Source organism: Trichomycterus rosablanca, chromosome 1 (genome assembly GCF_030014385.1).
Source record: "Trichomycterus rosablanca isolate fTriRos1 chromosome 1, fTriRos1.hap1, whole genome shotgun sequence".
Lineage (NCBI taxonomy): Eukaryota > Metazoa > Chordata > Actinopteri > Siluriformes > Trichomycteridae > Trichomycterus > Trichomycterus rosablanca.
Window position 1 is genome coordinate 82,287,469 of NC_085988.1, and position 72,089 is coordinate 82,359,557.

At 41.2% G+C, this 72,089-nt stretch overlaps 1 protein-coding gene across 1 annotated transcript; it reads right to left on the reverse strand.

Annotated features, from left to right (window-relative positions):
• Positions 1-1,035: 1,035 nt before the first annotated feature.
• itih5 (inter-alpha-trypsin inhibitor heavy chain 5) lies at positions 1,036-41,010 on the reverse strand. Its single transcript, XM_063010941.1, is given in 15 exon segments — positions 1,036-3,179; positions 5,528-5,905; positions 9,300-9,416; positions 11,517-11,567; positions 13,223-13,453; positions 13,456-13,820; positions 15,429-15,741; positions 25,785-25,956; positions 28,615-28,731; positions 29,528-29,697; positions 31,320-31,573; positions 33,750-33,860; positions 37,291-37,454; positions 40,737-40,769; positions 40,876-41,010. Coding segments are annotated over 15 exon segments (2,922 nt in total). The 3' UTR covers positions 1,036-2,868.
• Positions 41,011-72,089: the final 31,079 nt, after the last annotated feature.

Here is a 72,089-nt window from a genome sequence, read left to right on the forward strand (position 1 = left end):
CCCCCCTGTACTGATGTGGGAGAGACTGGTAGTGCTAAAACTGATAACCCATGGGACAACTAAGTACTTTATCACTGTTAAAATGTGATCATTGTTTTTGCATTTTATCCCAATTGTCCTTTTAATGTAGTCATTAAACTCTTCATGTTGCTGACTTCCACTCTGACTGAGGAGAGCCGTGACTAACACACATGTGCAGTAGCCGGCTGCATCTTGTCCTGCACAAGATGAGTTCATATGGGGCTCAGTCTTGCACGTGGAGAGTCACGCACTGATCCCCATTATCCCCCTCTGTCCAGTGCCGATCAGTCGATCAGCCAGCAGAGGTCAAAACTGCATCAGTTATGAGGAATCACAGCAGCAATGCTGGAGTTTTTAAATACCGTGTCCACTCACTGTCCTTGTAGCCACCACCTTGTAGATGTAAAGTCAGAGACGATCGCTCATCTATTGCTGCTGTTGAGTCGGTCATCTTCTAGACCTTCATCAGTGGTCACAGGACGCTGCCCACGGGGCGCTGTTGTTTTTAGTTGGTGGACGATTCTCCGTCCAGCAGTGACAGTGAGGTGTTTAAAATCTCCATCAGCGCTGCTGTGTCTGATCCACTCATACCAGCACAACACACACTAACACACCACCACCATGTCAGTGTCACTGCAGTGCTGAGAATCATCCACCACCCAAATAATACCTGGTCTGTGGGGGTCCTGACCACTGAAGAACAGCATGAAAGTTATGGACTACAGTCAATAATTGTAGAACTACAAAGTGCTTTTATATGGTAAGTGAAGCTGATAAAATTGACAGTGAGTGTAGAAACAAGGAGGTGTTATGACTGATCAGTGTACATACTATACATACAACATAAAAGCTAGAAATAGGAATCATCACACCTGCACACCTTTACCAAGTGATCACTGTAAGTTGTTTTTAGGATTTATTTACATTATCAGTGTAAAACATTATAAAAAGAATTTCTTTATATTACATTAGATATTAAAAAGGTACAAACATATCTAAAAATAAAACACTCGCGATACATGAAACCACACAGACACTAATCAGTAATCAGTAGTTCTCATGCTGTTTATGACTATGTCTGACTGAATCATCGTCATGCTGCAGCAGAAATTGTAATTCATCTAACCAGGTCACATTTTACTTATCTCTAGTGAGCCTGTGCCCACTGTAGCCTCAGATTCCTGTTCTGGTCTGACAGGATTAGAACCTGATTCGGTCTTGTGTTGTTCAGGCCATTCACTAGCAATTAATTCACTTGTATTGCTACATTTTACATGCCCTCTTGTATCAATGCTGTGTGTTAAGGCTCATTCACATAAGAAGTAGCAAAACCACCTTGGTGCTGGCTGTGCCGTTGTTTTCTATGCAGTAAGGCGGTACAGTTTAGTTTGCTGCTGCACTTCCCTCAGTTCATCTGATTGAACTTTGACCGTTTGCCGCTGACCTTTTCAAAGCTCCTCCAATGACACGAACTGTTTGATACGATGCCGTAAAAGTGACTCAGGCCGTACGAATAACGCTTAACGTGACTTATTGTACTAAAACAGCGAGTGAGGAATGTGATTAGTGGAGGAACTTATGAGCAGTAATAATGAAGAGAAGTTTAGTGCTCCTGTCTCCTTCTTTTACTACATTAAACCACGTTAAACTTTATTTATTGATAAGTGTTTTAGACTCTCGGAGAAGCTGATTCTGATTTTCACAATTTCTCAGAAGCTCGAGCTGTTACACAAGTTTAAAAGTGAAACAGTGAGGAAAATCCAGATAAACACAGATACATGTGGATCTGTAACACTGGATCTGACGCTTATTCCACACAAATGCAGATTCATCTCATATTCACACTTTGATGACGTTTTACTCAAGCCGAGCGCTGAACCAAGCGCTGATTTGCGCAGAGACTCATGGTTTTGCCGCTTCTCATGTGAATGCGCCCTTATCTGTCATGTCTAGATGACAGCGCTAGGTCTCCTGCTTTGTTACTAACTTTTAATACATTATTTAATAAATTACATGAGATATTTCTCACTTTATTATAAAAAAAATCTTTGTGTTCATGGTATGCCTCGACTGTAGGTTAATGCAAGTGTTTTAAGTATGTTTAAGGTAGGCTGAGCTATACTATATACAATTTATAAATATAAAACTCCTCTGTTTGAAGCCGCTCAGGTGGCGCAGCGGTAAAAAGAAACGCGCTGCAACCAGGGCTGGATTCTGAGAGCGTGGTATCGAATCCAGCCTTGCTTTACCGGTTCGAAGCTGAGTGGCTATATGAGCAACGATTGGCCGGTTGCTCATGTGGGGGGTGGGACAAAGAACCGGATGTGGGTCTCTCTCTGTCAGAATGCGATTGCGTTCTCTGCCGGCTGATTGGAGGCGCTTACACAGAGATGGGAGAGGGTGCCCTTAGGGTGTGTCTCTCCGCATGCAACGCTAGGTGGCGCCAAACTCGTCAATGTGTGGGTGGCAAAGATGCATCTGGCTGCTGCTCGTGTTTCGGAGGGGATGTGGGTTAGCTTCAATCACCTCCGTCAGGGCAGGGTTCGGCATAGACAGAGAGAAAGCACGATGCTAATTGAACAATTGGATGCGCTAAAAAGGGGAGAAAAAGGGGTAAAAAAAAAAAAAAATCCTCTGTTTGAGATACAATCACCTTACGATGACTTTATTGGAACGCAACCCCATCGTAAATCGAGGCGCCTCTGTAATTCTAGTCAATCAGTTGAGCACTACACTAAATATAAACTGTACACAAGATCATGATCAAATTTGTGTTCTGGCGAGCTCTCGTTTGTTTGTAGGTACCCGTTAATCCAGACAGAGTGTGTGTATATATCAGTGTAAATATTAGCGTGTATTATTCCCACGGCGTGTATCCTCTGTATCGAACATGTGAGACGCGACGTAGTCCTGGTACTGTCCATCAATGAGTTTAGCAGCGTTGTTTTTAGCAAACCAGCAGTGAACCATTTGTGTCCCGGAGTAAATCCGTCTGCTCTTCTTCACCACTGGTACGCTGCGATCCTTCACCCTCAGAGCCATGTGACCGGGTTCAGGGTCACTCTGGGTAACGTGCACATTCTGAGTGTTGTTTCCTGTTGCACCAGTGATGTTTCCAGTAAGCTGCGTCAATTTGATCTCTTCATACAGAAACTGACCTAAAGGAACACCAATAACAGTATTTAATTTTGAGTGTGTGTGTGTGTGTGTGTGTGTGTGTGTGTGTGTGATTTATAACAAAAGAAAACAAACTAAAAACTATTATAAATATGTACATTTTTGGGGTTCCACCTGGTGCTTCTGTCATGGGGCGCTCACCATCCTGTCATACTAATAGTGTGTATTATAGACCAAAATCTCAATTATCAAACTAAAGCCAGGCTTCATTTTTTATTATTCGCTCATTAATGTTTGTTTATTTATTAGGATTTTAACGTCATGTTTTACACTTTGGTTACATTCATGACAGGAACAGTAGTTACTGGTTACACAAGATTACACAGTCATGGGCAATTTAGTGTCTCCAATTCACCTCACTTGCATGTTTTTGGACTGTGGGAGGAAACCGGAGCTCCTGGAGGAAACCCACACAGACACAGGGAGAACATGCAAACTCCACACAGAAAGGACTCGGACCGCCCCACCTGGGGATCGAAACCAGGACCTTTTTGCTGAGCCACTGTGCCGCCCTCTCTTCACTAATTAAGAAGCATAAGGAAACAATAAAGAAGTAAAGCTAAAGTGTGGGTTTTATTGTATTTTTATATAGATTTTTAACTGTTTTTAATCGTATTTCAGTGTTTTTATATTATATTTGTGTTATTTTCAATGTATAAGTGTCAAAAACAACCCCATTATTGTACATTAGCCTAAAATATCTGCAGTTCCACGGGACCATGGACGCATTAACAGGTTTCCCAAATGTCCTTATGGGAAAAATACCTTAAAACTCAACGTCTTTTAAACTCAACGCCTCTCCCAGAACCAATTGACATTGAGTTTCAAGGTACCAGGTGTATTTGGTAAAGAATACACTAAATCACTAAAGGCATGCGAACACTTGACTATCCGCTTGTTGATCATCCTATTTAACTTTTTTACTCTTTCGCGTTGGCTTTCCACCAGATTTTGTATTGGTTTTGTGGAAATTTGTGCCAGTTCATTCATCGCATTTGACCGCTGTAACATTTCAGTAAAAGCATCATGTTTGTTTGACTGGCCTTTACTTAGAAGTGCAGAGTGTCGATCATCTGACCGCAGTGACCAAAAAAATTAATAATAATAAAAATTAATTCTTTGCACTTATTTAAATTTCAGGATTCTTCTTTCATGACTTTTGCTAGCAATATCTGTTTAATTACCTAGCATGCTTGAAGTATTCATCTGTTAGATGAAAAGGCAAGACTCACAATCAATGTTCTAATTCATTCTACGTACAGATGTACAGTGGACTTGAGGTCAAGGCTCTGTGTTTTTTTATTATTAGTAGTATTTTTTATGCATTTTTCTCCTCATTTTTCCTTTCGATTTAGCGCATCCAATTTGTCTTCCGCTGCCGACAGACTCCAGATTTGCATCCAAGGAGAGCATGCCGCTGCCCACGCCTTCTTTACACGTGTATAGCCCTCCTCTTCTCGTCAGTGCTTCTTGCACGGGCGTCTCTTCTGCCAATCAGGGTCCTTACACAGTGTATAAAGACTTACCCACCCACATATAGTTCGGTCCCCACCCTGCAGATACAGTGGCCAATTAGTATCTGCTGCAGGCACTGCCAATTATGCCCGCCAGATGGCGCCCAGCCGACTGGTGGCAACACCGATCCTCGAACCTGGGAGTTCAGAACATCGGTGCTGGTGCGTCAGCGGAATATCCCCCTGGGTAGATTTCTTTGTGGGCGGCACAGTGTCATAGTGGGTAGCACTGTCACCTCACAGCAAAAAAGTCCTGGGTTCGATCCCCAGGTGGGGCTGTCCGGATCCTTTCTGTAAGGAGTTTGCATGTTCTCCCTGTGTCCGCGTGGGTTTCCCTCCTGGAGCTCCAGTTTCCTCCAACAGTCCAAAGACATGCAAGTGAGGTGAATTGGAGATACGAAATTGTCCATGACTGTGTCTGTTTGTTTGTTTATTAGGATTTTAACGTCATGTTTTACACTTTTGGTTACATTCATGACAGGAACGGTAGTTACTCATTATACAAGATTCATCAGTTCACAAGGTTAATATCAAACACAATCATGGACAATTTTGTATCTCCAATTCACCTCACTTGCACGTCTTTGGACTGTGGGAGGACACCAGAGCACCCAGAGTAAACCCACGTGGACACAGGGAGAACACCATGTTTGTCATTAAACTTGAACTGATGAATCTTCTGTAAGGAGTAACTACCGTTTCTGTCATGAATGTAACCAAAGTGTAAAACATGACGTTAAAATCCTAATACATAAATAAATAAATAGATTCCTTTGTGTGTGTGTTCGTGTGTGTGTGTGTGTGTGTGTGTTTACCTAACAGTCCGTGTGTGTCCGTGCTCAGACCCTTGCTTTCCGCGATGTAGAAGCCCAGGTGGTCCCGTTGGTAAGGGGCGGGGTTTTTGTAAGTATGCAGCAGGATGACGAATCGGATGCTTCCCTGAATGGTTACCGTGACGTTGGAGTTGGCAACAATAGCCACACCGAGACTTTCAGTTTCCATGGCGAAAGTGGAGCTGCAGGGCAGGATGAGGCGGTCGAGACCGTCTATGATGACCTTACGCGAGGTCACTTCAATGTACGAGCGCCGTGGCTTATCAGCAATGATGATGATGGAGCTGAAGTATGTACGCTGCTGTTTGTGACTGCCGGCAGGAGCTGGAGCACCGATCAGCTTCCCGTTTACTGTCACACCTTCAAAAACACACACAAAAAGTCCAGATTTACCTGAAATACACAAAGATCTATACCAATACCATACCAAGTTGTGTTAATTCAGAAAAGTATTCAGACCCTTTGACATTTTGCACTTTATTTTGTTGATTTGAAATACATTTGCAGTTTTATGGCTCTGCCATGCAGCCACTGTTGGGCCCTTAAGCAAAGCCCTTAACTCACTCAGCTCCAGGGGTCATATACCGGACGACCAAGCTGGGAAATATGAAAAAGGCATTTTGTTGTACTTTATGTGTAGGTGTATATATGACAAATAAAAGCCTTGTACTTTTACTTTTATTACATATTACATATTTTATTACATAATTACATACTAATTACAGATCCCATAATCATCCATTATCAAGCAGGATAATCACCAAATATGGACTCTGATCCTCCTGAAAATTGTTTTAACTCTATTTATTTAGAATTGTACAAACAAATGTAATCACTTTTCTACATCGTCACCTTCTGATGCATTTTTCCTAGCAGCGTTGTACCATTTTTTTAATGCCATCAGCAAAAACTGTTTTTGGTTGAGCTCGTAGCCACTGATGCAGCGCTGCTTTCACATTATCATCACATGAAAACCTTCTTCCCCTTAAAGCTTTTTTAAACGTCCAAAAGGGTGGAAATCAGATGGTGCTAAATCCGGACTATAAGCTCTTTCTCAGTCTCTCAGACATGAGCGATCACTACTCCTTCCACCCTCACCGCTTATAACCAAAATATAAAAATGTGGAAACTTTTTGAAGATCCCTCGTATTATACCTGCATAAACATGGGCTGATTTTTTATGACTCACAGCCATGTGTACAGTGTATCACAAAAGTGAGTACACCTCTCACATTTCTGCAAATATTTGATTATATCTTTTCATGGGACGACACTGTAGACATGAAACTTGGATATAACTTAGAGTAGTCAGTGTACAACTTGTATAGCAGTGTAGATTAACTGTCTTCTGAAAATAACTCAACACACAGCCATTAATGTCTAAATGGCTGGCAACATAAGTGAGTACACCCCACAGTGAACATGTCCAAATTGTGCCCAAAGTGTCAATATTTTGTGTGACCACCATTATTATCACTGCCTTAACCCTCCCGGGCATGGAATTCACCAGAGCTGCACAGGTTGCTACTGGAATCCTCTTCCACTCCTCCATGATGACATCACGGAGCTGGTGGATGTTAGACACCTTGAACTCCTCCACCTTCCACTTGAGGATGCGCCACAGGTGCTCAATTGGGTTTAGTCCATCACCTTTACCTTCAGCTTCCTCAGCAAGGCAGTTGTCATCTTGGAGGTTGTGTTTGGGGTCGTTATCCTGTTGGAAAACTGCCATGAGGCCCAGTTTTCGAAGGGAGGGGATCATGCTCTGTTTCAGAATGTCACAGTACATGTTGGAATTCATGTTTCCCTCAATGAACTGCAGTTCCCCAGTGCCAGCAACACTCATGCAGCCCAAGACCATGATGCTACCACCACCATGCTTGACTGTAGGCAAGATACAGTTGTCTTGGTACTTCTCACCAGGGCGCCACCACACATGCTGGACACCATCTGAACCAAACAAGTTTATCTTGGTCTCGTCAGACCACAGGGCATTCCAGTAATCCATGTTCTTGGACTGCTTGTCTTCAGCAAACTGTTTGCTGGCTTTCTTGTGCGTCAGCTTCCTTCTGGGATGACGACCATGCAGACCGAGTTGATGCAGTGTGCGGCGTATGGTCTGAGCACTGACAGGCTGACCTCCCACGTCTTCAACCTCTGCAGCAATGCTGGCAGCACTCATGTGTCTATTTTTTAAAGCCAACCTCTGGATATGACGCCGAACACGTGGACTCAACTTCTTTGGTCGACCCTGGCGAAGCCTGTTCCGAGTGGAACCTGTCCTGGAAAACCGCTGTATGACCTTGGCCACCATGCTGTAGCTCAGTTTCAGGGTGTTAGCAATCTTCTTATAGCCCAGGCCATCTTTGTGGAGAGCAACAATTCTATTTCTCACATCCTCAGAGAGTTCTTTGCCATGAGGTGCCATGTTGAATATCCAGTGGCCAGTATGAGAGAATTGTACCCAAAACACCAAATTTAACAGCCCTGCTCCCCATTTACACCTGGGACCTTGACACATGACACCAGGGAGGGACAACGACACATTTGGGCACAATTTGGACATGTTCACTGTGGGGTGTACTCACTTATGTTGCCAGCTATTTAGACATTAATGGCTGTGTGTTAAGTTATTTTCAGAAGACAGTAAATCTACACTGCTATACAAGCTGTACACTGACTACTCTAAGTTATATCCAAGTTTCATGTCTATAGTGTTGTCCCATGAAAAGATATAATGAAATATTTGCAGAAATGTGAGAGGTGTACTCACTTTTGTGATACACTGTATATATAAATTATTTACCTACAAAGTGCAATTATTGCAATTATAAATTTACACATTGGGCAGACAATTTTTTTCAAAGTGTGGTACACTCACTCACTTTCTTAACCGCTTATCCAATCAGGGTCGTGGGTTTGCTGGAGCCTATCCCAGCTTTTTCAATGGGCGCAAGGCACACAGTAACACCCTGGATGTGGCGCCAGGCCACTACAGGGCAGACACACACACACCCATTCACCTATAGGGTGACAATTCAGTGTCTCCAATTAACCTGACTGCATGTTTTTGGACTGTGGGAGGACACCGGAGCTCCCGGAGGAAACCCACGCAGACACGGGGAGAACATGCAAACTCCACACAGAAAGGACCCGGACCACCTCGCCTGGGGATCGAACCCAGGACCTTCTTGCTGTGAGGCGACAGTGCTAGCCACTGTGCCGCCCATAAATAAATTAATAAAACTTAATTAAGGGTAAAGGTCTTGCTAATGGGACTAACATTGACAGCTTGGCAGCGATGAGTCTTAAACTCTTAACTTACTTATCAATAGTCCAGTACCATCAATATTAAGCCACCACTGCTTAAAAAACTATACAGAAGGTGTACCATGATAAAATGCCCGAATATGGGAAGGCAGTGATGATGTAAACAGAGACCAAGAGTCTGTTAACCTATCATCAACCGTGCATGATAAGGTTCCCATGTGTTTGTGTGGACCAACAACACCAACACTGAATAAAAATGTAATAATGTGCAGTCTATGGGAGCTTAGTGTTTATGGTGCTGGACTAGTGTTAAAGGTTGGTTTGCGTTCCACCAAGAAATTCAGTCCCAATTGTAAGTCACTGTAATTAATGAACAGACAGTTGAGTCTATTATGGGATGTAACTGCAGTGACGTTACTGTATTCTACATTATTATTATGAAAATAAAACATTTCTGTCATGTGTAAGATCCATGTGGTTTTACCAGAGTGTTTGTTGTCAGTCACCAGGCGGAGGACGTGTCCTGGCTCTCCGTTAATGTTGAAACACACGGTCAGTTTGCTGAGAGGGAAGTCGACCACGAAGTGAGGATCTCCATCCGCTACAGTGGCCAAAAACAAAACACATAGTTAAATACACTCAATGCACAAAAGTACTGTGACAAGCAGTTTAATTTTTTACATTTATGTCTTTAAGCCACAACAGTTGCTGACAGGTGTAATTCTATGCTTTTAACTTTACAGCAACAGTTTAGGGAAGACCCTTTTCTGGTCCAGCATGACTGTGCCCCTGTGCACAAAGCAGAAATTTCAGTGTTCTGCACAGAGCCCTGGCCTCTGAGCCCTACTGAACAGCTCTGGAATAAACTGGAACATCAACTGAGACTTTCCTAACAGCCTCAGTGCCCAACCATACATTGACTAAATGGGCACAAATTCCCACATACAGTACATACTCAAAGCCAAATACTTTTGACCATATAGTCTAAGTGGACAGCTGACCATGAGCTGGTTAAACATTTTGTTACAAAACCATGGGCATATTAACTTGATACGCCTGTCCTCTCTATTGTGAAGGCTTTTCCCAAGAATCTGGATTGTGTCTGTGGGGATTTGTCAGTCTAAAGAGCATTCACAAGGTCAGGATGGTCAGGCATGTTGGATGATAAGGTCTGGCTTTTAATTCATCCCAAATCTGAGGTCAGGGGTCTGCACAGGTCAGCATATTAATTAATTAATTATTTTGATGTGACTGAAACACATTAACTTAATAATTACAACTGGTATGAATATACTTTCCAGCCATGGAAACATACAGTATATATACTGTACATCACCAATCAGCCATAACATTAAAACCACCTCCTTGTTTCTACACTCACTGTCCATTTTATCAGCTCCACTTACCATATAGAAGCACTTTGTAGTTCTACAATTACTGACTGTAGTCCATCTGTTTCTCTACATACCTTTATAACCTTTTCACCCTGTTCTTCAATGGTCAGAACTCTTCCAGGACCACCACAGAGCAGGTATTATTTAGGTGGTGGATCATTCTCTGCACTGCAGTGACACTGACATGGTGGTGGTGTGTTAGTGTGTGTTGTGCTGGTATGAGTGGATCAGACACAGCAGCGCTGCTGGAGTTTTTAAATACCGTGTCCACACACTGTCCACTCTATTAGACACTCCTACCTAGTTGGTCCACCTTGTAGATGTAAAGTCAGAGACGATCGCTCATATATTGCTAGCCTAGTGGGTTGAGCTTTGGGCTATCAACCGGAAGATTGGCAATTCAAATCCAGGCTCTGCTATGCAGCCACTTTTGGGTCCTTGAGCGAGGCCCTTAACCCTGTCTGCTCCAGGGGCGCCGTACGATGGCTGACCCTGTGCTCTGACTCCAGCTTCCAAACAAGCTGGGATATGCGAAGAAAGAATTTCATTGTACTGTACAACTGTATATGTATATATGACAAATAAAGTATATCTTCTTCTTCTTCTTTGAGTTGGTCATCTTCTAGACCTTCATCAGTGGTCACAGGCCCACGGGGCGCTGTTGGCTGGATATTTTTGGTTGGTGGACTATTCTCAGTCCAGCAGTGACAGTGAGGTGTTCAAAAACTCCAGCAGCGCTGCTGTGTCTGATCCACTCATACCAGCACGACACACACTAACACACCACCACCATGTCAGTGTCACTGCAGTGCTGAGAATGATCCACCACCTAAATAATACCTGCTCTGTTGTGGTCCTGTGGGGGTCCTGACCATTGAAGAACAGCATGAAAGGGGGCTAACAAAGCATGCAGAGAAACAGATGGACTACAGTCAGTAATTGTAGGACATCAAAGTGCTTCCACTTGGTAAGTGGAGCTGATAAAATGGACAGTGTATGTAGAAACAAGGAGGTGGTTTTAATGTTATGGCTGATCAGTGTATACATTCAGACACTGTTTTTCTCAAGAGCAAACCCAACACATTAACATACTCAGCCCCAGAACCTCCAGCACAACCCCCCACCCCCCCAGTATGGAGTCTCAATCTCAATTAGAGCCTGTAGTTCCCTCAGTGGTGTTTAAGTTCCCTCTGAAAAGATCACACTACTGACCCCGGCGAAATTACAAGCCTCTTACACAGACACTAATTCTACTGCACGGCTGCTCTGCGTCTCCTCAGTACTTATGTACACAGAATGGGAATTACCAGATGTTTTGGAGAGGGTCACAGACTTTTTGGCAGGCGCTTTAAGTCCATCTGCAAACAAAACACAAAGGTGACATGTCACTTAAGCTTACCACAAATACTTAGATTCAATAATAATAATTAGATTCAACAACAATAATAATAATAATAATGAGGTAAGATTCCTTTAATATCCCTTTATTGACCCCATGGGGGAAATTAAAGAATTAGGTGTAGATAATAATAATAATAATAATAATAATAATAATAATAATTACACAGACATTAGCAAAAGGGGGTGAGGGGGTTAAGCCCCACAGTGGATTGACTCCCTTTACTTGGAGATGTAGAAAAGTAATTTGTTTTTCTTAATAAATAGAGTTTTAAAAAGTTTGGAAACTTTTTGATTAACCCTGTATTTGACCACAAGTATTTGGACACCTGATCGGGAGCTTGTTGGACACCCTGTTTTAAAAACCACTATATGATCTTTTTAGCTATAGCGACAGCCACTCTTCTGAGAAGGCTTCTCACTAGATTTTGAAGTATATCTGTGAGAATTTGTGCCCATTAAGTCAAAAAATGACACAAAAAGTGACAGCATTTGTATGGCTGAACACTAATGTTGGTCAAGAAAGCCTCAGTTGATGTTCCAGTTCAGGGGTCTGAGCAGGTCATGGGAGTTTCTTTAAACTTGCTTTGTGCACAGTGGCATAGTCATCCTGGAACAGGAAGGGCCTGAATACCCTACTGTATATACCAATAATTCCATTTTCTTACTATGGCAAATTCTTGTATCCTCCTCCGCATTTCAACCTTAAAATGTTCATGCTTTGTTTATTTATTTAAAATAAATAAGGGTAAAACAGGAGGGAGTCGAGATAAGATAGGGTGTAATAATAATAATAATAATAATAATAAGATAAGAAGGTGTATTAATAATAATAATAATAATAATATAAATAACAATAATAATAATAAAATAAGATAAGAAGGTGTAATAATAACAGTAATAATAATAATAATAATAAGATAAAAAGGTGTAATAATAACAATAATAACAATAATAATGTTAATAATAATAATGATAATAATAATAACGATAATCATAATAATATTGCTAATAATAATAATAATGATGATAATAATGATGATAATGATAATAATAATAATGATAATAATAATAATATTAACAATAATACTAATAATAATAATAAGATAAGAAGGTGTATTAATACTAATAATAATATTAACAATAATAATGATAATAAGATAAGGTGTAATAATAATAATAGTATTAATAATAATAACAATAACAACAATAGTAATAATAATAATAATAATAATAATAGTAATAATAATAATAATAGTAATAATAATAATAATAAAATAACAATAATAATAATAGTAATAAAAATAATAATAATAATAGTAGGGTGCTTGGACGGCGCAGCAGTCTATTATGCTAGTCCAGCACTGCTGAGATCTGGGTTTAAATCTCAGCAGGTGCTATCAGCCATCCAGGCACCTACACAGATATTATTGGTTATGTCTAGGGGAGGGAGGAAGGTGAGGGGGTTAGCTAAAGCCCCTCAGTGGATTGGCTCCCTTTCCTGGGTGAATTCCTGTATTGTACTTAATGTTTCTGGGAAAATCAGAATAATTGAATAATAACGATAAAGCAATTCAACAGCAAACATGAGCAAATAAAATCCAGCATTTCTTACATTGCGGAGCTGTTTTTGGTTGTTTCTTCTTCCTATGCAGGCTCTGAGGTGAATTCTCAACGGTTTCTTCCTCTGACAGCTGATTGGATAAATCGGTCTGGGCTACGTCCGTGGACGTCGCTTCTGTGCGCTCTGCCTGTGCGACCGTTCCGTCTGCGAGTATCTGTGGCGTCTCCACCTCCATCTGTGTTAACGGGGTGAGGAAATTGTAGGAAAGCGAAAGTTCTGTGGCTCTGCACTGGTGTGGCTGCGAATTAGTCCATTCAGACCGTCCTTCACGCTCAGAAAACCCCAGAGACGCTCGACGTATCCATCAGCATCAGGACCAGCTTCAGCTTCCTCTAACCGTCGCTTGGTCTCACTCTCCTGTTCTTTAAGCGAAACGTCCTTCTCCATTACCAGGTTGCGTTCGTTGTTGCTGGCCTTTACTTGGACGTGGAGGGAATCAGAGCTTCGATTGGTCAGCTTTCCGGCCACGACGATTTCAGAGCCATTGAAGTAGTTGGGAAAGAAGCTCTGTGTGACGTATTCCACTGCGTCGTCTGGATACGCGACCTGGATGTCTGACAGCAGAGGTGTTCCGATTTCAGCGTAGAAGCTACAAAACAGTGGAAAATAAATAGCAATAGGTGAGGCTGAAACACAATTCAATACTTAGAAAGGTTGTCCCAATACTTCTGTCCATATAGTGTGCTTAGGTTTGAACCCTTTGATCCTGAATGTAAACCTTTGTTACAAAATATTTGAAGTTTGATTTGGACCAATCCTGTGAATCTTTTGGTACTTGACCTCTGACCTTTGAGATATGCAGCAGTAAAGTCAGGCTGAAAGGTAAACAGCAAGTGAGCCGCACCAATTCATATCTAATCTTTAAATTACTAAGAGCACATTTATTCCTTTCATTTACCCTTTTTTATAAAGTGGGGGGTGGTGTGGCGGGTGATAACGCAACATGCTAATGTAGGCGCCCAGGTGACACAGCAGGATAATCTGCTAGCACACCAGCGCTGAGATTCTGAACACTCCTGGACACTCTAGCTGGCACAATTGGCAGTGCTGAGTCTGCAGGGTGGGAAAGTGGGTCTAAGTGGGTGGGGTCTTCAAACGCTGATCAAGAACCCTGGTTAGCAACCTGATGCACCTGTGCAGAAATAAAGGAGCCTCATGTGCGAATCCACTGCAGCACGGTGAAAAAGAAGGGTTCGAAGGACTGTGCACACGGGGGCGTGGAGCAGGTGAGTACCCTCCTCGAACGCAATCGGGATAGACAGCAGTGTAAGACTATTTGGCTACGCTAAATCGGGATAAAAACTGAGAAAATGCATAAAAAACTTTAAAAAATACATGCTAATGGACAGAAGAAGAAATTTTCCAAGATTATGAAGGTCCCTCTAATGGATTTTCAACTGGTTTTAAGTCAGGTGATTGGCTAGACCTTCTTTCTTCTTTATTTTTGCTATATGTTCGAGGTTGTTCACCACAGTCAGTGAGCTAAAATTACCTTAAATGCACCTTAGTTCATTTACTCCATTCATGTTTTCCCCAATACTGCTAACAAAAAAGCAGCTTTGTATCATGATGCTCCCACCACCATACCATACTTCCAGGTGTTACATGTGTTAACCAAGGTAGAACATTACTGTGGCTAAAAGCCACTTACCAAAAAGAAGATAAAGGCAATTAAATAAGGTGGCCAAAATAACAGCAACAATACACAGCCCACAACGGAGAAAGTGGATAGAACAGGGATAGTGCAGAACTGAGAACTGGATGTCACAAAATCCAAGATCTCCGACAAGATGCTGCAACACTGGGGTAAGTTCCCACAAAGATACAGAATACTGGCATCACATGCCAGTGGAAGAATTGACCGGACCGAGTGGCCCAGTATCACAGCTTCAGAAATATACAAGTGCCCAACAACAGAGCTGACCAATGTGAAAGGGAGAAACTGACATATAGAAGAATCATCTGCACCTCCGTGCCCCCTCTGCCGGTCAAAATGACAACACAGAAGGACTGTGAAAAGCTTTCCAGGAGTGTCAGTGAATAAAGCATTTGTGAGGTCAAGTGCTGATGTTGGATAAGAACTGGCTTGCAAAAGATCTTCATTGTGGTTGAGGTGGGAGCTTTGAGGCTGGTCCCTTCAGCGACCCTGTTTCTATAGGTTCTAGCTAATAGGTTTATTTTAACACACTCTTCTCACCCTTTTAGCATACTGCTAGCATCAGCATCTTCTGGAATCCTCCTCATGGTACCACAGTTCTCCAGGGCCATGCGATCCAAAAGCCTGTAGTCGACATCGTTGCCCATCCCTATGGTAAAGATGCAGAACTTCTCCTGCACCGCTGCCTTGGTGTTTCCCAGGATGTTCGGAGTCTGAAGCACGCCCACCGTAGGCCGTCCGTCAGTTACGAAGATGATGAGGGACACGCTATTGTGACTGGACTCCTTATTGGTTGACAGGTAGTCTCTGAGTAATGATGAGCCCGTTTGGATGGCATTGTTGATATCAGTGCCTGGGTGGAGACAGACAGGTCAGATAACGTTACTCTCAATAATACCCATCAGGAGCCTTTATACAGATAAAAAAAGGAATACACCCTGCACATGGTGCCAATTTAATCCAGTTAAGCTCATTTGAAAGGTGCAAGGAAACTTGGGTACCCTAAAAGAAGCCCCCACGGTCACAAGCGGAAACTCTTCACAATGACTGACAGCAAGGTTAGAACCCTGGTTCCAAGTACTGTGGTTGAGTGTGGCATCCACACAATCTGAGATTACCCTGTCAATTCCCCATTTTCTTACCAGTTTAGTCATTTCTAATTCCCCATTGCAACTTCCTTGCCTCTTGGCCACCCCTGCTCTGACCAATCACACACCACCTTCAATACATGTGCAGTCACTGACCGCTTCTTTTTACCGACCAGATATACTGTATATACAACAATCAGCCATAACATTAAAACCACCTCCTTGTTTCTACACGTACTGTCCATTTTATCAGCTCCACTTACCATATAGAAGCACTTTGTAGTTCTACAATTACTGACTGTAGTCCATCTGCTTCTCTACATACTGTTTAGCCTGCTTTCACCCTGTTCTTCAATGGTCGAGACAAGTCCGATCCATGGAGGCCCCACCTTACAACTTACAGGAGTTAAAGGATCTGCTGCTCACATCTTGGTGCCCAGGTGGAGTTCATGTCTCGACGGGTCAGGGCTGTTTTGGCAGCAAAAGGGGGACCAACACGATATTAGGAAGGCAGTCATAATTTTATGCCTGATCGGTGTGTATCTTCAGTGAACAGAGCGGTAACTGGAAATATATTAATGAATGTTTTTTTTCAGACTGGATCTAGGTTTAATCCTCGCCTCTGATCACATATTCTTACTGGATTTCCTCTTGGTACTCAGTTTTCCTCACACCTACTATAAACATGCTACTCTAAATTAACCCTAGTGTGAGTAAGAATGTGGGTTAATGTGTAATGTGTGTTCCCAGGGATGTATTAGACCTTGCACCACCTGTCCACATTCCACACACTTCCTTTGAACAAAATGATTGAACTGTAAAAATGTCAAATGTTTGTTATTTTTAGCCCCTTACAAAATATATATACCATCTTTGATGTCACTTACAACAACTGCAAACAAGTATTTAATAGTAAAATAATATAAATACAGCTGGTACAGTGGTGTAGTGGGTACGTGGCTTTGGTTTCTATTCCCAGGTCCAAAGACATGCAGCCAGGCCAATTGATGCTACTAAAATTGTCTGAAGTGTTAGTGTGTGTGTGTGTGTGTGTGTGTGTGTGTGTGTGTGTGTCCTATGATGGACTGGCGACCTGTCAGGCCAACTGTGTGTGTTTCCTACATTTCGCCCAGTGAATCAGATCCATTGTGACCCTGACCAGGATAAAGTGGTGGTAAAACAGACAATTAAAAAATTAATGAATGAATTTATTAAAAATAATATTATATATACAGTGTATCACAAAAGTGAGTACACCCCTCACATTTCTGCAGATATTTAAGTATATCTTTTCATGGGACAACACTGACAAAATGACACTTTGACACAATGAAAAGTAGTCTGTGTGCAGCTTATATAACAGTGTAAATTTATTCTTCCCTCAAAATAACTCAATATACAGCCATTAATGTCTAAACCACCGGCAACAAAAGTGAGTACACCCCTTAGTGAAAGTTCCTGAAGTGTCAATATTTTGTGTGGCCACCATTATTTCCCAGAACTGCCTTAACTCTCCTGGGCATGGAGTTTACCAGAGCTTCACGGGTTGCCACTGGAATGCTTTTCCACTCCTCCATGACGACATCACGGAGCTGGCGGATATTCGAGACTTTGCGCTCCTCCACCTTCCGCTTGAGGATGCCCCAAAGATGTTCTATTGGGTTTAGGTCTGGAGACATGCTTGGCCAGTCCATCACCTTTACCCTCAGCCTCTTCAATAAAGCAGTGGTCGTCTTAGAGGTGTGTTTGGGGTCATTATCATGCTGGAACACTGCCCTGCGACCCAGATTCCGGAGGGAGGGGATCATGCTCTGCTTCAGTATTTCACAGTACATATTGGAGTTCATGTGTCCCTCAATGAAATGTAACTCCCCAACACCTGCTGCACTCATGCAGCCCCAGACCATGGCATGACACACTTATCTTTGTACTCCTCACCGGATTGCCGCCACACATGCTTGAGACCATCTGAACCAAACAAATTAATCTTGGTCTCATCAGACCATAGGACATGGTTCCAGTAATCCATGTCCTTTGTTGACATGTCTTCAGCAAACTGTTTGCGGGCTTTCTTGTGTAGAGACTTCAGAAGAGGCTTCCTTCTGGGGTGACAGCCATGCAGACCAATTTGATGTAGTGTGCGGCGTATGGTCTGAGCACTGACAGGCTGACCCCGCACCTTTTCAATCTCTGCAGCAATGCTGACAGCACTCCTGCGCCTATCTTTCAAAGACAGCAGTTGGATGGGACGCTGAGCACGTGCACTCAGCTTCTTTGGACGACCAACGCGAGGTCTGTTCTGAGTGGACCCTGCTCTTTTAAAACGCTGGATGATCTTGGCCACTGTGCTGCAGCTCAGTTTCAGGGTGTTGGCAATCTTCTTGTAGCCTTGGCCATGTTCATGTAGCGCAACAATTCGTCTTTTAAGATCCTCAGAGAGTTCTTTGCCATGAGGTGCCATGTTGGAACTTTCAGTGACCAGTATGAGAGAGTGTGAGAGCTGTACTACTAAATTGAACACACCTGCTCCCTATGCACACCTGAGACCTAGCAACACTAACAAATCACATGACATTTTGGAGGGAAAATGACAAGCAGTGCTCAATTTGGACATATAGGGGTGTAGTCTCTTAGGGGTGTACTCACTTTTGTTGCCGGTGGTTTAGACATTAATGGCTGTATATTGAGTTATTTTGAGGGAAGAATAAATTTACACTGTTATATAAGCTGCACACAGACTACTTTTCATTGTGTCAAAGTGTCATTTTGTCAGTGTTGTCCCATGAAAAGATATAATAAAATATTTGCAGAAATGTGAGGGGTGTACTCACTTTTGTGATACACTGTATATACAGGTGCTGGTCATGAAATTAGAATATCATGAAAAAGTTGATTTATTTCAGTAATTCCATTCAAAAAGTGAAACTTGTATATTATATTCATTCATTACACACAGACTGATATATTTCAAATGTTTATTTCTTTTAATGTTGATGATTATAACTGACAACTAATGAAAACCCCAAATTCAGTATCTCAGAAAATTAGAATATTGTGACAAGGTACAATATTGAAGACACCTGGTGCCACACTCTAATCAGCTAATTAACTCAAAACACCTGCAAAGGCCTTTAAATGGTCTCTCAGTCTAGTTCTGTAGGCTACACAATCATGGGGAAGACTGCTGACTTGACAGTTGTCCAAAAGACGACCATTGACACCATGCACAAGGAGGGCAAGACACAAAAGGTCATTGCTAAAGAGGCTGGCTGTTCACAGAGCTCTGTGTCCAAGCACATTAATAGAGAGGCGAAGGGAAGGAAAAGATGTGGTAGAAAAAAGTGTACAAGCAATAGGGATAACCGCACCCTGGAGAGGATTGTGAAACAAAACCCATTCAAAAATGTGGGGGAGATTCACAAAGAGTGGACTGCAGCTGGAGTCAGTGCTTCAAGAACCACCACGCACAGACTTATGCAAGACATGGGTTTCAGCTGTCGCATTCCTTGTGTCAAGCCACTCTTGAACAAGAGACAGCGTCAGAAGCGTCTCGCCTGGGCTAAAGACAAAAAGGACTGCTGAGTGGTCCAAAGTTATGTTCTCTGATGAAAGTAAATTTTGCATTACCTTTGGAAATCAAGGTCCCAGAGTCTGGAGGAAGAGAGGAGAGGCACAGAATCAATGTTGCTTGAGGTCCAGTGTAAAGTTTCCACAGTCAGTGATGGTTTGGAGTGCCATGTCATCTGCTGGTGTTGGTCCACTGTGTTTTCTGAGGTCCAAGGTCAACGCAGCCGTATACCAGGAAGTTTTAGAGCACTTCATGCTTCCTGCTGCTGACCAACTTTATGGAAATGCAGATTTTATTTTCCAACAGGACTTGGCACCTGCACACAGTGCCAAAGCTACCAGTACCTGGTTTAAGGACCATGGTATCCCTGTTCTTAATTGGCCAGCAAACTCACCTGACCTTAACCCCCATAGAAAATCTATGGGGTATTGTGAAGAAAATCATCAACATTAAAATAAATAAACATTTGAAATATATCAGTCTGTGTGTAATGAATGAATATAATATACAAGTTTCACTTTTTGAATGGAATTACTGAAATAAATCAACTTTTTCATGATATTCTAATTTTATGACCAGCACCTGTGTGTATATATATACAGTGTATCACAAAAGTGAGTACACCCCTCACATTTCTGCAGATATTTAAGTATATCTTTTCATGGGACAACACTGACAAAATGACACTTTGACACAATGAAAAGTAGTCTGTGTGCAGCTTATATAACAGTGTAAATTTATTCTTCCCTCAAAATAACTCAATATACAGCCATTAATGTCTAAACCACCGGCAACAAAAGTGAGTACACCCCTTAGTGAAAGTTCCTGAAGTGTCAATATTTTGTGTGGCCATCATTATTTCCCAGAACTGCCTTAACTCTCCTGGGCATGGAGTTTACCAGAGCTTCACAGGTTGCCACTGGAATGCTTTTCCACTCCTCCATGACGACATCACGGAGCTGGCGGATATTCGAGACTTTGCGCTCCTCCACCTTCCGCTTGAGGATGCCCCAAAGATTTTCTATTGGGTTTAGGTCTGGAGACATGCTTGGCCAGTCCATCACCTTTACCCTCAGCCTCTTCAATAAAGCAGTGGTCGTCTTAGAGGTGTGTTTGGGGTCATTATCATGCTGGAACACTGCCCTGCGACCCAGTTTCCGGAGGGAGGGGATCATGCTCTGCTTCAGTATTTCACAGTACATATTGGAGTTCATGTGTCCCTCAATGAAATGTAACTCCCCAACACCTGCTGCACTCATGCAGCCCCAGACCATGGCATTCCCACCACCATGCTTGACTGTAGGCATGACACACTTATCTTTGTACCCCTCACCTGATTGCCGCCACACATGCTTGAGACCATCTGAACCAAACAAATTAATCTTGGTCTCATCAGACCATAGGACATGGTTCCAGTAATCCATGTCCTTTGTTGACATGTCTTCAGCAAACTGTTTGCAGGCTTTCTTGTGTAGAGACTTCAGAAGAGGCTTCCTTCTGAGGTGACAGCCATGCAGACCAATTTGATGTAGTGTGCGGCGTATGGTCTGAGCACTGACAGGCTGACCCCCCACCTTTTCAATCTCTGCAGCAATGCTGACAGCACTCCTGTGCCTATCTTTCAAAGACAGCAGTTGGATGTGACGCTGAGCACGTGCACTCAGCTTCTTTGGACGACCAACGCGAGGTCTGTTCTGAGTGGACCCTGCTCTTTTAAAACGCTGGATGATCTTGGCCACTGTGCTGCAGCCCAGTTTCAGGGTGTTGGCAATCTTCTTGTAGCCTTGGCCATCTTCATGTAGCGCAACAATTCGTCTTTTAGGATCCTCAGAGAGTTCTTTGCCATGAGGTGCCATGTTGGAACTTTCAGTGACCAGTATGAGAGAGTGTGAGAGCTGTACTACTAAATTGAACACACCTGCTCCCTATGCACACCTGAGACCTAGTAACACTAACAAATCACATGACATTTTGGAGGGAAAATGACAAGCAGTGCTCAATTTGGACATTTAGGGGTGTAGTCTCTTAGGGGTGTACTCACTTTTGTTGCCGGTGGTTTAGACATTAATGGCTGTATATTGAGTTATTTTGAGGGAAGAATAAATTTACACTGTTATATAAGCTGCACACAGACTACTTTTCATTGTGTCAAAGTGTCATTTTGTCAGTGTTGTCCCATGAAAAGATATACTTAAATATCTGCAGAAATGTCAGGGGTGTACTCACTTTTGTGATACACTGTATATATATACAGTGTATCACAAAAGTGAGTACACCCCTCACATTTCTGCAAATATTTCATTATATCTTTTCATGGGACAACACTATAGAAATAAAACTTGGATATAACTTAGAGTAGTCAGTGTACAGCTTGTATAGCAGTGTAGATTTACTGTCTTCTGAAAATAACTCAACACACAGCCATTAATGTCTAAATAGCTGGCAACATAAGTGAGTACACCCCACAGTGAACATGTCCAAATTGTGCCCAAATGTGTCGTTGTCCCTCCCTGGTGTCATGTGTCAAGGTCCCAGGTGTAAATGGGGAGCAGGGCTGTTAAATTTGGTGTTTTGGGTACAATTCTCTCATACTGGCCACTGGATATTCAACATGGCACCTCATGGCAAAGAACTCTCTGAGGATGTGAGAAATAGAATTGTTGCTCTCCACAAAGATGCCCTGGGCTATAAGAAGATTGCTAACACCCTGAAACTGAGCTACAGCATGGTGGCCAAGGTCATACAGCGGTTTTCCAGGACAGGTTCCACTCGGAACAGGCTTCGCCAGGGTCGACCAAAGAAGTTGAGTCCACGTGTTCGGCGTCATATCCAGAGGTTGGCTTTAAAAAATAGACACATGAGTGCTGCCAGCATTGCTGCAGAGGTTGAAGACGTGGGAGGTCAGCCTGTCAGTGCTCAGACCATACGCCGCATACTGCATCAACTCGGTCTGCATGGCCGTCATCCCAGAAGGAAGCTGACGCACAAGAAAGCCCGCAAACAGTTTGCTGAAGACAAGCAGTCCAAGAACATGGATTACTGGAATGCCCTGTGGTCTGACAAGACCAAGATAAACTTGTTTGGCTCAGATGGTGTCCAGCATGTGTGGCGGCGCCCTGGTGAGAAGTACCAAGACAACTGTATCTTGCCTACAGTCAAGCATGGTGGTGGTAGCATCATGGTCTTGGGCTGCATGAGTGTTGCTGGCACTGGGGAGCTGCAGTTCATTGAGGGAAACATGAATTCCAACATGTACTGTGACATTCTGAAACAGAGCATGATCCCCTCCCTTCGAAAACTGGGCCTCATGGCAGTTTTCCAACAGGATAACGACCCCAAACACAACCTCCAAGATGACAACTGCCTTGCTGAGGAAGCTGAAGGTAAAGGTGATGGACTAAACCCAATTGAGCACCTGTGGCGCATCCTCAAGTGGAAGGTGGAGGAGTTCAAGGTGTCTAACATCCACCAGCTCCGTGATGTCATCATGGAGGAGTGGAAGAGGATTCCAGTAGCAACCTGTGCAGCTCTGGTGAATTCCATGCCCAGGAGGGTTAAGGCAGTGCTGGATAATAATGGTGGTCACACAAAATATTGACACTTTGGGCACAATTTGGACATGTTCACTGTGGGGTGTACTCACTTATGTTGCCAGCCATTTAGACATTAATGGCTGTGTGTTGAGTTATTTTCAGAAGACAGTAAATCTACACTGCTATACAAGTTGTACACTGACTACTCTAAGTTATATCCAAGTTTTATTTCTATAGTGTTGTCCCATGAAAAGATATAATAAAATATTTGCAGAAATGTGAGGGGTGTACTCACTTTTGTGATACACTGTATATATATATATATATACTGTATATATTAGGGCTGTCATTTAACGTGTTAATTAACGCGATTAACGCGTTAATTTTAATCGCGATTAAAAAAACGTAATCAAGATTAAAATTTAAATCTAACTTTTTATTTGGCTGTTTGTGCCACGTAAATCTGTGTCTCTGTGGTAATGAACTGTATTTCAGATGAATTAGGATGTAAAGCACATGAACTGTACACAGAACTTTACAAACACTGCTGTTAGGTGGATCACACTGGACTCTATAAAGCAGTATGTCCAAAGTCCGGGGTGTTCTGTCGACACCGGATCTGGTTTTATACGGCATCTTCAACCTTTAGTTCATTCTGTTCAGCCATCAGCATGTGCAATTTGTTGAGGGGGCCCAAATTTTTTTTTTTGAACTGGGGCTCATGAGCACCTAGTTACACCACTGGTGTTGCATCTAGAAATGGTTCTTGCAATAAAAATGTGCATAACTGTTCAAATTTTACTTAATTATCAGTTTGCGTTAATTGCGATTAATCTCGATTAAAGTTTTTAATCGCATGACAGCCCTAATATATATATATATAATATATATAATATGAATGAATAAAATAAATATAAAATATACAACCCCAAATCAGAAAAAGTTGGGACAGGATGAAAAAATGATGCAAATAAAAAAAAATTACAGTGTTTCTTACACTTTCTTTGACTTTTATTTGATGTCAGACAGGATGAACCTGAGATATTTCATGTTTTATATGCTTAACTTCATTTCATTTATTAATAAACATCCATTCCTGTATTTCAGGCCTGCAGCACATTCCAAAAAAAGTTTGGACAGGGGCAATTTACGGCTAGTAATGAGGTGAAAGATGATCAGAGGATCCAGTTTGTCAACAAATGTGTGAGAAAATTATTGAAATGTTTAAAAACAATGAACCTCAAAGAAAGATTGGAAGGGATTTGCATATTTCTTCCTCTACAGTGCATAATATCATTAAACCATTTAAGGAATCGGGAGGAACTTCGGTGCGTAAAGGCCAAGGGCGCAAGCTTAAGCTGAACGCCCATGATCTTCCATCCCTCAGACGGCACTGCACCAAGAACCGCCACTCAACAACAGCTGATATAACCACATGGGTGAGGGATTAGTTTATCAAACCTTTATCAAGCTCTATGATACGGTGTTACATGCACAAATGCCACTTAAAACTTTACTGTGAAAAAAAGAAGCCTTATGTTAATGTATAGAAGCGGCGTCGACTTCTCTGGGCTCGAAGACATCTAGGATGGGCCATCACACAGTGGAAATGTGTATTGTGGTCAGATGAATCAACATTCCAGGTCTTTTTTGGAAAAAATAAACGCTGTGTGCTAGCGGACTAAAAGGATCCAGACTGTTATCAGAAACAAGTCCAAAAGCCAGGGTCTGTCATGGTATGGGACTGTGTCAGTACCAGGGTCTGTCATGGTATGGGGTGTGTCAGTACCAGGGTCTGTCATGGTATGGGGGCGTGTCAGTGCCCTTGGCAAAGGTAATTTACACTTCTGTGATGGCAGCATTAATGCAGAAAAGTACGTTGAGATTTAGAGCAACATGTTGCTGCCTTGAAGACGTCGTTTTTTCCAGAGACGTCCAGCATTTTTCAACAAGACAATGCAAAACCACCTGCTGCACACATTACAAAGGCACGGCTGCGAAAGAAGAGGGTACGGGTACTGGACGGGCCTGCCTGCAGTCCTGACCTGTCCCCAACATCTTTTAAGTGTGTTGAAAAGGAATGACAACATTACAAAGTGGTAAATGCTTTACTGTCCCAACTTTTTTTGGAATGTGTTGCAGGTCTGCAATGCAGGAATGGATGTTTATTAATAAATGAAATGAAGTTGAGTAGATAAAAGATGAAATATCTCAGGTTCATCCTGTCTGACATCAAATAAAAGTCAAAGTAAATTTAAGAAACTCTGTGTTTTTTATTATTTGCATTGTCCATGCTGTCCCAACTTTTTCTGATTTGGGGTTGTAATAAATTAATAAAAAATAATATGAATTAACTCAACGCTGGTTAAAGGTTCAGGTGAGGTTTTTTGCACGACCTTGCCAATCTTCTGACTCTCATATAAAAAATGAAAATGAGTCAATTAGTCGAGATCAGTGGGTTAAAACTGAACCACAGTGCTGCAAAAGTTGTTTTCTTCTTGTCGTAGAAGAATGTGCAGACAGTGGTAATAATTTTTGGTGTATAAATATTAGTTTTTCTCTGTCAGTACTGTTCTATACATACAAGCTGAAAAGCAACATAATCTCCTTCTCTAAAAAGTTTGTAAGTCAATAAAAATCTTCCTCTGGTGCTACGTGTTACGGCAGAGGGAAATAAAGAAAGGAACAACAGAGTAAGGCGTGGTACCTCTGTTGGGTGCGATCAAATAGATGAACTTCTTGGCATCACGGACATTGTTCGGCGTGACGGGCACCAGCTTGCCCGGCTGCCACACTCTCACTCGGTTGGAGAAAGAAATGAAGTTGAAGCGGTCGTTCGGACGCAGGTCACTCAGTATGGTGAACAGAGCTTCTTTAGTCTGTCAGATAAAGTACAAACATTGAACAACATAATGGATCACAAACACACACACACACACACACAGAGGTAAACAACATAATGGATCACACACACACACACACACAGAAGTGAACACCATAATGGATCACACACACACACACACACACACGAAGTGAACAACATAATGAATTACACACACACAGAGGTGAACAACATAATGGATCACAAACACACACACACACACAAAGTGAACAACACAACGGATCACACACACACACACACACACAAAAGTAACCATCGTAATGAATCACAAACACACACACACCAAGTGAACAACGTAACGGATCACACACACACACACACACACACAAAGTGAACAACACACTGAATCACACACACACACACAGAGTGAACAACATAATGAATCACACACACACACAAAGTGAACAACACACTGAATCACACACACACAGAGTGAACAACATAATGAATCACACACACACACAAAGTGAACAACATAATGGATCACACACAAAGTGAACAACATAATGGATCACACACAAAGTGAACAACATGATGGATTACACACACACAGAAGTGAACAACATAATGGATTACACACACACAGAAGTGAACAACATAATGAATCACACACACACACATACACACACACAGAAGTGAACATCATAATGAATCACAAACACACACACAAAGTAATCAACATAATGGATCACACACACACACAAAGTGAACAACACACTGAATCACACACACACAGAGTGAACAACATAATGAATCACACACACACAAAGTGAACAACACACTGAATCACACACACACAGAGTGAACAACATAATGAATCACACACACACACAAAGTGAACAACATAATGGATCACACACAAAGTGAACAACATAATGGATCACACACAAAGTGAACAACATGATGGATTACACACAAAGTGAACAACATGATGGATTACACACACACAGAAGTGAACAACATAATGGATCACACACACACACAGAAGTGAACAACATAATGAATCACACACACACACAAAGTGAACAACATATTGGATCACAAACACATACACACACACACACACACAGAAGTGAACATCGTAATGAATCACAAACACACACACACACACACACACACACACACACAGAAGTGAACATCGTAATGAATCACAAACACACACACACACACAAAGTAAACAACATAATGGATCACAAACACACACACACACACACACACACACACACACACACAGAAGTGAACATCGTAATGAATCACAAACACACACACACACACACACACACAAAGTAAACAACATAATGGATCACAAACACACACACACACAAAGTGAACAACATAACAGATCACAATGTACAGATACAGATCTCAAACTGAACCTTTCTGGTACAGGTGAAAAGAAGCGGTTGGCTGCTGCACACTTGTCGGAGGGGGCGTGTTACCCTACATTCAGACCAGCAGCGTAACGACATGACAAAACGACTGGCTGTCATTCATTTTCAGTTAGAGCTGACAATTCCTAGCGACAGGAGGTGGAGCAAATGTTAGCGATGAAATGTGGGCGGAGTCAATTATGACAGAGTCGTTGTTATTTTTGGTTCCTAGACATAGTTCCTACTAGAGATGGAAGAGAAGCTCATTGTTGTGGTGTTAAAGGTCCACAAATAGGCGATAGCGATTTAAAAAAACTAATTAACAAGATTTCTAGCCACATTTACTGAACAGACAGTAATAGACTACACTATACAATTTCACATGACCCATTTTCCTTCAGGATTGTTATTTTTAGCGGGAACATGTCTGCTTTGCTCCTTATCTGTATAAAGTAAAACGTAGTAACTGACTCTGGGCATCACCAATATTTACTCCACCTCCTGTCACTAGGAGTTGCCGGCTCTAATTGAAAATTAATGACAGACAGTCACTTTGTTGTGGTATACACTGCTGGTCTGAACGTAGGGTAACAGGTGAGCAGTAGCCAACCGCTTCTTTTCACGTGCACCAGAGATCCTTATCCAGCATGGAGAATCACGCACTGATCTCTAGTATTTCCCGTCTCTGTGCAGCAGCATCAGTTATAAGGAATCCCTTCGGCTCTCTCTGCCTCTAACAAGCTAATCGTTGTCCATGATAAAAATCACTGCCAGTTTAAGCATAGGGTTAATCACAACCCTCCTCAGTCAGGAGTTGAGGTCTGCAGCATTAGAGGCGAAATACAAATCATAACAAAATTGACGTGACTAGATTTGGAGGGAAATTTTTGGGGAAAATCCAGTGAGTGCAATCCAGCTGCTGCAACAAGGGTGGGACTGGTCATAGTTCACAGACTCTGCTCCAGGATCGACATCTAACAGCTCAACCAAAGTTTGTAGGCAAACACAAAGCTGTCGCAGCATAGTAACGATAATCTGAAGTGCTGTATGTATATTTCTGACCCTGCAGATTTTCAGAAAACTTCCCATGAACTCATAAAAGAACTCGTTCGAGTTCGTGACCTGGACTGTATCGCTGCACAAGAACGTAAAAAATGGACACGCTCAAAAGTCTGCGATCAATAAGCGATCGTGTCTGATCCACACGTCTCCACCTCACCACCAGATGTTAGCGTGAGTTTCTAACAAACGCTGCTTTACGGCACCTGTTTCATTTTGGTGCCCAGCATGGAGGCGCTGGTGTCGATCACAAACACTACGTTCTTGGGTACGACGGGAAGGTCTTTGGGGGCGAAGTAGTGCACGAAGTGTCCATCCAGCACCTAGAGGAAGTAGAAGCGACGGTTAATTTGTGTTACGGCAGCGTGTGTGTGTGTGTGTGTGCGTCCTGTGCTACAGCTGTGGGTGGAAGAGCGTCAAGGGAGTAAAATGAACTGAGCAGTGAATGGAGAAAATATGTGTCCGTGTAAGAACTGGTGTTCATATCAAGCTTTCAATCAGCCTGTTTTTTAACGAGTGAGTCAATAAACACTATGCGAGTCTGACACGGTTTCTAAACCGGTTGCCCAGAGACACAAACCCAACACAAACAGTGCCGCATTGTTACAGCACTGCTTAATTCTGCGTTCAAGAGCGAGTGAAATGTGGAAAGTTTCCAGCCTCTGAAACGTAATCGAACACTCTCCAGCTCGTAATTCCTCACTGAGAGTTTCTCAAGGGCTCCGACTCCGCCGAGTTTCAACACCATGATGTCATTTCACCTCACCTTAGACTCTCATTACACACTCATAAGACAATTTAAGAACTAATATGAGTGTTTTAGGGTTGAATGGGTCCTTAATGCCACACTAGTGATTTTTACTCTGTTTTTGTTCAGTTATTTTCCCAGTTTAAATCATATTTAATTCACTATTGCATTTGCGACCCCCACCACATGGACAATGCCTATGATGGTCATAATTGGCCACGGGCTTGCAAACACCTCCTTTGACATCGCTGATCGCTCCTTCTAACATTTATGAGCCATGTATTGTACATGTCTTTATTTGTACATGATGTGTAATCTGCACTCTTCAGCTTGTATGACAGTTTTAAACCTGAAGCCCTGTTATTGTGTACCTGAATGTCCCCGATGCCGATCTCTCTCTCCACATCATAGCGTACCACGAAATCCCCCAGGTTGCCATTTCTAGAGATCTTGGCCTGATGAATAATGTTGGGGGTGAAGGTGATCTTGCAGAAGGTGTCGTTCTGTTTGATGACGGTGGAGGGCGGCATGCTCACCTTAACTGTAAGCACATTTGGAATTTTGTTAGGGGCGCGGCATGTTCATGGTTAACGTCAACAGGACTTGAGCAGAGCAGACACTGTGTTGCCTTTTATAGACAAAAGTCACCTCTTCAACCCAGGGGTACACTTACTTTTACATTTACATTTTCAGCATTTAGCAGATGCTTTTATCCAAAGCGACTTATGTACTGTGACAGTATACTGTCTAAGCAACTATGGGTTAAGGGCCTTGCTCAAGGGCCCAAAAGCAGCAACCTTTAGTATCTCCAGTACCTTAACTCCAAGGCTACAACTATTTTTTCCAGTATAAATCATGTTTAATAAAGACGAGATGAAAATGTGATATGTTATTATGATGTAGATCAGATTTTTTAAGTTCATTCATTAATTCATTCACTGCCTGTTTTACCCCCGCTTTATCCTGGTCAGGGTCATGGTGGGTCTAATTTATTAGGTGAAAGGTTCCTGACAGGTCCCTGATCTATTACAAGGCACACATCCACACCCAGGGCAATTTCTAGTAGCTCCAATGAACCTGACTGCACATCTTTGGACTTTTTGGAGGAAACCGGAGCTTCCAGAGGAAACCCACACAGATACAGGAAGAACATGCAAACTTTACACAGAAAGGACCCGGATCGCTATGTCTGGCAATCGAACCCAGGACCTTCTTGCTCTGAGGTGACTGAACCGCGGTGCCGCCCATATTTGTAAATGTAAAAAGTAAATGTCAAATTTCAGGTATTTCTGAAGAGTTCACAAACTTTTTCATGTAGTTTCAGCCATAGCCATTGCTTATAAAATATATTTTATAAAATATGTAAAATAAATTCTATAAAAAAATTATTTGCTTCCAACTTGTATCCAAGTTTGGGAAAACGGAACTGAGAAAATGGCCTTCCCTTTATATCCATTATATCAGGGCATCTACATACAGACATGATTGAGTATGTCTGAGAAATGGCAAGGGCCATGAGATGGATTGGCATCCTCTCTGAGGTGTGTTACTGCATTGCGCCCCTTTATCCTGGTCAGGAAAAGTGGATGCACTGCAACCCTGACCAGGATAAAGTGGATGTAAAAATGAAAATGAAATAAGATTAATAGTTTCATAGTACATTCATCAAAATGTACAACGGCACGGTGGCTAAGTGGGTAGCACTGTCGCCTCACAGCAAGAAGGTCCTGGGTTCGATCCTCAGTTCGATACTCTTTCTGTACAGAGTTTGCATGTTCTCCCCGTGTCTGCGTGGGTTTCCTCCAGGAGCTCCGGTTTCCTCCAACAGTCCAAAAACATGCAGTCAGGTAAATTGGAGACACTGAATTGCCCTATAGGTAAATGGGTGTGTGTGTGTGTGTGTGTGTCTGCCCTGCGATGGACTGGCACCCCATCCAGGGTGTTACTGTGAGCCTTGCACCCATTGATAAGCTGGGATAGGCTCCAGCACCCCCCCCCCCCCCTCCTCCCCCTCCTGCCAACCCTGTTTGGATAAGCGGTGTCCATAAGCAACCTGTAGCTCTACAGATGTTTCAGACTCGCTGATGGCTTTGAGATGTTCACTAAAAACATTACGGTAAGTCACATCACTGATCATATTTACTGCTTCTTAGTAGGAACTACCTTCTGTATTGTTGTTGCCGGAGGCTGTTTTGCTGTTGCGCAGTGGCAGCACCTTGAGGTTCTTGATGCGCGAATGTTCCACGATGGTGACGGTCACTCTGAGACTTCTGACCAGCTGCATGGGCCGAACGCTGGTCACGTGCTCGTAATAACCCAGCCGCCTCTGCAGCAGCTCCTCATACATCAGCAGGAACACGGCGCGATTCTGCCCGGGGATGGTGACAACCATGCGGAACAGCTCCATCTCGCCCTCGCTGAGGACAACAAAGAGACAGACGGGGAAAAGGACCAAGAGAAGATCATCAGATTACCGGACATCTCAGTCAACGAGCTGCTGAGGCGTGTTCAAACAGAGTTTCTGCTATAGAGAAGAGAATCCTCTGTAATATTCTCCTTTCTATACTGAAGCTATTCTATTCTAAAGTCATCATGGTTAAGTACACTAAAGGTATGTGGACACCTGACCATAAGCTTGTCCTTCCAAAACTGTGGACATTAATATGGAGTTGCCTTCGTAAATTATGCAGCTAAGTGATGGTTTTATCAGCTCCACTTACCATATAGGAGCACTTTGTATTTCTACAGTTACTGACTGTAGTCCATCTGTTTCTCTACATGCTTTGTTAGCCCCCTTTCATGCTGTTCTTCAATAGTCAGGACCCCCACAGGACCACCACAGAGCAGGTATTATTCAGGTGGTGGATCATTCTCAGCGCTGCAGTGACACTGACATGGTGGTGGTGTGTTAGTGTGTGTTGTGCTGGTATGAGTGGATCAGACACAGCAGCGCTGCTGGAGTTTTTAAACACCTCACTGTCACTGTTGGACTGAGAATAGTCCTCCAACCAAAAATATCCAGCCAACAGCGCCCCGTGGGCAGCGTCCTGTGTCCACTGATGAAGGTCTAGAAGATGACCGACTCAAACAGCAGCAATAGATGAGCGATCGTCTCTGACTTTACATCTACAAGGTGGATCAACTAGGTAGGAGTGTCTAATAGAGGGGACAGTGAGTGGACACGGTATTTAAAAACTCCAGCAGTGCTGCTGTGTCTGATCCACTCACACCAGCACAACACACACTAACACACCACCACCATGTCAGTGTCACTGCAGTGCTGAGAATGATCCACCACCTAAATAATACCTGCTCTGTGGTGGTCCTGGGAGAGTTCTGACCATTGAAGAACAGCATGAAAGGGGGCGAACAAAGCATGCAATTACAGTCAGTAATTGTAGAACTACAAAGTGCTTCTTTATGGTAAGTGAAGCTGATAAAATGGACAGTGAGTGTAGAAACAAGGAGGTGGTTTTAATATTATGGCTGATCGGTGTATATAGTGGTTTATTCAGCAGAAGCTACAAAATCCGGAGTTACACTCTACAGTAATTGCCCTGATTTTGCTGCCAAAATGGTATATCAAGGTTTGCAAAGACGTGGTTTGTAAGTTTGCTGTAATAAAAAACTCTAGTGACCAGCACAGAGTCTCGACCACAACCCCATTAAATACTTCTGAAATATCAGTGTCCAACCTAACAACCCAGGTTTACTAAAAGGTCACGCAGGCACACTCCAATTTTTTGACAAAAGCTTGAATAATGAAGGCTGGAAGATTGTGGGGTCATGGTGCACAGTGCTCAAGTTTTTAAATAGAATCTCCAACAGGCAATGGTCAGATGTCCACATACTTTTGTTCACATAGTGCAGCAGTGTATGGGGGCAGTAGTAGCTCTTTGAAGTTAAAAGGTCAAACTCCACCACAGCCAGGCGGCCACTCCACTGGTGGAGGTCCATGTTGGGTCTGGTTCCTCTGAAGGTTTCTTTTTTTGTAATATTTGGGGAGTTGTCTTTGCCCCTGTTGCCCTCGGCTGCTCAACAGGGGGTTTCTGGTTCTGGGATCTGTGAAGCTGCTTTGAGACAATGTCTGTTGTAAAAGCGCTATACAAATAAATATGACTTGACTTGGCTTTGGATAAAAATGTCCACTGAGTTTCGCTGTCCGCCACTTTATATGACAAACAAAAACAAGCTATTAATTAATTATATAATTTATTTATTCATGTCTATCATTGCTGAACTGGTGCCAGTTTGTAAGTCAAGGCAGCAGAACTGAAGCTATTTAACTCTGAAATGTTTCTGCCATTGTTTATTCATGTATGGGTGTAATGACAGAAAAGGTTATCGGAGCAACGTGTCTATTAGCAGCTCTGATAATGACTGTTTAGAGGAACTCTTTGAAGCAATTGTTCCTCAGCACTTAGGTTTGGAATGGCCACAAATAGCTGCTTTGACTCTTCTCACTTTGAAGTCCTCTCTAAAGGGATCAATTATTATTTTTCTGGACTGCACTGTCTGTTCTTTTTTCCCAGCGTGACTCTTCTCAATGATACGTTCCTTAAATGTCTATGAGGGAAGAGGAAATGTCCTTACCTGCCCTGTGTGTGATCCTTGATCTTTGGTTTACCATTGTCCCCTCCATCCTTCTTTAGTTTCTTCTCCTTTGCTTTTATCTGACTGGGGAAGACTTTACCTCCCACAATCCTGTTACCACAGAGTCAACATGATAGCAAGTTAGCATGACTTTCACAGCACCATACACATAGACTTTATTAGGATACACTTTATTAGGAACACTATTTTTTTCTTCCAAAACAGCCTCAATTCTTTGGGTCATGAATCCACATAGTGTTGGAACCAGTCTTTTGGCATTTTGGTCCATGTTGACATTTGTTTCAAATGTTAATAACTAGAAAACTTGTTGGTGCAGTGTTCAAGCTCAGTGTTCGTCTGCCTGTATGTGTTTGTGAAGTTAACACTAATCCGAACAGTCACAGGCCCTTTGGTAACCTTTCTCATCAAACAAATCTGAAATAGATCATTTGGTCATGATAAATAATAACAATCAAATAGCATTCAAGTACATTTATTTTATAATGTACATATTCTTATTACTTATTATTAAGATTATTGCTTGAGGGCCCAACAGTGGTAGCTTGACAGGGCATGGATTTAAAATCACAATATTTTTCTTAGCACTGTGCTTCCACTATCAACCAAGCTAAGCTCAACATGCCATAGACATTCACTAATGTCCAGGTTGTTCTGCATGATTATACCTAATACAGGTTTGTTGCTGATTCAGGGTGAAATGTTTGTTTATTATTTATTTATAGGATTTTAATGTCATGTTTTACACTTTGGTTATATTCATGACAGAAATGGTGGTTACTGGTTACACAAGATTCATCAGTTCACAAGTTTAGTATCAAACACAGTCATGGACAATTTTGTATCTCCAGTTCACCTCACTTGAACGTCTTTGTACTGTGGGAGGAAACTGGAGCACCCGGAGGAAACCCACCCAGACAGGGGGAGAACATGCAAACTCCACACAGACCTGGAAAAGGACCCAGACCGCTCCACCTGGGGATCAAACCCAGGACCGTCTTGCTGTGAGGCAACAGTGTTACCCATCCAACGCCCTAGGGTAAAATGTGCTGGTTTTTAAGTAAGCGCTAACTGGACAGTGGTAGCTCAGCGGTTAAGGTACTGGACTAGTAATCATGAGGTTGCCGGTTCAAGTTCCACCATCACTATGTTGCCACTGTTGAGTCCCTGAGCAAGGCCCTTAACCCTACATTGCTTGCAATGTGTTCAGTAATAATTGTAAGTCGCTTTGGATAAAAGCGTCTGCTAAATGACACTAATGTAAATGCTAACATTTTAGCCAAGCTGGTTTTATTAACAATGGCAATAAAATACGTACACTATATGGTCACCTCTCTGAATTACTGATTTTAGATCTTCCCGACACATACATTGCACTAGGGTGCTCTGGTGGCGCAGCGGTAAAACACACTAGCCCACCAGTGCTAAGATCCAGACAGGGCGCCAACACAGACATGATCGCCTGTAGTGGGAGGAACAATGGCTAATCAGGGTTTGCTGTTTTAAGTACCACCTTTGTTTATTTTATATACCTTATAAGTTTGAGCTTTAGGGAGGACACACAAAATAAAGAAAATATTTAAGTTAATCAGCACATTTTTGGAGGTCTCCATACCCAGATATTAGTAAATCAGGGTCACAGTGTTGAGGATGACTGACGTTTCAGGCACAAGAGTATCTGTGTTGTTTTATATTATTGATTTTCTACTCAGAGCCAGTGAGATGTTCGACTGTCCTTTATAAAGGCAGTTCTGAGTCCTAGGAGTAGAAACGGTTCAGTCAGAAGTTATTAAACACTCAAACAGCAAAAACTGGTCTCACAAACCACACACACGTCATAACACAAGTTCAAAAAAGGGCCCATGCCCGGTTCGAATCTTGGCTCTGCTACTGGTCAGCTGGGTGCCATTTAGCGGGCACAATTAGCTGTGACAGCAGCAGACACACATTGGCCACCGTGTCTGCTGGGTGGGGAAATGATTGGACGGTTGGGTGTGGTCTTCTAACGCTGTGCAAGGACCCTGGTTAGCAGACCGAGGTGTAAAGAAGGGGTCCAGTAGGACTGCGCACGCGTCGGAGGGCACGTGAGCAGCAATATACCCTCCTCAAACGCAATCAGGATTCACAGCAGGGGAAAACAAATTGACTACACTAAATCGGGAGAAAAAGAAGGATATGCATAAATAAATAGAAAAAAGGGGACCATAGTATTAAACTGTTGGCTGTACTTCAGTTCTAGACTAATCAAATGACTTTGAGTTTCAAAAAAGCAGAAATATCCTGATCCTATTTTTCAAAGTCAATTCAATATCCATATTTAATATTAGGGTGTGTCGCTTGGGTGACACACAGATCTCTTACGCCAGTCCACAGCTGAAATCTGGGTTCAAATCTCAGTAGTACAACAGCCAGCTGGGCTACATAGACATGATTGGCTATGGAGGGAGGCGTGGGTGCCAGAGCCCTGTGATGGATTGACCACAGACTCCAGATATTCCAGGCTTTGCCTCACAGGCCACAAACATGTCAGTACGTGTACTGGTTACTGTAAATTGCCTCAAGGTGTGAGAGTGAGTGTGTGGGTGGAAGTGTGTGGTGCACTGTTATAGATCGCCGCCCTGTCCAGACCTGCCTTGCCAAAAACTAAATAAATAAATGAACTTATATGCCTGATAGATGTAATGGTCACAAGTTTATTATTTATTTTATTTTATTTATTTATTTAGGTTATTTAGTAGTATACTCTCAATTAGCATCATAAATTTCAGGGATTTTTTTTATTACCATTCAAAAATATTTAAATTGTAGTAAGATTTTACATGATTAGCAGTTTATTTTGTAACAAAATAAAACCCAGAATTATTGTGATCATTATGTGTTAGCAGGATAGCCAAATCCAAAGCTGTTAGCAAGATGCGCAAGAACTTTTAGCTATCGGAGATTATCAGATAGCCGGCAAGCTTACCACTAATAACTGCTAACAGTGGTCACAGGGTCACCAGTAAGATCGCAGAGTGTGTTTGCATCATAATCATTTCAGTAATTGTTTTTTGGGAGGTTAAAACAGTTTTATTGATGATAAACGACGTGATGTTGAACAGATATTATCAGAACTGTTTTATCATTATCAGAGGTCAATCACAGGTCACAGCTTAACACTAGAAGACACATTGTTAACCTCTGACCTGTGATTGACCTGTGATAATCAAGTGTTTAAACCTCTCAAACATTACATTGCACTTAAAAAGCGTGAACACATCCATAGTGATGTTGGAACTAGATTGTCGACCTTCTCAGCAGTCGTGTGAAGCTCACAAGGTAAAGCTGAGATGAAAACAGACCCTGAACACACTGTAACTGAACACTGTGTCTTAATTCAACCCTCAGAAATTCCCACGGTCCATATTTTTGCTCTGAGCACTGAGGATTTGTCAGCATTAGAGCTGTGAAAGCAGGTGCACATGGATAAGAGATATGCATGAAAACAGTTTTAGTACACATGCTACAGCTGTGTTGTGCTCACATTGTGAAGTTGGAGACGTAGGCGGCTGCTGGGATGTGAAACTGAAAAACCCCCTCAGCAGCGGCACTCTGTCTGTTCCAAATGGTGCAGGACACGGCGGTGAAGGCGTAGCGCGACATGATGGTGGTGGAGATCGTGAGCTCATGGATGTGCGGCCTAGTGATCTGAAAAGAAAAATACATATATTTACTCATTTACATTATAGTACTAGTACTGGATCATGCAGCACAATTTTTGGAGTGTGACTCTGGGAATGTTTAACCCCAGTCAAGCACTAATTATTGAAGTTCCAACTCATCAAGTCAAGTGAAATGTATTTGTACAGCACTTTTTACAGTGGACATTCTCTCGAAACAACCTTACAGATTCCAGGACAAAAAATGTTGAAACAGAAAAGGACCATCCCCAAACTGTTGTCACATATTAGAAGCATGGAATTTACATCGATCAGCCATAACATTAAAACCACCTCCTTGTTTCTACACTCACTGTCCATTTTATCAGCTCCACTTACCACATAGAAGCACTTTTTAGTTCTACAATTACTGACATGGTGGTGGTGCGTTAGTGTGTGTTGTGCTGGTATGAGTGGATCAGACACAGCAGTGCTGCTGGAGTTTTTAAATACTGTGTCCACTCACTGTCCACTCTATTAGACACTCCTACCTAGTTGGTCCACTTTGTACATGTAAAGTCAGAGACGATCGCTCATCTATTGCTGCTGTTTGAGTCGGTCATCTTCTAGACCTTCATCAGTGGTCAGAGAACGCTACCCATGGGGTGCTGTTGGCTGATATATTTTTGGTTGGTGGACTATTCTCAGTCCAGCAGTGACAATGAGGTGTTTAAAAACTCCATCAGCGCTGCTGTGTCTGATCCACTCATACCAGCACAACAGACACTAACACACCACCACCATGTCAGTGTCACTGCAGTGCTGAGAATGATCCACCACCTAAATAATACCTGCTTTGTAGTGGTCCTGACCATTGAAGAACAGCATGAAAGGGGGCTAACAAAGCATGCAGAGAAACAGATGGACTACAGTCAGTAATTGTAGAACTACAAAGTGCTTCTATATGGTAAGTGGAGCTGATAAAATAAACAGTGAGTGTAGAAACAAGGAGGTGGTTTTAATGTTATGGCTGATCGGTGTATTTCATATAATATATAACTTATAACTTATATATAAACTTCATAATGGGGGGGGGGGGGCAAAGTGGCTCAGTGGGTGGCTCTCCTGGGTTCGATTCCCAGGTGGAGCGGTCCAGGTCCTTTCTGTGTGGAGTTTGCATGTTCTCCCTGTGTCTATGTGGGTTTCCTCCTGGTGCTCCGGTTTCATCACAGTCCAAATTCGTGCAAGTGAGGTGAATTGGAGATACTAAATTGTTCATGACTGTGTTTGATATTAAACTTGAACTGATGAATCTTGTGTAACCAGTAACCTGTTGATGTTAAAATCCTAATAAATAAATGAATAAATTAAGAGGGGTGTCCACATAATTTTGAACATGTATTTGACATACATAAGTGTCCCCTATAAATAACACTGCTTAATACACTACGTAATTCTGGATGTTTGACAGAATTAAACTGCAGCTTGACAAAACTCTAATGCAGTGGTACCCTGAAACTCAAAGTCAGTTGGTTCTGGGAGTTGTGTTGAGTTTGAAAAGCATTGAGTTTTAAGGTATTTTTTCCCATAAGAATGTATGGGAAGCCTGTTAATGCGTGCCATGGTCCCGTGGAACTGCATATATTTATTCTAATGTAAAATAATGAGGTTTTGACACTTATACACTGAAAATAACACAAATATAATATAAAAACAATGAAATAAAAAGCTGATTCTCACAATTTCTAAGAAGCTCTAGCTGTAACACAAGTTTAAAAGTGAAACAGTGAGGAAAATCCAGATACACACAGATACATGTGGAGCTTTCAGACTTGATCTGATGGTTATTCCACACATTCGCACTTTGATGACGTTTTACTGCACCGCTTAAGCCGAGCGCTGAACAAAGCGACTGTTTATTGTTCATTTAAAATGAAATAAATATATATATTTTTTAAAACAAACTAAACACGTTGAGTTTAAGAGAAACGTTGAGTTTAAGAGTACAAATTTTTCGATGGAGGGCGTCAAGTTTCAAAGATTTTGAGTTCATGGGACGTTGAGTTAAAAAGTACCACTCTATTTTTATACACTTGTCTATTTTCAATAACCGCTTAACCCTGGTCAGGATTGCAGTAAGTACGATGCCAGCCAAAAACACTGGGCACAGACAGGGCACTAATCCAGAGCAGGGATTAGTCAATAGAGCAGCCAAGCCACTTGCAGAGGAGAAAAAACAAAACTCCTCAGACACTGTGACTGGAGACGAACATAAAACCCTGGTCCTCTGGAGCGGTGCTGCTGTGCAGCACCTACTCTACCAACTGTGCTACTTTTAAATAAATATCTTCTATAAATTTAAAGTGGATTTTATTCTGCTATGGATTTGATTTTGAATAGTTACAATTGCATCAGAATTTAACTGTCTACACTTCACTTTTATGAGTTGCCATTACCTTATAATCAGTGGTTTCTTAGCAGCACCTTGAAGAAACGCACTCAGGCACAGGGAGAACATGCAAACTCCACACAGAAAGGACCTTAGCCACCCAACCAAGGAATCAATCTACTTACTTTAAGGTGCACCACCATGCCACACTATCCCCATTATTTGTAAAAATATATCCTGACATATTAAAGCTGTAACTACCACCAGATATGATATGTTTATTTATTTATTAGGATTTTAACATCATGTTTTACACACTTTGGTTACATTCATAACAGAAACGGACAGAAACACACTCATGGACAATTTTGTGTTTTCAATTCACCTCACTTGCATGTCTTTGGACTGTGGGAGGAAACCGGAGCTCCAGGAGGAAATCCACGCAAACACTGGGAGAACATGCACATGCCCCACCTGGGGATGGAACCTGTGAGGTGACAGTGCTACCCACTGAGCCATCGTGCCACCCTCAGATATAATGTAATGTAAAAATGTAACCAAATAGTGATTTTTGTGTTTATAAGCACAAAGTCATTAAACAGGATAATATATGTACTGGAAGTTGGGGTTGAATAATTCTTATTTTCACACAGTCATATTACCTCATAACAGAAGCCTTAAATAAGCTGTTTTTAGAATTGTATGGAGAGCTGTGATACACAAAAATGAAAACTGTTCTAAACATCCCCGTTCTTCCCTATTAGAGACTTTCCCAGTTTGATTAAAAGCTTTGCTCAGGTAGGTGAGCTGTGTTGGTGTAAATTATGAACAAACACAGCACTGTGTTCACTGCACCGCTGGAGCATCCAAGATCTGGTTTTTAATAAACACTTAAGCAATGGAAACCAAGTGTAAATAAATAAATAAAAAACTAGCTCTTACCAGTCTCACCTGGCGCGGGAGCCTGACTGGAGCCTGGGTTCATTAAAACACACATTAATTAGTTAATTAATAAAAGCCAATATAAGACTCAGTTTATCAATTTTGGATGTTTAAATACTGAAATTAACGCGGGACTCACAGTGTGCGGATCCAGTTCAGAAAACACTTCATCCTGAAGCAGGTCCTGCTCTAGAACAGATAAATCGTAATCATAGTCATTCTGGCTCAGTGTTACCCGGGTACAAGACGCAGCGATCAGGACCAGCAGCAACATCTTAGCGCGAGGACTGCAGCGGTGCGCAATAGGGTTTAGAAAAGAGCGCAAAATGCACTAAAGCGCAGCGGATCCGCCTCCAGCCAAACCCTGACCAGAGAGAAAAACACTGGGTTAAAGAACTCAGCATTCTGGGTGGGTCTTAGATTAGATTCACACGGTAGCGTCTGACAATAAACCAAACTAAAAATAATAAAATAAATCCTGACAATAAACCAAACTAAAAATAATAAAATAAATCCTGACAATAAACCAAATAGTCCTGAAAATAAACCACACTTAATCCTGAACATAAATCAAATTTAGTCCTGGAAAAAAAACTTAGTCTTGAAAATTAACCAAACTTAGTAAAGTCTTAGTAAAGTCTTGAAAGTAACCAAACCTGAAAATAAATCACATTTTGTCCTGAAAATAAACTAAACTTAGTCCTGAAAAATACATTACACAAAAAAAGTTATTAAACAAAAAAGATTTCTAGTGACTTCAACCCACTGCGACCCTGACTAGAATACATTGGTGGTAAAACAGACAGTGAATGAATGAGTAATGAAGGAATAAAAGAGAACTTCTTTTCAGAAGGAAAACTGCACTTTCATAAAAAGCAGCCAAGCGGCAAAATGAATGAATGAATGAATAAATAAATGAATGAGTGAATGAGTGAATGAATGAGTGAGTGAGTGAGTGAATAAGTGAGTGAATGAATGAATTAGTGAGTAAGTGAATGAATTAATGAATGAATGAGTGAACGAGTGAGTGAATGAATGAGTGAATGAATAAATGAATAAATAAATGAATGAATGAGTGAGTGAATGAATAAATGAATGAATAAATGAATGAATGAGAGTGAATGAATGAATTAGTGAGTGAATGAATTAGTGAGTGAGTAAGTGAATGAATTAATTAATGAATGAGTGAGTGAGTGAGTGAGTGAATGAATGAGTGAATGAATGAGTGAATAAATGAATGAATGAGTGAGTGAGTGAGTGAGTGAATGAATGAGTGAATGAATAAATGAATGAATAAATGAATGAATGAGTGAGTGAATGAATAAATGAATGAATGAATGAGAGTGAATGAATGAATTAGTGAGTGAATGAATGAATGAATGAATGAGTGAACGAGTAAGTGAATGAAAAAATGAATGAGTGAATGAATGAGTGGATAAATGAATGAATGAGTGAGTGAATGAGTGAGTGAATGATAAAATGAATGAGTGAATGAATGAGTGAATAAATGAATGAATGAGTGAGTGAATGAGTGAGTGAATGATAAAATGAATGAGTGAATGAATGAGTGAATAAATGAATGAATGAATGAGTGAATGAATGAGTGAATGAATGAATGAGTGAATGAATGAATGAGTGAATGAATGAATGAATGAATAAATGAATGAATTAGTGAGCGAATGAATGAATTAGTGAGTGAGTAAGTGAATGAATTAATGATTGAATGAGTGAATGAATGAGTGAATAAATGAATGAATGAGTGAGTGAATGAGTGAGTGAATGAATGAATGAATGAATGAGTGAATAAATGAATAAATGAATGAGTGAGTGAATGAATGAATGAAGGAATGAGTGAATAAATGAATAAATAAATGAATGAGTGAGTGAATGAATTAGTGAATGAATTAGTGAGTGAATAAATGAATTAGTGAGTGAGTGAATGAATTAATGAATGAGTGAACGAGTGAGTGAATGAATGAGTGAATGAATGAGTGAGTGAATGAATAAATGAATGAATGAATGAGAGTGAATGAATGAATTAGTGAGTGAATGAATGAATGAATGAATGAGTGAACGAGTAAGTGAATGAAAAAATGAATGAGTGAATGAATGAGTGGATAAATGAATGAATTAGTGAGCGAATGAATGAATTAGTGAGTGAGTAAGTGAATGAATTAATGATTGAATGAGTGAACGAGTGAGTGAATGAAAAAATGAATGAGTGAATAAATGAATGAATGAGTGAGTGAGTGAGTGAATGAATGAGTGAATGAATGAATGAGTGAATGAGTGAATGAGTGAATGAATGAATAAATGAATGAGTGAGTGAATGAATGAATGAATGAATGAGTGAATAAATGAATAAATAAATGAATGAGTGAGTGAATGAATTAGTGAATGAATTAGTGAGTGAATAAATGAATTAGTGAGTGAGTGAATGAATTAATGAATGAGTGAACGAGTGAGTGAATGAATGAGTGAATAAATGAATGAGTGAATGAGTGAGTGAATGAAAAAATGAATGAGTGAATGAATGAGTGAATAAATGAATGAATGGGTGAATGAATTAATAAATGAATGAATAAATGAATGAGTGAGTGAATGAATGAATAAATGAATGAATAAATGAATGAATGAATGAATGAATGAGTGAATGAGTGAGTGAGTGAATGAATGAGTGAATGAATGAATAAATGAATGAATAAATGAATGAATGAATGAATGAATAAATGAATGTATAAATGAATGAGTGAGTGAATGAATGAGTGAGTGAATGAATAAATGAATGAATGAGTGAGTGAATAAGTGAGTGAATTAATGAATAAATGAATGAATAAATGAATGAGTGAGTGAATGAATGAATGAATGAGTGAATTAATGAATAAATGAATGAATAAATGAATGAGTGAGTGAATGAGTGAATGAATAAATGAATGAATAAATGAATGAATAAGTGAATGAGTGAATGAATGAATAAATGAATGAATAAATGAATGAATGAGTAAAGAAATGAATAAATGAATGAGTAAATGAATGAGTAAGTGAATGAATGAGTGAATGAATAAATGAATGAATGAGTGAGTGAATGAGTGAATGAATGAATGAATGAGTGAGTTTTGGCCGGGAAACCGTATTTTACCCCTCTTCCCCGCCGTCCTCCAGTATTAGTATTTTCCCGTAAATTTCCCGTATTATATTATAATTTTTAAAAACATTCCTGTGCCTCTCCAAACTGAAATGTCACTAACCTCGCGAGAACTGCCACCCAGGCTGCTGCAAGTGGCAGGCTGTTAGTGCGGACAGCGGGAACAAACCTGGAACAGGGAGAGATGGATGGATGTAAGGAGAGGAGATTCCTGCCAAAAAAGTAAAGACTGCATGTAAATATCTAGAGAAATGGGACATCGAATTTACCTTTCTAAAGAGGAGCAGGATGGGGCAGAGTTCTGCATTCTGTAAGGTTTGTAACTGCGATTTTAGTGTCTCTCATGGGGGAAGGAGCGATGTCAGTCAGCATGAAAAATCCGCCAAGCACAAGTGCCGGCTAGAAGCACAGAAACATGCCCAGGCGATGTCCGCATTTGTGACTAGCAATACCACAGAGGCAGACCAGGTCATAAATGCGGAGGTTAAAATGGCAATGCTGTGTGCCAAAAACAACGTTGCCTTCACCTTTTGTGATGACTTCAACAAGTGTGTAGCTGAGATGTTCCCGGACTCTGTTATCGCACGAAAATACTCAGCAGGAAAAACCAAAGCTACGCAGCTCATCAAAGGTAAGTTGAGTTAAATTAGGTATGAGTATTGTGTATGCCTATTTGATAATGTCCCATAATCATACTTGACCATCCACTCCTAAGGGACATGAAAGTGCTGGACCCTGCTGCTCGCCTCAACATTACTCCAGGGACAGGTAGATGTTAGTCAGTTGATAGAATGAATAAATTAATGGTTTAGTTTTGCAATGTTCAAACACTTGCTTTACTTTACAGTGGAAAGGCTAGGGGCCCTGTTCCCTCAGTTGAGCTTGAGTGAGGATAGGCTGAGACAGGAACTCATTGACTACCAGGTGACAGATAGCAAGCAACTCCCACAAGAAGACAAAATTGACAGATTCTGGGGCCTGATAGGAAAGGATGTGAGGTTCAGTGAGCTGCCAAGATGATGAAGGCTTTACTATGCATTCCCCACAGCAATGCCAGTTCTGAAAGAGTGTTTAGTATGGTGAGAAAGATTGTTACAGAAAATAGGATGTCATTAGACAACAGCACTGTTTGTGCTTTACTCTCATGTAAAATCAACCACTCTGGCCCAGCCCACAAATACACTCCTTCCAAAAAAGTGTTAAAGGATGCAAAGTCTGCAACAACTCTGTATAATAAGTCAGTGAATGCCAGAGAACCACATGAGTGAACATGAGATACTAAAAATGTGTAATGAAAATAAAATGTGTTTCACGTTAAGACAAGCAATGTGTATATATGCTGAAAATATGTAAAATAAATAAATGTGCTTCAATTCCCTTTTGTGTTTTCATTTAGGCTGTATTATAAGAATTACATATGTAGGAATGTCCACAGCATTTCAGTGTCAACAAAGGTAGGCCTATCAGATTCTGATAATCTAATTGTAGTTTGTAAGTGGTTCACAGGTGGTTATTTTAGATTTCTTGTAAACCTGTCTTAAAATGTCAGGGATACTGAACCTCGGTTGGGCTGGTGGGACGGCTCGAAGCGTGCGGCGGAAAATTTCCCTTATTTTTAAATCCAAAATTTGACAGGTATGTGAATAAATGAATGAATAAATGAATGAATGAGTGAGTGAGTGAATGAATGAATGAATGAATGAATGAATGAGTGAATGAATGAATGAATACACAGCATGTCTATCAGCATGTCACTGACACCCCATGATTTTAAGCCAGTCATACTATTATGGGAAGCCTGTATCTGTGTTATGATGGTCGATTCAACCCCATCCACAAAAATACCTTCGTGAGACCCGAGATAACATGTATTGCAGTTATGATGGGGGATTTAAACCCATCCCCTTCCTTTGCACTGCACTGGTAAAGCTACACTATATAGCCAATAGTATGTCGACTACATCCTGTTCCTTGCAGCTACAGTATAACAGTCTTCAGTCTTATGAAAATGTTTTAAACAAGATTTCTTTGTAGGGATTTGTGCCCATAGTCAAAAGAGTATTTGTGATACTCTTTTGGCATTGATGTTGAAATGAAAAGTCTGGCTCTACATCCTAATTCATCCCAAAAGGTTTCAGTGAGCTCGTACACATAAAACTTATCAAACGTTTTTCCTCATGGATCTTGTTGGTCTTTTTTCCAATATAAAACTGATTTAATTCATCTGTTATGAATGAATGTTACTGTTTTGTTCACATACACTAGGTCATGTTGTGTTCATAGAGCCACAAGAGCGCGACAAAGGCCACATTAAAAAGGGCTGAAAGAGACGCTGAATAGTTTTAATGATTGTGATTATAGCTTATAAATAATTTAATTAACTGAAATCTTCAAAATTCAAATGGTAATTTAGACAACATACATTGGTCATTTAAATTTAATAAAGTATATATTTGGATTATGAATATTTTGCCCAGTATTTAGGTTATTTAGATCAGATAGTTTATGCAAAGTTTCCCAGCAACTGCGCATGTGTGAGGAAACGGTTGAATCAAGCTCCAAGTTCTGTGAAGTTTAAGTTTGGTTCTTAAAAGTGTAGGAGCCCCTAAGGTGACATCCTCTGAAAAAAAAATAACGCGTGGCCACGACTTAGTAACGCGTTCCCACGCCTTATTAACGCGTGGCCACGACTTACTTAACGCGTTCCCACGCCTTACTAACGCGTGGCCACGACTTAGTAACGCGTGGCCACGACTTACTTAACGCGTTCCCACGCCTTACTAACGCGTGGCCACGACTTACTTAACGCGTTCCCACGCCTTACTAACGCGTGGCCACGACTTACTTAACGCGTTCCCACGCCTTAGTAACGCGTGGCCACGACTTACTTAACGCGTTCCCACGCCTTAGTAACGCGTGGCCACGACTTACTTAACGCGTTCCCACGCCTTAATAACGCGTGGCCACGACTTAGTAAGGAGTGGGAATGAGATCGTGGCCACGACTTAAAAAGGTTGAAACAGTTGAATATTGTTTACTCTGTTTACTTTCTTGACTATCGTGTCAATAAACAGAATGGATGATTAAAGCATTGTACTTGCTTACTTTATATTTATTTTTTTCAGAGGATGTCACCTTAGGGGCTCCGTATGTAAGTGTAAAAGAAAAGTTCATTTTATTTATTATACTGATACACAGCAAACAGACAGAACAGATAAATCATAATCATGGTCATTCTGGCTCAGTGTTACCCGGGTACAAGACGCAGCGATCAGGACCAGCAGCAACATCTTAGCGCGAGGACTGCAGCGGTGCGCAATAGGGTTTAGAAAAGAGCGCAAAATGCACTAAAGCGCAGCGGATCCGCCTCCAACCAAACCCTGACCAGAGAGAAAAACACTGGGTTAAAGAACTCAAGCATTCTGGGTGGGTCTTAGATTAGATTCACACGGTAGCGTCTGACAATAAACCAAACTAAAAATAATAAAATAAATCCTGACAATAAACCAAATAGTCCTGAAAGTAAATCATAATTAGTCCTGAAAATGAACTAAATTAAATCCTGAAAATAAACCAGAATTAGTCCTGGAAAAAAAACTAAATTAGTCCTGAAAATAAACCAAAATTAGTCCTGAAAATAAACCAAACTTAGTCCTGGAAATAAAACTAAATTAGTCCTGAAAATAAACCAAACTTAGTCCTGGAAATAAACAAACTTAGTCCTGGAAATAAAACTAAATTAGTCCTGAAAATAAACCAAACTTAGTCATGGAAATAAACCAAACTTAGTCCTGGAAATAAAACTAAATTAGTCCTGAAAATAAACCAAAATTAGTCCTGAAAATTAACCAAACTTAGTCATGGAAATAAAACTAAATTAGTCCTGAAAATAAACCAAACTTAGTCCTGAAAATAAACCAAACTTACTCCTGAAAATAAACCAAACTTAGTCCTGGAAAAAAAAACTTACTCCTAAAAATAAACCAAACTTAGTCCTGAAAATGAACCAAACTTAGTCCTGAAAATAAACCAAACTTACTCCTGAAAATAAACCAAACTTACTCCTGAAAATAAACCAAACTTAGTCCTGGAAATAAACCAAACTTAGTCCTGAAAATGAACCAAACTTAGTCCTGAAAATAAACCAAACTTACTCCTGAAAATAAACCAAACTTAGTCCTGGAAATAAACCAAACTTAGTCCTGGAAATAAACCAAACTTAGTCCTGGAAATAAACCAAACTTACTCCTGAAAATAAACCAAACTTAGTCCTGAAAATAAACCAAACTTAGTCCTGAAAATAAACCAAACTTAGTCCTAAAAATAAAACTAAATTAGTCCTGAAAATAAACCAAACTTAGTCCTGAAAATAAACCAAACTTACTCCTGAAAATAAACCAAACTTAGTCCTGAAAATAAACCAAACTTAGTCCTGAAAATAAACCAAACTTACTCCTGAAAATAAACCAAACTTAGTCCTGAAAATAAACCAAACTTACTCCTGAAAATAAACCAAACTTAGTCCTGGAAATAAACCAAACTTAGTCCTGGAAATAAACCAAACTTACTCCTGAAAATAAAACAAACTTAGTCCTGGAAATAAACCAAACTTAGTCCTGAAAATAAACCAAACTTACTCCTGAAAATAAATCACATTTTGTACTGAAAATAAGACAAATTTATTTCTACGGAGCTTGAAAAGATACTAAAAAAAACTGAAAAAATTAACAACTCAAAAATACATTTCAGTGAGTTCGCCCAACTGCGACCCTGAAAAGGATAAAGTGGTAAAACAGACAATGATTGAATAATTGTTTGTTGCATTTCCCCTTTTTTCTGCTGTCCCAACTTTTTTCAGAACTGATGGAAAAAATGTAAAAATGAATGTAAAGTTTAAGTTTGGTTCTTAAAAGGCACCCAGGTGGTGCAGCAGGATATTCCGCTTGCACACCAGCACCGAGATTCTGAACTCTCTGGTTCGAAACTCAGTGTTGCCACCGGTCAGCTGGGCGCCATCTAGCGGCATTAGATACTAATTGGCCACCGTATCTGCAGGGTGGGGGCCGGACTATGTTTGGGTGGGTGGGTCTTCATACGCTGTGTTGACCCTGAATGGCAGAAAAGACGGCCGTGCAGAATGCAGGGGTCAGAAGAGGAGGGCTCTACACATGTCAGAAGAGGCGTGTACAGTGACGTGCTCTCCTCAGATGCAATCTGGCATCTCTCAGCAGTGGAAGACAAAATTGAGTGTGCTAAATCATGAGGAAAATGGGTAGAAAATGCATTAAATAAAACAAATAATAAGTTTGGTTCTTAAAAGTGTAAGACTGTAAGACTGATACACAACACGGGGAAACTATTCTGTCTTTAATGAACAAACATCATGCACAGGTTGTTGTTGTTGTAAAAACTTACTAAAGGTTGTATAATGTTATAAAATGTTCATTAAGTTCATGACCCAGTCAAAGCCTAGACTCAAACCCCACTGAACATCTGTAAAGAGACCTAAAGACATCAGATCACAGATGCCATTCAATCTGTTCAAGCTTGAGGGATCTGTTATAAAGAATAAGATAAACGGCACAGATCCCCATGCGCAGAGCTTGTAGACGTAACCACAAAGACTTACAGCTATAAATGCTGCCAATCAAGCTTCATCAACTATTAAATAAAGAGTCTGAATATGTTCTGTGTGGTTGAGAATAGACTGATAGTTAAAATGGCAATGATACTAATTTAAAAACAAATCCACAACACAATAAATTGTGCAATAGTCCAAAAGACCTAAAAATATAATGCATTTCACATGATGGATTTTATTCTTCTCTTAATATGAATAAATGTTGCAAAAAAAAAAAAACTGACATTAGGGGTGTTTACATACTTAGTCATGTAGCTCGGGAAAAGAAGGGGGTTGAATGGGGTTCCTTCTAACATGTCATTCTGTATAACATTCAATTATAATATTACAAAATATTGAACTAATCTGAACATGCCTTAACTATACTTATCATTATAGAATTTTTCATGAAAAGAACTAGAATACGTTATTGCTGTACATAATTTCAAAGAGTCTGTCATGTTATTCTTTTAAATCAGTCATCACTTCATCTCTTGCTGCATTGTGATGATGTTTAAACAAGTCACTTCTCCTATTAAAGCAGTCAAGAGGAGAACAAAACTAAGAACCTTCATCTCCCACTGTACTGCAAAGATCAAGACTGACTCAAAGATAAGTTACAGAGCTTTAACGCTTGTTAGGAAATATACAAAAAGACAAAAAGCATGATGAATACCGTGATCCAGGTTTGATTCTCAGCGGTGCTATTGGTCGTCCAAACATCTACACAGACATGATTGGCTATGTCTGAGGGGGTAGCAAAGCCATGCGATAAATTGGCACTCTGTTCGGGGTATTCCTGCCTCACACACAGTGATTTCAGGTGAACTGGATGCACCACAAGCCTCAGGGTTCATATTTTATCAAATATAGTACATACATACACTTATACTGAGGCACTGTGCGCATAAAGTATTCTAAAAAAGAAAAGACAGTATAGAAAATGCTTTTAAAATTGAAAGCAGTGGTAATAAAGTGGTATAATTGATCTGGAATTAATTCCTGTCTGGTGCCCAAAGTTTCCCAAAAGATTGAGATCAGTCGCGACTCTAACCCGGATAACACAATTGATTAAAATGAAATAAAATAAAAAGCACCTAAGCCGAAAGGATTGACTGACACTGCGGAGGCACTGGCATAGCAACATTAAGCAAATTCTGTATTTGCACTGTCCCCATTTGCAGCATTTAGCAGACGTTCTTTCCAAAGCACCTTTTAAATACTTTTAGTCTGTAAAGACTAGAGTGAGGTTTTTATTTACGGAAATGGATGACTGACACAAACGTCAACCCACTAAATGTAAAGCCGTGTCACAATTCACACGGCATCAAACCCTGCTGGGTATGTGGCCACGTAGTCCAAGCCTTTCCATCAATGGGCATGCAGACATCAGAACTGAACACTGGAACTTTAATTAAATGTGCATTCATTATCTGCAGACAAGATAGCACCAGGATTCACTGTAGAATGACCCACCTTACAATGTACAGGAATTATAATATGTATAATATTATAACACTTTTAATTTTTATTATTTATTGTATTATTTTAATTAATTTATACACCCGCTATGCATAACATTATAAACACTGTCAGGTGAAGTGAATAACACTGATTATCTCTGCATCACGGCACCTGTTATTTGGTGGGATATATCAGGCAGCAAGTGAACATTTTATCCTCAAAGTTGATGTTAGAAGCAGGAAAAATAATCAAGCGTGAGGATATGAGCGAGTTTGACAAGGGCCAAATTGTGATGGCTAAACGACTGGGTCAGAGCATCTTTAAAACTGCAGCTCTTGTGGGGTGTTCCCGGTCTGCAGTGGTCAGTATCTATCAAAAGTGGTCCAAGGATGGAACAGTGGTAAACCGGCGACAGGGTCATAGGCGGCCAAGGCTCATTGATGAACGTGGGGAGTGAAGGCTGGCCTGTGTGGTCCGATCCAATAGACGAGCTCCTGTAGCTCAAACTGCTGAAGAAGTTCCTGCTGGTTCTGATGGAAAGGTGTCAGACACCAAGCCTCTACGTGTCAGGGCTGTTTTGGCAGCAAAAAAGGGACCAACACAATATTAGGAAGGTGGCCATAATGTTATGCCTCATCTATCTATCTATCTATCTATCTATCTATCTATCTATCTATCTATCTATCTATCTATCTATCTATCTATCTATCTATCTATCTATCTATCTATCTATCTATATCTATATATATATAGGCTTAGCATTTTAAATTGACAATCTGTAAATTGTCTGCATATTGTTTTGTCTGTATACTATATTGTTTGTATATTGTTGAAAGAAACAAATACCCTGCGAATACAGCTGATTCTGGAGTTTCTGTAAACTGAGCTTTTCTTCATGTATTTACAGCACAGGGACAGCACAGTTTTGCTTGAAAAGGACCTTCCCTAAACTATTACTGCAAAGTTCTTTAATATATTTAATTTATTTACCTGTTAGCAATTGTTGTGGCAGAACTTCAGACATAAAAATGGATGTCCCAATACTTTTGTCCATATAGTGTATTCACAAAATATTCTAGTAAAGAAACAAATTACAGAAATGAGAACTGATGACAGTGATGCTTTATTTTGTTTATGTTTTGTGAATTTCCCCACTGTGGGACTAATAAAGGGTTATCTTATCTTATGTTGTGGTTGATGCTACACAAAACTAATCATATTAAGATATAAGCAGGTGACAAAGCAGGCAAAATTAAAATTAAAAGCAAGGGACATCTTAATAGTTTTGAATAAACAAACTTTCTATTAAAAAAACAAATAGCAAATATGAGAAATGTGATGCTTTATTTAATTTACATTGTGGTTAACGCTACACAAAACTAATTACGATACAAGCAGGTGAACAAAAGCAGGAAAAATTACACCTGTTAGCAATTGTTGTGGCTGAATCACATAAATTCAGAAAAAAGAATGGCTGTCCCAATACTTTAGTCCATATAGTGTACTTACAAAATATTCTAGTAAAGAAATGAATAGCAAATATGAGAAATGATCCAGTGATGCTTTATTTCATTTACTTTGGGGTTGATGCTACACAAAAATTAATAATATTAAGATACAAGCACATGACCAAAAGCAGGGAAAATAAAAAATAAAAAATAAAAGCAAGGCGACATCTTAAATAAACAAAATCAAAACTTTTTAGTAAAGAAACAAAAAGCAAATATGAGAACTGATTATAGTGATGCTTTATTTCATTTACTTTGTGGTTAATGCTTCATAAAACTAATCATATTAACATACAAGCAGTTGACAAAGCAGGTAAAATTAAAATTAAATAAATAAAAGCAAGGTGACATCTTAATAGTTTTAAATAAACAAAATCAAATCTTTCTAGTAAAGAAACAAATAGCAAATATGAGAAATGATCACAGTGATGCTTTATTTCATTTACTTTGGGGTTAACGCTACACAAAACTAATCATGTTAAGATACAAGCAGGTGACCAAAGCTGACAAAAATACATGTTATCAATTGTTGAGGCTGAAGCACATAAATTCAGAAATAAAAATGGATGTCCCAGTAGTTTAGTCCATTAAGTGTATTCACAAAATATTCTAGCATCGAATAGCAAATATGAGAAATGTTTACAGTGATGCTTTATTTCATTTACTTTGTGGTTGATGCTTCATGAATTAATCATATCAAGATACAAGCAGTTGACATAAAGCAGGTAAAATAAAAAAATAAAAAATAAAAGCAAGGTGACATCTTAATAGTTTTGAAGGTTGTGCAATATGTTATTAAGTGATGGATTAAGTGTTGTAAATTAGATATTTATTCTAACAGATATTGGACTTTCACTATCTTACTTTGTTTTGTTGTAGCAAAAGAAGTTCATTTTCTCGTCACAGTTTCTGTACTCCATGATATGCGCTCCAGTTTTGGCTCCACAGCGAAAAGGCTGGTCAGGGCATGATGGCAGAGAGACCAGGCTCCCCATAGTCTCATTGTTCACCCAGAACCATTTACCATCCATAAAGCGCAGACCAGTCCATACTCTGGGCGTCGGAACATTCAGGCTCTTGTTGCTGACCACAACCAGATCATTGTTTGTGGTCAGGCTTATCAGGTCAGTGTAGTAGGTTCTGCAGTGCACCAGAGCTTCATCCCAGGTCTTCATCTGAGGTACCACGATCAGCTGAGGCTCCCATACGTAGCAGATGAAGTTTATAGCGTTTGAACAGGTATAATCATACCAGGATGCATTGTATGTCATCACACAGTTTTCCGTGGATGAACCGTTTGGTTCGCCGCTTGACCACATTGTAAATCCTTTGCTAATTGTTCCATCAGACCACTGAGTAAAGGCCAGCTCATCTGGTTTCTTTCCAAGTCCAATCCAATAGTTGGTGATAGGAAAAGATGCTGCAACCGATACAAATGCATTATATTCCCCTACTGTGTTAGTGGTGGTCAGGTCTATATACTTGTTTCTGCAGTATGTCTGAGCATCAGGCCAGGACAAAGTCTTGTTTACAAAATAATGTCTTTTTTTGAACAAGCAATTTCCAGCTACTGTTAAAGCCGCAAGAAGGAGGACAGAGTGAACAGTCTTCATCTCTCGCTGTGCGTCTGTGTTGTGTTTGACATCTGGACTGAAAATGGCTCCTAAGTTGCTGAAGTAATTACTACACAAATCAATGCAAAACCAAGTGACGAATGAAAACAGTGGATGCTAGACGGCACAGACACACCTCACAGGAAATGAGATAGATAGATAGATAGAGGTCGCCACAAATGTCTTTCAAGTACAGCGGTACCTTGAAACTCAATGTCAGTTGGTTCTGTAAGTGGCATGGTGTTTTAAATACAGGTGCTGGTCATATAATTAGAATATCATGAAAAAGTTGATTTATTTCAGTAATTCCATTCAAAAAGTGAAACTTGTATATTAAATTCATTCATTACACACAGACTGATATATTTCAAATGTTTATTTCTTTTAATGTTGATGATTATAACTGACAACTAATGAAAACCCCAAATTCAGTATCTCAGAAAATTAGAATATTACTTAAGACCAATACAAAAAAAGGATTTTTAGAAATGTTGGCCAACTGAAAAGTATGAAGATGAAAAGTATGAGCATGTACAGCACTCAATACTTAGTTGGGGCTCCTTTTGCCTGGATTACTGCAGCAATGCGGCGTGGCATGGAGTCTATCAGTCTGTGGCACTGCTCAGGTGTTATGAGAGCCCAGGTTGCTCTGATAGTGGCCTTCAGCTCTTCTGAATTGTTGGGTCTGGCGTATCACATCTTCCTCTTCACAATACCACATAGATTTTCTATGGGGTTAAGGTCAGGCGAGTTTGCTGGCCAATTAAGAACAGGGATACCATGGTCCTTAAACCAGGTACTGGTAGCTTTGGCACTGTGTGCAGGTGCCAAGTCCTGTTGGAAAATGAAATCTGCATCTCCATAAAGTTGGTCAGCAGCAGGAAGCATGAAGTGCTCTAAAACTTCCTGGTATATGGCTGCGTTGACCTTGGACCTCAGAAAACACAGTAGACCAACACCAGCAGATGACATGGCACTCCAAACCATCACTGACTGTGGAAACTTTACACTGGACCTCAAGCAACGTGGATTTTGTGCCTCTCCTCTCTTCCTCCAGACTCTGGGACCTTGATTTCCAAAGGTAATGCAAAATTTACTTTCATCAGAGAACATAACTTTGGACCACTCAGCAGTCCTTTTTGTCTTTAGCCCAGGCGAGACACTTCTGATGCTGTCTCTTGTTCAAGAGTGGCTTGACACAAGGAATGCGACAGCTGAAACCCATGTCTTGCATACGTCTGTGCGTGGTGGTTCTTGAAGCACTGACTCCAGCTGCAGTCCACTCTTTGTGAATCTCCCCCACATTTTTGAATGGGTTTGTTTCACAATCCTCTCCAGGGTGCGGTTATCCCTATTGCTTGTACACTTGTTTTTACCACATCTTTTCCTTCCCTTCGCCTCTCTATTAATGTGCTTCGACACAGAGCTCTGTGAACAGCCAGCCTCTTTAGCAATGACCTTTTGTGTCTTGCCCTCCTTGTGCAAGGTGTCAATGGTCGTCTTTTGGACAACTGTCAAGTCAGCAGTCTTCCCCTTGATTGTGTAGCCTACAGAACTAGACTGAGAGACCATTTAAAGGCCTTTGCAGGTGTTTTGAGTTAATTAGCTGATTAGAGTGTGGCACCAGGTGTCTTCAATATTGTACCTTGTCACAATATTCAAATTTTCTGAGATAATGAATTTGGGGTTTTCATTAGTTGTCAGTTATAATCATCAACATTAAAAGAAATAAACATTTGAAATATATCAGTCTGTGTGTAATGAATGAATATAATATAAAAAATAAGTTTCATTTTTTGAATGGAATTACTGAAATAAATCAACTTTTTCATGATATTCTAATTATATGACCAGCACCTGTATATTGAGTTTTAAGGAATTTTTTATCCCATAAGGATGTTTGAGAAACTTGTTATGGTGCTCCATGGTCCCATGGAACTGCATATATTTTAGTCTAATGTCAAATAATGAGGTTGCTTTTACACTTATACACTGAAAATAACACAAATATAATGTAAACACACTGAAATACAATTAAAAACAGTTAAACATCAATTTAAAAAAAACAATAAAACACATACTTTACCTTCACTTCTTTATTGTTTCCTTAAGCTTTTTCCAGATAAACACAGATACATGTGGAGCTTTCAGACTCGATCTGACGCTTATACCACACAAATGCAGATTCGTCTCATATTCACACTTTGATGACGTTTTACTGCACCGCTCAAGCCGAGCGCTGAACAAAGTGGCTGTTCATTGTTCATTTGAATCTAATTAAATAATTTTTTTTTTTAAAGCTGAATATGTTGAGTTTAAGGGTACAAAATTCTCAACGAAGGGCATCTAGTTTCAACTTTTTTGAGTTTATCACCAAGGATTAGCATTTCCGAAGGAGTATATTGAGGAGTATATTGAGACATGATCAGCTAATTCGCCCCTCCACCTCGTGAATGTAGGGTAGCAAACTACAACACCAGCCATCTACCTTACTGGCTTTGTCAAAATATAATACAAAGACTCAGAGCCACTCTAACATCTAGGCATGACTTTATACTGCTGAAATCAGGTGCATCACATCAGCACATAATGTACAGCACAGAGATTTGAATTTCAGGTAGAACTACTGCATGATGACCTGCTCTTGATCCTGCTGGTGGAAGCGGTCATTGTGGGCCAACACGTTACACCTACTGCAAGATTTTGGGAGAAAATCCAGGTGAGGATGAACTCCAAGTTTATATATTTCACCTAAAACCTTTAATTTTAACTCTTGGGTTTTACCATGACCTTTTTTTAGATTCCTCCTGCACTGCGTTATGTTTCCCTTTGTGTAAAAACAGTTTCACTGAAGTGTAACCTTTAAAAACTGATCCAGTGGTGTGAGGCGTAGCTTATTTGCCTGTTCAGAACATCACGTGTATTTACCTGTTGTAGGCCAGTGCTTATTTGTTTTAATTAAGGCACCATAAATAGACATTTAAAGCTTTCAGGCCTCTGGTTAAAGTAAACTGTTTAATCAACTAAATAATCTGTATATAGAATTTGATTGAATTTAGAAAGGAATGAGAAAAACTGTATTGTAAGTCAAGACTACAGCTTCAGTCATTGTACACAAGCCTACACTGTAGGAACTCTTTTATACACCGATCAGCCATAACATTAAAACCACCTCTTTGTTTCTACACTCACTGTCCATTTTATCAGCTCCACTTACCATATAGAAGCACTTTGTAGTTCTACAATTACTGACTGTAGTCCATCTGTTTCTCTGCATGCTTTGTTAGCCCCCTTTCATGCTGTTCTTCAATGGTCAGGACCCCCACAGGACCACCACAGAGCAGGTATTATTTAAGTGTTGGATCATTCTCAGCACTGCAGTGACACTGACATGGTGGTGGTGTGTTAGTGTGTGTTGTGCTGATATGAGTGGATCAGACACAGCAATGCTGATGGAGTTTTTTAAACACCTCACTGTCACTGCTGGACTGAGAATAGTCCACCAACCAAAAATATATCCAACCAACAGGGTCCCGTGGGCAGCGTCCTGTGACCACTGATGGAGATCTCAAAGATGACCAATTCAACCAGCAGCAATAGATGAGCGATCGTCTCTGACTTTAAATCTACAAGGTGGACCAACTAGGTAGGAGTGTCTAATAGAGTGGACTGTGAGTGGACACGGTACTTAAAAACTCCATCAGAGCTGCTGTGTCTGATCCACTCATACCAGCACAACACACACTAACACACCACCACCATGTCAGTGTCACTGCAGTGCTGAGAATGATCCACCACCTAAATAATACCTGCTCTGTAGTGGTCCTGTAGGGGGTCCTGACCATTGAAGAACAGCAAAAAAGAGGGTTAACAAAGCATGCAGAGAAGCAGATGGACTACAGTCAGTAATTGTAGAACTACAAAGTGCTTCTATATGGTAAGTGGAGCTGATAAAATGGACAATGTGTGCAGAAACAAGGAGGTGGTTTTAATGTTATGGCTGATCGGTGTATGTGGTTGTTTACTGAATTTCTTCATCTGCTATGTGCAATAAGCAATAAACAATATTGAAACTGAATTTAAAGTTACTGATGTGTGATCTATGCATTGATGCTCTTTAGGCATTGCAGAAGGTGAAAGGGCGTCCAAGCAGGTAGCACCGTAAGGTAAGGATTGCCCACTTGATGGCAGGACTCCTTTTCAACGTGTACAGATTACTGGAGGCTGGTGGACCAGCTCGTCATCTCTGCAAAATACCAGCACACACATAAGGAAGCACACAAATGTGTAATGAAACAGGGTTGAAACAGAAAGGTTCATTAACCCACACACACACACACACACACACACACACACACACACTCAAACTCAAAGGAAGCTTTTCTTGTGGGAAGTTATTAGATTTTTTAAAATTGCAGATGAAAGAAGACGTTTAGATGTCGCCTGTGCATCTCCATTTACCGTCTGCTCTAAGGACTTCCCACAAGAAAAACAAAAGCGGGCCAACTGGCTGAAATTGTTTCCACAATGGACAAAACATTGTTTAATAGGGATGGCACATTCGATACCGAGGCTTCAAAGCTTGTTTCACTTTTGTAACACTCACTGAGTCGACTCAGTGTATCGGAGCTCGTATTAAACCACCAGGAATGTGCGGGACTGATTCAAAGCTTTGGTGCTGTCTTTTATCTCACTGACTATTTAAGAGACAGTCAAACCTCTGATCACTCTTTGAGTCTCAGAGAATTGTACATGACAAATTTTAACGCAATGCTTTATTAAAGTAAAGATAATTATTTGCAGATAAAAACAAATATTTGGTAATTTTTTACAGTGTTGAGTACAGTATATGCAGGCTGCAATGCATTCTTAAAGCAAGCAGGTGTCACTCTGCTCTGATGTCCACTTTCAATGCTTCAGTGCTTCAAATCATTTTCAGCACAACCAGGAAAAAGCTTCAATGAGGCTTCATCTGCCCATCACTATTGTTTAGCGTTAAAGTCACAAACTCCATTCATTTTACCCCTGCAAAACAGTTTGATTGACAACAGGTCAGCAACAAGCACTTCCTGTGTATTGTACCTACCCTTTCCGTCTGATCAGCCGTTTGTAGATTTGTTTCGGCATTGGTAAAAGTGTTTCACCTCTTGTAAATTTGTTTTTACTTTCATAATTTTGTTTTCTAAAATGTATTTTTTTTTACTTTTGTAATTTTGTGTCGGTGTGTGTAGGTGGTGTGTCAGTGTGGGTTAGTTGTGTGTCTGTGTGTGTTAGTGGTGTGTCTGTGTGTGTAGTTGGTGTGTCGGTGTGTGTAAGTGGTGTGTCGGTGTGTGTTAGTGGTGTGTTGGTGTGTGTAGGTGGTGTGTTACTGGTGTGTCTGTGTGTGTTAGTGGTGTGTCTGTGTGTGTTAGTGGTGTGTCTGTGTGTGTAGGTGGTGTGTTGGCGTATGTTAGTGGTGTGTCTGTGTGTGTTAGTGGTGTGTCTGTGTGTGTAGTTGGTGTGTCGGTGTGCGTTAGTGGTGTGTCGGTGTGTGTTAGTGATGTGTGTTAGTGGTGTGTCGTTGTGTGTTAGTGGTGTGTCGGTGTGTGTTAGTGGAGTGTCATTGTGTGTTAGTGGTGTGTGTTAGTGGCGTATCAGTGGGTGTTAGTGGTGTGTGTTAGTGGTGTGTAGGTGTGTCATAGTGGTGTGTCGGTGTGTGATAGTGGTGTGTGTTAGTGGTGTATCAGTGTGTGTTAGTGGTGTGTCGGTGTGTGTTAGTGGTGTGTCGGTGTGTGTTAGTGGTGTGTGTTAGTGGTGTTTCGGTGTGTGATAGTGGTGTGTGTTAGTGGTGTGTCGGTGTGTGATAGTGGTGTGTGTTAGTGGTGTGTCGGTGTGTGTTAGTGGTGTGTCGGTGTGTGTTAGTGGTGTGTGTTAGTGGTGTGTCGGTGTGTGTTAGTGGTGTGTCAGTGTGTGATAGTGGTGTGTCGGTGTGTGTTAGTGGTGTGTGTTAGTGGTGTATCAGTGTGTGTTAGTGGAGTGTCGTTGTGTGTTAGTGGTGTGTGTTAGTGGTGGGTCGTTGTGTGTTAGTGGTGTGTCGGTGTGTGTTAGTGGTGTGTCGGTGTGTGTTAGTGGTGTGTGTTAGTGGTGTTTCGGTGTGTGATAGTGGTGTGTGTTAGTGGTGTGTCGGTGTGTGATAGTGGTGTGTGTTAGTGGTGTGTCGGTGTGTGTTAGTGGTGTGTCAGTGTGTGTTAGTGGTGTGTGTTAGTGGTGTGTCGGTGTGTGTTAGTGGTGTGTCAGTGTGTGATAGTGGTGTGTCGGTGTGTGTTAGTGGTGTGTGTTAGTGGTGTATCAGTGTGTGTTAGTGGAGTGTCGTTGTGTGTTAGTGGTGTGTGTTAGTGGTGGGTCGTTGTGTGTTAGTGGTGTGTCGGTGTGTGTTAGTCGAGTGTAGTTGTGTGTTAGTGGTGTGTGTTAGTGGTGTATCAGTGTGTGTTAGTGGTGTGTGTTAGTGGTGTATCAGTGTGTGTTAGTGGTGTGTGTTAGTGGTGTGTCGATGTGTGATAGTGGTGTGTGTTAGTGGTGTATCAGTGTGTGTTAGTGGTGTGTCGCTGTGTGTTAGTGGTGTGTCGGTGTGTGTTAGTGGTGTGTCGGTGTGTGTTAGTGGTGTGTCAGTGTGTGTTAGCGGTGTGTCGGTGTGAGATGGTGTGTGTTAGTGGTGTGTCGGTGTGTGTTAGTGGTGTGTGTTAGTGGTGTGTGTTAGTGGTGTGTCGGTGTGTGTTAGTGGAGTGTCGGTGTGTGTTAGTGGTGTGTCGGTGTGTGTTAGTGGAGTGTTTGTGTGTGTTAGTGGTGTGTCGGTGTGTGTTAGTGGTGTATCGTTGTGTGTAGGTGGTGTGTCGGTGTGTTAGTGGTGTGTCGGTGTGTTAGTGGTGTGTCGGTGTGTTAGTGGTGTGTCGGTGTGTTAGTAGTGTGTCGGTGTGTGTAGGTGGTGTGTTGGTGTGTGTTAGTGGTGTGTCGGTGTGTGTTACTGGTGTGTCTGTGTGTTAGTGGTGTGTCGGTGTGTGTAGGTGGTGTGTCTGTGTGTTAGTGGTGTGTCGGTGTTTGTAGGTGGTGTGTCATTGTGTGTAGGTGGTGTATCGGTGTGTGTTAGTGGTGTGTCGGTGTGTGTTAGTGGTGTGTCTGTGTGTGTTAGTGGTGTGTGTTAGTGGTGTGTCGGTGTGTGTTAGTGGTGTGTTGGTGTGTGTTAGTGGTGTGTCGGTGTGTGTTAGTGGTGTGTCAGTGTGTAATAGTGGTGTGTCGGTGTGTGATAGTGGTGTGTGTTAGTGGTGTATAGGTGTGTGTTAGTGGTGTGTGTTAGTGGTGTGTCGGTGTGTGTTAGTGGAGTGTCCGTGTGTGTTAGTGGTGTGTCGGTGTGTGTCAGTGGTGTATCGGTGTGTGTAGGTGGTGTGTCGGTGTGTTAGTGGTGTGTCGGTGTGTTAGTGGTGTGTCGGTGTGTGTTAGTGGTGTGTCGGTGTGTTAGTGGTGTGTCGGTGTGTGTAGGTGGTGTGTCGGTGTGTGTTACTGGTGTGTCTGTGTGTTAGTGGTGTGTCGGTGTGTAGGTGGTGTGTCTGTGTGTTAGTGGTGTGTCGGTGTGTGTAGGTGGTGTATCGGTGTGTTAGTGGTGTGTCGGTGTGTGTTACTGGTGTGTCTGTGTGTCAGTGGTGTGTCGGTGTGTGTTAGTGGTGTGTCTGTGTGTGTTAGTGGTGTGTCTGTGTGTGTTAGTGGTGTGTCGGTGTGTGTTAGTGGTGTGTGTTAGTGGTGTATAGGTGTGTGTTAGTGGTGTGTCGGTGTGTGTTAGTGGTGTGTCGGTGTGTGTTAGTGGTGTGTCAGTGTGTGTTAGTGGTGTGTCGGTGTGTGATAGTGGTGTGTGTTAGTGGTGTATCGGTGTGTGTTAGTGGTGTGTGTTAGTGGTGTGTCGGTGTGTGTTAATGGAGTGTCATTGTGTGTTAGTGGTGTTTGTTAGTGGCGTATCAGTGTGTGTTAGTGGTGTGTGTTAGTGGTGTGTCGGTGTGTGATAGTGGTGTGTCGGTGTGTGATAGTGGTGTGTGTTAGTGGTGTATCAGTGTGTGTTAGTGGTGTGTCAGTGTGTGTTAGTGGTGTGTCGGTGTGTGTTAGTGGTGTGTGTTAGTGTTGTGTCGGTGTGTGATAGTGGTGTGTGTTAGTGGTGTGTCGGTGTGTGTTAGTGGTGTGTCAGTGTGTGTTAGTGGTGTGTCGGTGGGTGTTAGTGGTGTATCAGTGTGTGATAGTGGTGTGTCGGTGTGTGTTAGTGGTGTGTGTTAGTGGTGTATCAGTGTGTGTTAGTGGAGTGTTGTTGTGTGTTAGTGGTGGGTCGTTGTGTGTTAGTGGTGTGTCGGTGTGTGTTAGTGGAGTGTCGTTGTGTGTTAGTGGTGTGTGTTAGTGGTGTATCAGTGGTGTGTGTTAGTGGTGTATCAGTGTGTGTTAGTGGTGTGTGTTAGTGGTGTGTCGGTGTGTGATAATGGTGTGTCTGTGTGTTAGTGGTGTGTCGGTGTGTGTTAGTGGTGTGTCGGTGTGTGTTACTGGTGTGTCTGTGTGTTAGTGGTGTGTCGGTGTGTGTTACTGGTGTGTCTGTGTGTTAGTGGTGTGTCGGTGTGTGTAGATGGTGTATTGGTGTGTGTTAGTGGTGTGTCGGTGTGTGTTAGTGGTGTATCGGTGTGTGTACGTGGTGTGTCGGTGTGTGTAAGTGGTGTATCGGTGTGTGTTAGTGGTTTGTCGGTGTGTGTAGGTGGTGTGTCTGTGTGTGTTAGTGGTGTGTCTGTGTGTGTTAGTGGTGTGTCGGTGTGTGTAGGTGGTGTGTCGGTGTGTGTTAGTGGTGTGTCTGTGTGTGTTAGTGGTGTGTCGGTGTGTGTTAGTGGTGTGTCTGTGTGTGTTAGTGGTGTGTCTGTGTGTGTTAGTGGTGTGTCGGTGTGTGTAGGTGGTGTGTCGGTGTGTGTTAGTGGTGTGTCTGTGTGTGTTAGTGGTGTGTTGGTGTGTGTTAGTGGTGTGTCTGTGTGTGTCGGGGTGTGTAGGTGGTGTGTCTGTGTGTGTTGGTGGTGTGTAGGTGGTGTGTCGGTGTGTGTTAGTGGTGTGTCTGTGTGTGTTAGTGGTGTGTCTGTGTGTGTTAGTGGTGTGTCGGTGTGTGTAGGTGGTGTCTCGGTGTGTGTTAGTGGTGTGTCTGTGTGTGTTAGTGGTGTGTCGGTGTGTGTTAGTGGTGTATCGGTGTGTGTACGTGGTGTGTCGGTGTGTGTAAGTGGTGTATCGGTGTGTGTTAGTGGTTTGTCGGTGTGTGTTAGTGGTGTGTGTTAGTGGTGTGTCGGTGTGTGTTAGTGGTGTGTCGGTGTGTGGTAGTGGTGTGTCGGTGTGTGATAGTGGTGTGTGTTAGTGGTGTATCGGTGTGTGTTAGTGGTGTGTGTTAGTGGTGTGTCGGTGTGTGTTAGTGGTGTGTCAGTGTGTGTTAGTGGAGTGTCCGTGTGTGTTAGTGGTGTGTCGGTGTGTGTTAGTGGTGTGTCGCTGTGTGTTAGTGGTGTGTCGGTGTGTTAGTGGTGTGTCGGTGTGTGTAGGTGGTGTGTCGGTGTGTGTTACTGGTGTGTCTGTGTGTTAGTGATGTGTCGGTGTGTGTAGGTGGTGTGTCTGTGTGGTAGTGGTGTGTCGGTGTGTGTAGGTGGTGTATCGGCGTGTGTTAGTGGTGTGTCGGTGTGCGTTAGTGGTGTGTCAGTGTGTGTTACTGGTGTGTCTGTGTGTCAGTGGTGTGTCGGTGTGTAGGTGTGTGTTACTGGTGTGTCTGTGTGTTAGTGGTGTGTCGGTGTGTGTTACTGGTGTGTCTGTGTGTTAGTGGTGTGTCGGTGTGTGTAGGTGGTGTATCGGTGTGTGTTAGTGGTGTGTCGGTGTGTGTAGGTGGTGTGTCGGTGTGTGTAGTTGGTGTGTCGGTGTGTGTAAGTGGTGTATCGGTACACCACTAACACACACCGACACACCACTAACACACACCGACACACCACTAACACACACCGACACACCACTAACACACACCGACACACCACTAACACACACCACTATCACACACCGACACAACACTAACACACACCACTATCACACAACGACACTCCACTAAAACACACTGATACACCACTAACACACACCACTAACACACACCGACACACCACTATCACACACTGATACACCACTAACACACACCGACACACCACTAACACACACCACTTACACACACCGACACACCACTAACACACACCGACACACCACTAACACACACCGACACACCACTAACACACACCACTATCACACACCGACACAACACTAACACACACCACTAACACACACCGACACACCACTAACACACACCGACACACCACTAACACACACTGATACACCACTAACACACACCACTATCACACACCAACACACCACTAACACACACCACTAACACACACTGATACGCCACTAACACACACCACTAACACACAATGACACTCCACTAACACACACCACTAACACACAATGACACTCCACTAACACACACCGACACACCACTAACACACAACGACACAACACTAACACACATCACTAACACACACCAACACACCACTAACGCACACCGACACACCAACTACACACACAGACACACCACTAACACACACAGACACACCACTAACACACACCAACACACACAGACACACCACTAACACACACCACTAACACACACAGACACACCAGTAACACACACCAACACACCACCTACACACACTAACACACCACTGACACACACCGACACACCACCAACACACACAGACACACCACCTACACACCCCGACACACACAGACACACCACTAACACAGACCAACACACCACTAACACACACAGACACACCACTAACACACACCGACACACCACTAACACACACCGACACACCACCTACACACACCGACACACCACTAACACACACCGACACACCACCTACACACACCGACACACCACTAATGATGATATAATATCACTGTAGTGTGAACTTCATGTTTTCCATACATTTCACCCGAAAGCCAAATTTCCCTAACTTTTTGTGAGTAGTGTATCTACCGGACTGTGTTTTTCCGGTGTTTTCTTTATATTTTGTAAACTTCAATATCAAAATGGCCCCAGAGAAGGTGCAGAGAAAGCGTAGTGGTGAGAAAATGAAAAAATCTATTACTTTTAAAAAAAGAAGGAAATGTATTACGGTGTGTGGTACAGCACACGTACTGTACTGAAATGTGATGTGTTTTTTTGTGTACAGTACAGTCCTACTGTGTATTGTTGTTATATTATTGTTTATTACAGTATTATCTATTCTATAATTTAAGATTTAAGGGAAAATAAACTTGTATTTATAACATAAAATACCTTTTAAGATATTAGAGAGGTAAGGTAAGGGGGTGGTTTGGGAGGTCTGGCACGGATGAATTCTATTTACATTATTTCTTATGGGGCAAATAGGTTTAACTTACAAACATTTTGACTTAAGAACAGCCCTTCAGAACCAATTAAATTCGTAAGTCAAGAGTCTACTGTACCTTGATACTCGACGTCAGTTGGTTCTGTGAGTGGCGTCAAGCTTAAAAGACATTGAGGTTTATGGTATTTTTTCCGATAAGGATGTTTGGGAAACCTGTTAATGCATTCCATGGTCCTGTGGAACTGCATATATTTTATACTAATGTAAAATAATGTGGTTGTTTTTGACACTTATACACTGAAAATAACACAAATATAATATAAAAACACTGAAATATAATTAAAAAAGTTAAAACAACAAAAAGTACAATAAAAGCTGCATTTTAACTTATTTAACATATTGTTTTTTTTACACTTCTTAATCGTAGAGATGCTTGATTTTGGAGTACTGGATTCTGCTGTGATTAAAAAAACCTAATGTGACTTATTGTACTAAAACAACAAGCACGGAATGTGATTAGTGGAGAGAACTTATGAGCAGTAATAATGAAGAGAGGTTTAGTGCTACTGTCTCCTTTTTTTTACTACATTAAACCACGTTAAGCCTTTATTTATTTTTTTTAACAATAAGCATTTTAGACTCTCTCAGAAAAGCTGATTCTCACAATTTGTCAGAAGCTCGAGCTGTAAAACAAGTTTAAAAGTGAAACAGGGAGGAAAATCCAGATAAACACAGATACATGTGCAGCTTTCAGATTGGATCTGATGGTTATTCCACACAAATGCAGATTCGTCTCATATTCACACTTTGATGACGTTTTACTGCACCACTCAAGCCGAGCGCTGAACAAAGCAGCAGTTGCACATGTTGAGTTTAAGGTAGATTTTGAGTTTAGCGGGCATCGAGTTACAAGGTATCACTGTTTGCTTCTTATAGATAAAGACTGTGTTTACATGTACACTCAACAGTCTGATCAGAATCCCATCCAAAATGATGTGCATGTGTAGACTGGCACTTATTGTACGTTACCATGACAATGAGCATCACCTGAGTCTAATCAGAGTATAAGGAGTGGCAGTAAGTGCGTTTTATTTATGTAAAAAAATCTATAAATGGAGCAAAACCTAAAAAACACTGATCCCGTGGTATGCGACGGAGCTTATTTGACTTTTCTAAGGACGGCGAGGTTTATTTGCCTGTTGTAGTGCAGTGCTTAAGGTTCTATTCCCCGGCTTTAAGTGTGTAAAATGTGTGCATAGAGAATTCTTCTTCTTCATTTCAATTAAATCTGAAGAATGATGTAAAAAAAATTTACATAAACATTTTAATAGAATATTGTGAAAGGTGGGTGTGGTTTAGCTGAAGGAGGCAACAGGAGGGAGTAGATAGGGGAATGAAACTAAGGGTTTATTAGTAGTTACAACTGTGTGTGTGTGTGTTAGTGGTGTGTCGGTGTGTGTTAGTGGTGTGTCGGTGTGTGTAGGTGGTGTGTCGGTGTGTGTTAGTGGTGTATCGGTGTGTGTAGGTGTGTGTTAGTGGTGTGTCGGTGTGTGTTAGTGGTGTGTCGGTGCACACACACACACACACACACACAGTTGTAACTACTAATAAACCCTTAGTTTCATTCCCCTATCTACTCCCTTTATGTAAATTTTTTTTACATCATTCTTCAGATTTAATTGAAATGAAGAAGAAGAATTCTCTATGCACACATTTTACACACTTAAAGCCGGGGAATAGAACCTTAAGCACTGCACTACAACAGGCAAATAAACCTCGCCGTCCTTAGAAAAGTCAAATAAGCTCCGTCGCATACCACGGGATCAGTGTTTTTTAGGTTTTGCTCCATTTATAGATTTTTTTACATAAATAAAACGCACTTACTGCCACTCCTTATACTCTGATTAGACTCAGGTGATGCTCATTGTCATGGTAACGTACAATAAGTGCCAGTCTACACATGCACATCATTTTGGATGGGATTCTGATCAGACTGTTGAGTGTACATGTAAACACAGTCTTCATCTATAAGAAGCAAACAGTGATACCTTGTAACTCGATGCCCGCTAAACTCAAAATCTACCTTAAACTCAACATGTGCAACTGCTGCTTTGTTCAGCGCTCGGCTTGAGTGGTGCAGTAAAACGTCATCAAAGTGTGAATATGAGACGAATCTGCATTTGTGTGGAATAACCATCAGATCCAATCTAAAAGCTGCACATGTATCTGTTTTTATCTGGATTTTCCTCCCTGTTTCACTTTTAAACTTGTTTTACAGCTCGAGCTTCTGACAAATTGTGAGAATCAGCTTTTCTGAGAGAGTCTAAAATGCTTATTGTTAAAAAAAATAAATAAAGGCTTAACGTGGTTTAATGTAGTAAAAAAAAGGAGACAGTAGCACTAAACCTCTCTTCATTATTACTGCTCATAAGTTCTCTCCACTAATCACATTCCGTGCTTGTTGTTTTAGTACAATAAGTCACATTAGGTTTTTTTAATCACAGCAGAATCCAGTACTCCAAAATCAAGCATCTCTACGATTAAGAAGTGTAAAAAAAACAATATGTTAAATAAGTTAAAATGCAGCTTTTATTGTACTTTTTGTTGTTTTAACTTTTTTAATTATATTTCAGTGTTTTTATATTATATTTGTGTTATTTTCAGTGTATAAGTGTCAAAAACAACCACATTATTTTACATTAGTATAAAATATATGCAGTTCCACAGGACCATGGAATGCATTAACAGGTTTCCCAAACATCCTTATCGGAAAAAATACCATAAACCTCAATGTCTTTTAAGCTTGACGCCACTCACAGAACCAACTGACGTCGAGTATCAAGGTACAGTAGACTCTTGACTTACGAATTTAATTGGTTCTGAAGGGCTGTTCTTAAGTCAAAATGTTTGTAAGTTAAACCTATTTGCCCCATAAGAAATAATGTAAATAGAATTCATCCGTGCCAGACCTCCCAAACCCCCCCTTACCTAACCTCTCTAATATCTTAAAAGGTATTTTTTGTTATAAATACAAGTTTATTTTCCCTTAAATCTTAAATTATAGAATAGATAATACTGTAATAAACAATAATATAACAACAATACACAGTAGGACTGTACTGTACACAAAAAAACACATCACATTTCAGTACAGTACGTGTGCTGTACCACACACCATAATACATTTCCTTCTTTTTTTAATAGTAATAGATTTTTTCATTTTCTCACCACTACGCTTTCTCTGCACCTTCTCTGGGGCCATTTTGATATTGAAGTTTACAAAATATAAAGAACACAGGGGAAAAACACAGTCCGCTATATACACTACTCACAAAAAGTTAGGGATATTTGGCTTTCGGGTGAAATGTATGGAAAACATAAAGTTCACACTACAGTGATATTATATCATGAAAGTAGGGCATTTAAGTAGAAGCATGCAATAGTGATTTCCTCATCTCAAACTAATTATTGAAACAAACGCCAGCAAAAATATACCCCAACAAAAAATCTCAATGTCTCAATAACTTGTCATGTGCCCTTGAGCATCCATTACAGTTTGACAACGACATCTCATGCTGTTCACAAGTCGACTTATTGTCTGCTGAGGCATGGCATCCCACTCTTCTTGAAGGGTGGCCCTCAGGTCAATGAGGTTCTGGGGTACAGAGTTACGAGCCTCTACACGGCGACTCAGCTGATCCCATAGGTTTTCTAAGTGAAAGTGCAGGCCACTCCATTTGGGGTACCCCAGTCTCCAGCAGCTGTTCCCTAATGATGTGACCTCGATGAGCTGGAGGAGCATTTTTATCCATGAAGATTAAATAAGGCCTGTGTTGTTCATGCAGAGGCACAATGACTGGATTCATGATGTTATTCAAGTAGTATGGGCTTGTCACTGTACCATTCACAAAGTGTAGGGCAGTTCTGTATTGACTAGACACACCTGCCCACACTGTAACACCACCACCACCAAAGGCTCGTCTGGTGACAACAGTGGCTGATGCATAGCGCTCTCCTTGACATCTCCAACATTGTTGGCAGCCATCATTTCTGCTCAGCGTGAATTGACTTTCATCAGTGAACAGCACTGGTCCCGCGTCCAGCATAAATGCTCCCTGGTCCATGCAAGATGATGATGCCTGTGCCTGGTGGTGTGGTCAGGTACCCTTGCAGTTCGTCTAGCACCAGTACACACTGATGTAAACAGTTTCGAATGGTCTGACGTGACACTTGGGTGCCTCTCACCTCCCTTAAATGTGCCTGGAGTTGTGTGGCATTCATCATCCAGTTCCGCAGGGCACTGTTCACAATGAAGCGGTCATCAGTGTGGGATGTGGCCAAAGGACGTCCACTCCTATGCCTTTCTGTGACTTCCAGTCTCTCTGTATCTCTGTTGCAACCTGCTCGCAATAGCGAGGTACTGTTGATCAATTGTTAGGTGTCGTCTTGGTCTCATGATGTCAAAATGTGAACAGCATGATGAGGAGGACTGTTCAAATACCAATTCTAACTGAACCAGGAAATGTATTGGTCGATTCATGTATCAAACACTTGTTGTGAATTTTGCCATTAACTCCTTGTTAGAGAACAGCAAGTTGTGCAAAAAGTACTGAAACATTGAACAGTTGGACATGTTCATTCAAAAGTTTAGAGAAGGTCACATTAAGTTCATCCTGAAATTTCACCTGAAAGCCAAATATCCCTTACTTTTTTGTGAGTAGTGTATATATATACAGTGTATCACAAAAGTGAGTACACCCCTCACATTTCTGCAAATATTTTATTATATCTTTTCATGGGACAACACTATAGACATGAAACTTGGATATAAGTTAGAGTAGTCAGTGTACAGCTTGTATAGCAGTGTAGATTTACTGTCTTCTGAAAATAACTCAACACACAGCCATTAATGTCTAAATGGCTGGCAACATAAGTGAGTACACCCCACAGTGAACATGTCCAAATTGTGCCCAAAGTGTCAATATTTTGAGTGACCACCATTATTATCCAGCACTGCCTTAACCCTCCTGGGCATGGAATTCACCAGAGCTGCACAGGTTGCTACTGGAATCCTCTTCCACTCCTCCATGATGACATCACGGAGCTGGTGGATGTTAGACACCTTGAACTCCTCCACCTTCCACTTGAGGATGCGCCACAGGTGCTCAATTGGGTTCAGTCCATCACCTTTACCTTCAGCTTCCTCAGCAAGGCAGTTGTCATCTTGGAGGTTGTGTTTGGGGTCGTTATCCTGTTGGAAAACTGCCATGAGGCCCAGTTTTCGAAGGGAGGGGATCATGCTCTGTTTCAGAATGTCACAGTACATGTTGGAATTCATGTTTCCCTCAATGAACTGCAGCTCCCCAGTGCCAGCAACACTCATGCAGCCCAAGACCATGATGCTACCACCACCATGCTTGACTGTAGGCAAGATACAGTTGTCTTGGTACTTCTCACCAGGGCGCCGCCACACATGCTGGACACCATCTGAGCCAAACAAGTTTATCTTGGTCTCGTCAGACCACAGGGCATTCCAGTAATCCATGTTCTTGGACTGCTTGTCTTCAGCAAACTGTTTGCGGGCTTTCTTGTGCGTCAGCTTCCTTCTGGAATGACGACCATGCAGACCGAGTTGATGCAGTGTGCGGCGTATGGTCTGAGCACTGACAGGCTGACCTCCCACGTCTTCAACCTCTGCAGCAATGCTGGCAGCACTCATGTGTCTATTTTTCAAAGCCAACCTCTGGATATGACGCCGAACACGTGGACTCAACTTCTTTGGTCGACCCTGGCGAAGCCTGTTCCGAGTGGAACCTGTCCTGGAAAACCGCTGTATGACCTTGGCCGCCATGCTGTAGCTCAGTTTCAGGGTGTTAGCAATCTTCTTAAAGCCCAGGCCATCTTTGTGGAGAGCAACAATTCTATTTCTCACATCCTCAGAGAGTTCTTTGCCATGAGGTGCCATGTTGAATATCCAGTGGCCAGTATGAGAGAATTGTACCCAAAACACCAAATTTAACAGCCCTGCTCCCCATTTACACCTGGGACCTTGACACATGACACCAGGGAGGGTACAACGACACATTTGGGCACAATTTGGACATGTTCACTGTGGGGTGTACTCACTTATGTTGCCAGCTATTTAGACATTAATGGCTGTGTGTTGAGTTATTTTCAGAAGACAGTAAATCTACACTGCTATACAAGTTGTACACTGACTACTCTAAGTTATATCCAAGTTTCATGTCTATAGTGTTGTCCCATGAAAAGATATAATGAAATATTTGCAGAAATGTGAGGGGTGTACTCACTTTTGTGATACACTGTATATATAAAGAGAGAGAGAGAGAGAGACGGTTGAAGTAAACTTGTTCGTGATGTCGTGTTTCATTTGTGTGCAAATTTCGGTTCATAATCTGAAATTTGTTTGAATGACAACAAGTTGAAATAGCTTGTAACCCAAAATGTTTGTATGGTAAACGGTTCATAAGTCAAGGGTCTACTGTACCATTGTAAATTCAATCAGATGGAGAAAATCTTTGCATTG